The sequence below is a fragment of the Chanos chanos genome, chromosome 1, assembly GCF_902362185.1.
Source record: "Chanos chanos chromosome 1, fChaCha1.1, whole genome shotgun sequence".
NCBI classification, from domain to species: Eukaryota; Metazoa; Chordata; class Actinopteri; order Gonorynchiformes; family Chanidae; genus Chanos; species Chanos chanos.
Window position 1 is genome coordinate 5603533 of NC_044495.1, and position 72089 is coordinate 5675621.

The following is a 72089-nucleotide window of genomic DNA, read 5'->3' on the forward strand; positions in this document are numbered from 1 at the left end:
GAGAGAAGGAGAGAATTGGAATGGGTCCCAGTCACGCAAATGCTTTAAACCAGTGGTTCTCAACTTCAGTCCTGGGGAGGAGGAGGGGTGGGGGGTGGGGGGTGGGGGGGGGGGGTTGGGGGCGCACTGTCCTGCATGTCTCTGTTTTAACTGTCCTGAGCTCAGGACTGACACACCTGATTCCACTGATCAATTATAATCATCAAGGCCTTGATTAGCTCCATTAACAGTGAAAAGGAAGAGTTTAAACAAAGATGTGCAGGACGCCCCCCCCCCCCCCCCCCCCCCCCCCCCCCCCCAGGACTAGAGTAGAGAACCACTACTTTAAACACTTGCATGAGCCAGGTGTGTACTGGACACTGTGAGTTATAAGCAGAATGATAACCTGTATCATAATACACGCGCGACCTGACTTTAATCATTATGACAGAGTGTCACTAATGTTACAATGCAGAAACATGGTCTACCACCTGGTCACACAGAAGGTTTCCCATACATTTCAAATAGGCTGTTATTGTCCTGGGATATCTATGGTATCTCCCAAGACATCTCTCAGAGCAAGGTAACATGTATAGGGTGGTCAGGTCACACCCGAACCTGCAGGGTGGGGATGGCCCTTATTTGTTTCAGACAAAACCCAGGACATAAGCGTTTTGTAGGACATGAGGGTTTAACCAGGCCAAAAGTAATGCATGTGAAATATTACACGGTAATAATATAACAGTCATAGACTTATTATTCATTAGGAATCATAAATGAAATTATTTGAGGACATGAAAGACAACTATTGAACAATTTTTTTTTTGTTTTTGTTTTTACAATTAATTCTTAAAAATTTTCTTTCCAAACCCTCAGAAAATTGTTTGCATCCATGTTTTTGCCACTTCTATAGCATTAAGTTAAGTTTCAGTGATTGCACACACACTGTGAACAGTGAGCAGTGAATTTGTCCTCTGCATTTAACCCATCCAACACACCAGTAGTGAACACACACCAGACGCAGGAGCAGTGGGCAGCCTCCTTGGTGAGCACCCGGGGAGCATTGGGGTTAAGTGCCTTGCTCAAGGGCACACAGCCGTGGATGTTGGGCTTGGGAATTAAACCGGCAACCCTCCAGTCACAAGCCCGGTTCTCTACCCTTTAGACCACGGCTGCCCCAAAGTTAATACTTAAGTTGTCATATTGTTAAAAAATTATGTTGCATGTCTAAACCACACACTTCCCATCCAATAGATTTGACTTTTTGTTCCAAATGAGTCTGTTTGTGTAGGTTTATAAAGATGTTCAGGGAGTAAAAATGGTCATGACCCCCCCCCCCCCCCCCCCCCCCCAAAAAATACACCTCAAGCACACCTTCATTCTCCTCCTTGGCCTAGCTTACCTCTGCACTGCTGAAAGCGAACCCCTACGTGCTCATAATCCTGCTTTTCTTTAGCACTGTTTCTCTGGCAGTGGAGGAGCGGCCAGGGTGGAACGGTCACGTCCCGGCCAGTTACGGTTTGAGCGGCCGGTCCGACATCTCCCCGTTTCTCTTCCTTAAATTCCAGCGAGTTCCTTTCCCTTCTCATCTCTTCACTGCTGCCACACACCAACTACCACCAGACGCCTCTGCTTCCCTGCTTCTCAGCAAACAGGGAAAGGGTGAGATGCTCTTCTGAAGTCAGCAAACGGGCACAAAGCCACTGAGGATTTCTCTGATTGTCCGCATACCTCTTGCAGTGAATCATGCAGAAAGCTCAGATAAGCTCCTTCAGATGATCCATCTTTGAGGGTTTGAGAGATGTCGGTAGGTCAGCTTTGCGTGTAGCGTAGGCGCTGGAAGCGTTATTACACCCCCGATCCCTCTCCTTTTTGGTTTCGAAACGCCGTTATGAACACGCGCTGCGTTCTCAAACTTTAGGAAGTCAAATTTTTTGGAATACGTGAGAGGGGTTCCCCTCTGTGGGCTGTATGCTCTGTCTTTCTCCGTCCCATTAAACTGTAGTGTTGCAACTTGGGTTGGGTGCAAATGTTTACGCGCTCACAAAAATATGTAAACCACTAAATGGAAAAACATAATCAGGCCTCCTCTCTATTTATGAGTGTGTGTGTGTGTGTGTGTGTGCATGTGTTTCCCACCAGACACCGTGTCTCCTTCCCCTTAGTCATACCCTCCCCCTTCTTTCTCACCAACAGGTGTTTAAATGACAGACCCACTCATTGGAACCTGCAATCACAGGTCTCTCTCTCTGTCCCTGACCCTAATCAGCCAATCAGCTTGCAGAACTGATCGGGCAATATCTTAACAGTAAGTACAGTTCAGCCAATAATCCGCCAAGAAAAACAAATAGGAGGAATAAAGACAATAAGATGCTCAACCCGGGAAAAAAAAGAGAGAGAGAGAGAGAGAGAGAGGCAAGATGCATGTGTTAAGGTATTAACATTTCACGACTCTGTACATACAGATAGAAGCTCTTGTTCTCTTTTTATAGCCCCGCTAATCTTCAAAAAGGTTGCGCCTGTCCATTGCCCAGTGCACCTAAAAATAGATTTAATCGTGTTAAATCCTTCTAATGTGAGTTTAGGATGCCAAGGCTCACATAGCATGCATCTATGAGAAAAACAGACTAATCATGTTAATCGTTTTAGTGGCAGTTAAACGTGCCTGGCCAATCCCTCCCCTCCAAGCGTGAAGCAAATATGCAACACATGCTGTAACAGCTCATTACGGGCATTCGTTTTGTACATATACTATTGTATACTACTATTATTCATTCTTTAAAATGGTCGTTTTACGATAATGCCCAAAATCTAACTGCATTGTTCAAAAACGGCTGAAGCAGACAGGCAGGAAATAAATAAAGAGATAAATAAAGATCAGACCCTTATTTTGGGATGTGTTTGATCTTTATCAGTATACCTAAATTCAGAATTCACGCTATATTTAGACTTTCTTGGTACCAGTCCAGAAACCACAAACAGCATTATCAGTGTCGTAAACAGAGGGGCCATGACACAGTGGCTTTGTTGGCTCAGTTAGCCCTGTGCAGATAGACTGTAAACTTCAGCTCTCGCTGCTCGGTGCAGATAGACAGTAAACTTTACCTGAGACATCTCTGCGTTAGAGGGCTATAAACTTTATCTGAGGCAGCTCTGTGTTGATAGGCTGTAAACTTTACCCAAGACAACTCTACATACAGTAAATTTCAACTAAGGCAACTCTGTGTTGACAGGCAATGAACTGATATCCATCTGATGCCGTCCACAGAACTGTGGGGTTTCAGGTAGACAGGAATCACTCCAACATAGAAACTCCATATAGATTTTCAACTTGATTTTCAAGTTATCCTGAAAGTCATGGTTTACAGTCCTTAACAATTCACACATCATTATTATTACAGCCGGCCTTCCACAATCGCGGGGGGTCAGGAGCGCAGGACCCCCCCGCAAAAGTGAAAAACCACAAATATCTCTGCCCCACCCCAACCCTTAACTCTTAATACTGTTGACCATATTTAACACACACAAAAAAAGACTGGCTGGTACTGCGACAAAGAGCATGGCATCCCCAGACAGAGTACCCAGTCTGCAGTTCATAAGCGCAGGGGTTTTCAACCCCACAAGCACCTGTCAAGGGGGGGGGGCGGGGGGGGGGCGCAAGATTAGGAGACTTTTAGGCGCAAACTGGCAAGTACAATGAAAAAGGGGGGGGGGGGGGGGGGGGAATGTTGGAAACCCCTGCTTCAACGTGCTGAAACTTTACCAAATTTAACTTTCTAAAATAAATTTTCCATCTAATTTATGCATTTACAACTTACTAAACTTTTTTCCGTTTTCTTTACATTTTCTAGTCTAGGCGCGTCGTCTGCGATTTTCTGCAGTAGGCTACAAAACTCCAAAGAAATTCCCATTTAATTACTGATGGCAAACTCACAAATACTCAAATCCGCAAAAGCTGAACCCGTCAAAAGTTGAGGTTTGACTACATTATTATTGTTATTATAACAATAATGTTAGACTACATTAAAATGCTGTTGTGAGGCATGTTTTTGTAGTGCCATGTTTTCACCACAAGAGGGAGTCATACAGCAGAAAATTCAATGCATCATCACTGACAACCACACACACACACAGACACACGCACACACACACACACACACACACATACATACAAAGACTCATACATCATGTGGACTTACCAGTGACTTTCATTTCACTGTATATTGGTGTAACCATAAACATTACCAAAGAAATATTTTAGCATGTTTTACAATAACACTGATATTTTTCAGAGACTTTTCTCCAAGTGTGGACCAGCAAATGTCATCACTACATCCCCAGATGTAAGATATTTACACCTTCATGGGAATGCATGGTCTACACAATAGGAATAAGAGTCAGAAGAATCTAAACCACACACACACACACACACACACACACACACACACACACACACAAATGATGAGAAAATAGCCCAGAAAAATCAAATTAAATATATTGGCTGGAACAATGTTCATCACTCTGAGCGTGTGAGCAGGCGAAGCTCCATTAAAAGCTGCAGTCTGGTCAGGCACAGAGTACTGATGTGTCTCTACAGTGTTAGTGGGCCAGGACATGGCCTACTGCTCCAGCCCACAAACTCACACACACACACACACACACACACACACACACACACACACACACACACACACAACCCTGCTAACAGATAGGACACCCACTGTACACTTCCTGTTTACGTTACATTTCAACACACATGCATTATTTTTATCTCTGAACAATTCCGTATAGTTTTTTTTTTTCTTTGAAGAGGAAAATAAGAAACTCAGCACCTCCTGAGTTGTTATGGGATACAGCTTTTTTTTGTGTAGGGAATAAATTGTGCATGAAAATTGATAGGCAAGTTTACAAATAGTTCACATTTATGCATTAATGTTCCCAGTTTCACAGGCCCAGAGTGACTATTTAATGAGACTAAGAAGAGGACATGAAAACACAGCTCTATTCAGAGAGAGAGAAGAGGGAAAAAAAAAAAAACGTTTTTGGTAGCATACCAATCAGCTCCACCCATAATCAACCCTTAAGAACACAGACCCTGGTGAACATAATCACTCCTCCACACATACCAGTATATTAATCTGGGAAATATTTCTGGCATTGTTATTATTTCAACAGCCTGAGAGGCAGTGGGGTTTTTTTTTTTCTCCTCCTCTTTGAAAAGCGTTCTTTCCCAATTCAAAAGAAGATAATAAAAACAAAACAAAACAAAACAAAAAAAAGAGCTCAGTTGAGCAAAGCCTCCGCGACCCCATTCCTGTCAGATGTTTTCAATTAGAATTAAATTGGGAAAAGGACCGGCGTTAATCGCAGCGTTGGGAAACACATTCTTCTTTCATAAAAACCATTCCAGTCATGCGCGCGCCTCGACGGTTCATTTGGTGGAAGTCCCAAAAGAAATCCAACTTCTGAATGTTAGGAAGGAGTAGACGGTGACCTTGAATGACCCCCAGAACCCACTTGCCCGAGGTACGCTACACCTTCAACCCCCGCAAACCACACCTAAAATCAACATAGGACCGGGCTCGTGTCTGTATGCTGCAGATGTGATGTTTCAGAGAGGACGAATAAAAAAAAAAAAAACCATCTTGTAGGTCGGAGGTCCTGGCAGTGGGGTTTTTTGGCCGCAGATTGGTCCTCTTTTAATGACTGCGTTTTCATTGTATTAAACATCCTGTTTTGCTTTTGCAATCTTTGGGTAAGCTGAACACTAGGATGCTAAACGTGACACACAGAGTTTTTTGGGGCTTGGGACAAAATTACACATAAATAAAATGACGTTCTGGTTATTTGCTTCCCATCTGAACCCTCCAGGAGAAAAAAACAAAACATATTAAAAGTTGTAGGCCTGTCTATCCTGCACTCATCACCCAAACCATCTCAGAAAAGAAAATGTTTAAATGTTGTGTGACATAATTGCTGTTGGACTACTGTACGTATGCAGTTTATTCACACGCTTATGAGGAAGTGAGTAATTTGGTCTTTTCCCTTTTTTCCATTCTGTATGCAGGAAACCCTGCATTTAGTCACTGGGCTGAGCAACTGGAGAGTGGAACTGGTCCGGAGCCCTCACCTCTGTCCCCTTTCTCTCTCTCTCTCTCTCTCTTTCTCTCTCTCTCTCTACCGTAGCATCTATCCATCCTCTGTGAAATGGGACACAGCGCTCAGATATACAGCTCAGCTGGGATGGCAGGTATCTTGACTGTGGATTGCACACAGAATAGAATAACTGAAGACAAAAGCCATGTCCTCAGGGCAGGGAATGGTCACATTTTATATGTGGATGCAAATATTTAAAGCAGAAGCTTATAATTGCATAGTCGAGTATGTGAACGATCTAAGTATTCATTCATTCATTTATTTTCTAAACTGCTTATCCTAATATCCTATGGCCATGGGGTGGGGGTGGGGTGAGGGTGGGGGTGCTGGAGCCTATCCCAGTGCTCATTGGGCGAAAGGCGGGGAAACACCCAGGACAGGTCGCCAGTCCATCGCAGGGCATCTCAGCTCCCAGTACACTAAATAACAATTTAAACAACTCATTGAGACATGGATTGTTGCATTAGCCGTCTTGTTCGAAGGCCTGGGTCTAAATGATTGTTACATCACACGATCTGAGTATGTAGGTAATTAATAATGACACAAAAAATGGGAAAAATATGTCATGAAAAATTGTCTAATATTATGTGATGTGGTGACTGTGTGTCATGTGACTGCAAACAAACAGACTTAAACAAACTTAACAGAGAACTAGAATAGAATAGAATAGAATAGAATAGAATAGAATAGAATAGAATAGAATAGAATAGAAACGAAACAATTACTTGTATTCATGATAAAGCAGGGACTGCATTATATTCTGTATCTCATCTCCCCTTTTTAATGCCGAAGACAGACCGCGGACAGGATATGAGACCATCTCATCAGAAGGAAATCCTGACCCCTCTCACCGTTCCACGTCGCTCAGCCAAGACAGTCAATCACCTCACTGCTCTATCACTGTTAGTTCAGCACTTTTCCTTTCTCTGCCTCTTCAAATCCACTATTCCTGTCAGCGCAAGAACAAAGTTCTGCTCTCTTTCACGCTCCAATTTACTGCTTTATCGAAATTAATGTTTAACCGTACGGGATGGAACACGATCACAGTGGTTAATGATGCTTGATGAATTCTTTTAAAAAGCAACAGAGAGAAGTCAACAAAACTGCGTCTTTTTAAGGACGAATCAGTGACACAGAAAGCAGAAGGAAGTGCAACAGATGGTCATTAATATGATGCTAAACCACTTGTAGTAGGAATATAATGTATTACTACATGATTACTACACGGTGAAGTTTATCAAAAATAAATAAATTTTGATGAGTTGAACATCATCTGTAGGCTTGTTGCGATCGAAGGGCGTAAACATGGATACTTTGGTGGAATGTTTTTCTCTGTTTTTCTTAAAAACTAAAGTAAAGTATCATGTAAGTATCTCCTACCCAGTCTCATCTACAGAGAAGCACTGCCCTCAGGCTGTAACACATCAATGTTAGAGATCTTTAATAAAATATAGATGAAATTGAGCTGAAGGCCAAACACACTGTAAAAATATTCCAGGCCCTCAAACATTCCTCAGAAAGTTAAGTGGAAGAGCAGCTGAGGGTTACTGCTGGCAGGTTTTCAAAATAAAAAAAAAAAAAACCCAAATGAATATCTGCGGCAACCCCTGTGGATGACTCCAGCAATAACAGGTTCATAGCACTCTTATCACAGTCCTCTGACAGCGCCTATCCCACGCATGCACAAAGGTCCAGTTTAAGAGAAATGTCCACAGAGATACTAAGGAATGAATCATATCACAGACATTTCCAGTGTTTTAGTCGAGTTTTAGTCACCGAAATGTAACTTCATATTTTCTTCCATAGTCCCTAAACAAATATCATCCTAACCGTTGTCAATCCACTTGGTCAGAAAAGAAACAAAGATGTCACTTGCTATGCTGCTGTCTTGGATAAAATAACCTTTCCAGAGTTTTTCACCACACTCTTGTATTGAACTGAGCTCAGAGTGTTGATACGTATCCATCCACACCCCTCAGTCTGCAGTCAGAACGGCGCTTGTTCCAGATTCGCTGGCTGCCTCCACACAGACAGGCTTTTTATGAGGGGAAAACTGCCCTCGGGGCAGGTACGTTCTGGGTGAAGTTTAAGTTGGTGAATATGAGGTAAAGGATAAATGCACGTGAAGATTTCGTTGACGTTTGTTTTCCTCTCTTTTCTTTTCTTTTCTTTTTTTTTTTTTTTTGGACAGTCTGCCATAAGAACAACTTTCAGTCTGTAAAACACCTGAAGCGGACTAACCACACACATACATTGGAATGTGATTTAAAAAAACTGACCCAGTCTTTCCTTGTGCAAAAGTGAGAGTAGTCACTTTCAGTTAAGCAAAAAAAAAAAAAAAACAGAAGGCAGCAAATATGAACAACTGGGAGCGAAAACTCTGTGTTACAAAAACAGTCCAAAAAAAAAAAAACAACAAAAAAAAAACCTCTTTGGTAAAATGATAACAAAAGAACAACTCTTGGTCTTCATGGGAAACTGGTTTCATGAGAAACCCTTAGCCTGTCACGGAAGAGGCTAAAACAATAAGTTATGGTGAAGCCAAATGGAACAGCAGGGGGAGGATTAGGAGAAGTCCAGTACTGGAGATTCTGAGAAGGGCACTGGAACAGGAATCAGAACTGGAATGTGGCAATGAATGGACTTGTCCTCCACCAAAAAAAAAAAAAAAAGAAAAAAAAAGAAAATCATCTTTCACTTTAAGCCCAAATAACCCCTTTTTAAAACGACCTACTTCTCTGCCCAGGTCTCTGAGGACTGTTTAATTGGTCGGTTCTGAAGGACAACCTGAAGGGCAACTTGAAGCCAGGCTGATTCTTCTCTAATGCCATTACCCAGCGAACAAAGCAACGGGTGAATCAGACTCCACTCATGTGAAACAATAACGCGACCGTCCATACAAAGGAAATGTTCTGATGAAGACATGCATGAAGTGGACCTCAACCTTTTTTTTTTTTTTCCAATTTATGAACAAGTAATTGTGCCATTAATACAATAATAACCAATACATTCCCTCTGAGTGTACTTATGGGAACAGGATACAAATGCAGGTGGACATTCTCTACAAATGAAAATGAATGAATGAATGAATGAATGAATGAATGAATGAATGAATGAATAATGAATGAATGAACGGAGAGGTCATGTGACGTGCTCATTTCTCGGGTACTTCAGAGCTTTTGGAAACACCCTACCTGTGCTTTGTTTCTTCTGTCACTAGTCAAATACTGTGGAAGTTGCTCTTACTCTTTGGTATTTCCCTCATCTTTTTTTTTTTTTTTGATTTATAATATTTTTCCACAAACGCTGACACATATAACTGATAAAGAAAGTGATCATTACCAGATTCATATTTTGAGGGTTTTGCACAATTCCTGTCATTAGTCACTAACCACATGCTCCACGCACAGTGTTTCATACGTGATTAATACATAGAACTTTGATGGAGACTGTGTAACATTACTGGTCATATATATATATATATATATATATATATATATATATATATACACACACACATACACATATATAAGCTTTACCTCAAAAGGATATCCCAGAGTACTTTGCCTATGTTAGTGTAAATGTTTAAGTCAACCATCTGGCATTTGTGATTTATCCTGACATGTGGGCACAGAAATATTGGCACGCTCGTTTTTTATCTGTGCCTGACTGCATTCTTTTCAAGTCCATCCATGCGCAGTTAATGCAGTCAGTTAGCAGCGGGGGGGGGGGGGGGGGGGGGGGGGTTTGCCTTCGGTTAGGTCACCTCTGGTGTGTTAGGTTGCTGAAATTTGGCTCTTGTGGAGTATTCCAAAAGGAGAAGAAGACAAATCTGTCTCTTTGAGATGGGGAAGCTGTAGATCACAATGCTTACAGTGACCAACAACTTCAAAACAAAACACAAGTACAACAAAAGCCTACAAACTGAAAAGAAAAACCCCACAATGACAAGAAGAAAGCTGCACTACAGTAGTAGCATCATTTTATTACATAGTGCTAGTGTTTGATGATGCTGTTTCTGACTGTGATTAATACTTTTCTCATTTGCTGCTGTACTAGCAACATCATCTTCATTTGTATTATTTTCTTAAGTTCATTTCTCATTCCCTTAAATGACACAGCCTACAGCAACACAATAACACAACGTAATTCTACAACAATCAGGCATCAGTACCATCAGGAAGCAGTCAGTTCATCTGTACATGCAGCCCCGGCTTTTAGTCAAAGCAACTTCCAAGACCAGTGTTGGGATGCATTAAATTTTATACCCTGCAGATCCATTTAGCCAAAACCGTATCATCGGGATCAGGCAAGTCAGGCACTGGGTTGGGGGTTTAGTGGAGAACTGTTACTTTTCTAAATCCTCACTAGTGCAGAGCTGACTGGTTCACATGGCCAGTGTTTCCCTGTGGGCCCCACAGCTCATCTGTGCAGACACAATACTGACTGTCCATTGTAGAGTCATTGCTAGAGACCATAATTAAGAAAGGTACGTTTCTGTGGCGATTTGTTACTATGGCGATCAGATATTTCTGAAGGATTGACATAGAGGGTTCCATTAAGTCTCTCTCTCTCACCTTCTTGTGGCATGTCTCGGTATCTTCAATGATACTAATACAACACCTCTGTGTTTCTGTCCATAAAATCACCATCAGTCATCTAACAACTAACAACTACATTTTTCGACACTGATTCATTCTCACTTAGTGTAGGGCAGTCTTTTCCAGTTTTGTTAAAACTCTTTTATTTGAAAAAGCACAATTTTTATACAAAGTCTTTCCAGATGAAGGAACGAAAATTAGGTCAGCTATAGAAGACTGAAGCGACAGGGCTATATAGTGAGTTGGAGCGCAGCCAAAAGCCACATGAATATGCCATAAAACATGGGAGAGTGGGCGTCAGGAATGCCACAAACTCAGTGATGACTTAAAGCCGAGGTGAACTGATTAAACCCCAGTGTAAAATTCTGGCCTGGCCTTCTGAGGAGGTTCCTAATTCATGGGTCAGGAGGGAGAACATTCAAGTCATGATCCAGGAAAAAAAAACAAAAAAAAAAACAAGAAAAAGAAGGAGGAAAAAAAAAAGCAGAGCCCCGTGGTCTTGGTCTTGCAGGCCACTATGGGTAGGAACAACTACAAACATGGTTTAATTACACAGATGCCAGCCTTTCTGTGTTTGGGTGATCCTGTTTCTCTGGACAAGGGGCTCCATTGTTGGATCTAGACTGATGAGGAGTAGGATACGGTTTTAGACTGAGCTCAGAGAATATGGAACTGTTTGGTGACATATAAAAGGAAGAATGAGTGGAAAGTCTGAGGAACTTTTGCAGAAAGCTCCGAGAGTCTTTTTTTTTTTATTATTATTGCCATAATGAGCCAGTAACAATGAGCATCCCAAAAGAGTTTTATTATTTAAAAGAAACACCAAACCAAAACTCAATCCGTTCACGTCTTAGAGGCCCGACATCAATCAAGCAGACTTTTACTTCCTGGATGTTGTGCCAGCCGCCTTCTAAACGCTTTAATGATTTTCTTTTTCTTAAGTTTGTCTAGGATTTTCACCCAGATTTCTCTGAATTTGGCATGTTCGATTCTCTGCATGATCACAAGACCTCACCATCACACAATTCCAGTGTCAGCCCAGAAGGTACCTGACACACATCCGTCCATACCCCCAATACATACAAAGTCATCCGCTGTTTCTTATCACCTGCCAGTCTGCGAACATCTCAACATGACAACCCCAGATAGCCCATGTAGAGGCCCATGCTAATTCCCTTGGTTCACCTGGAGCGGTGCAGGCACCCCGCTGACATTGTTAGTGAAGCTGCTGAAATGCAGCGATGGGGAACGTATCCCATTTGGTTACTCCTCCCAGAAAACAGCAGTGATCTTAGCTGACTCGGCCAGTAGAGAGGAAGCATTCATTTTAAGTGATGGTAAACAAAACAAAACAAAACAAAACAAAAAAAACAGACAAGCCTCTTAAGTAACGTCTGAGGGACATGTGAGTCAACGCTAACTGGCATCATTCCCGTTTGGACAGAACAGCTTCTGGAATTATCTAAACAGTATAATGCCTGTACATGTACTGGAAACCAAAGCTATCTGAGATGTAGAAACATATGGCGGAGTAACTGATCATTGTTTTTCTCTAAAATGTCTTTCCAGTATCTTCTGTTCCTATCTATCTATCTATCTATCTATCTATCTATCTATCTATCTATCTATCTATCTATCTATCTATCTATCTAAATGTGTGTGTGTAGAAATGAGATATGAGATAGATAATCATATTGTTTCCACTTAATATACTATGTTCAACTTATTTCATACAGTAAATTGTGCATTAAGATTTAAGGATTTAAAAGTGTCATTTGTTTCAGAAAACAGCATTTCATTGGATCCATTCAGCACAGTTTTATTGATTTAACCTGTCCAGGTTCATAACCGACCAAAAATCCTGTTGACCGTCCCTAGGCTAGACAACAGGCTTAAGTCCTCATATACTTCCACTTCTTTTTATATGGAGTTCAGAGAATTTAAAGAGACACCAGCTTCTCATGGATTTGGAGAGATCTCCTTAAGGCTCCATCAACTTTCCGAAAACTCTTGGTGCTGGGCTTTAAATCAAGATAGTCGATGACATGATGTAGGAAAAGTAAAGAGATGGAAAATAGTTGACAGATAAAAGATTAATGAGCCCTAATAAAAATGACCAAGTGAATTAATAAAATAAGAAAATGCACCAAAATAACACAAAATGTAAAACACAGAATGACTGTATGAGAGAGAGAGAGAGAGAGAGAGAGAGAGAGAGAGAGAGAGAGAAAGTACATCTGGCTGTAATAAAAGTAGTGTCAGGGGAGGTTTTCTGGTGAGCAGGAGCAACATCTGGTTCACCCCACGCCCAGAGACACCACACACACACATACACACACACACATGCACGCACGCATGCACGCACACACACACGCACGCACAAACAGGCACACATACACTCACACACACATGCACGCACACATACACACACACAAGCGCACGCACGCGCACACACACAAACACACACAGGCACACATACACACACATACACACACACAGAGCTAAGGAATAATTTTTGTATTTTTGTGTACAATGGATGCTGACTGTGCAGGATTGGAGCAGCTGGGCTACATACAAGTCACACAGCTCATAGATTGGAGTCAGTCTGGACAGCGTGGGCTGAGTTACAGTCTCAACTGTCTGTGTTCAAGACATAAAGACACAGACTGTTTACAGACACGTCACAAAAGGAATAAACCAGAAATGATAAAACGTTAGCCTGGTGCACAGCAAATGGTTTTATTCAAGCATGGCTTAACGGCTACAAAAGGTTCTGGAAAGTTCCGATGAGGAATATGAGTAAAAGTTTTTAGTATGAAATATTAGTTCATCCCTTGATGCTTTAACCTGCAGGAGCCTTGCCGGGTTTACTTTGGGGGGGGGGGGGGGGGGGGGGGCACAAATATTTTGTAAATGGATGCTGTTCAAAAAAAAAAAAAAAGTTCTCACTTCTAGAACAGACCCAGGCGATGGGAAATAATGAGCTGCATTTGGAGAAGATGCATCCAACACCCTCAGAGGATCTCTCAGCAGACTGTTTTCACAAAAGAACCAGCTATTGACCCAACAACTTCAACTCTGCACAACAAAATGGGTAGCAGTGTTGTGTAGTGTGGTGTAGTGGAGTTTAGTGGAGTGTGGTACAGTGAAGTATAGTTTAGTGCAATGTTGTGTAGTGTAGTATGGTATAGTGTACTGTAGTGTAGTATTAGTGTGGTGTAGCGTAGTTTAGTGTAACACAGTGTGGTGTAGAGCAGTACGGTGTAGTGTAGTGCAGTGTTGTGTGGTGTAGTATAGAGTAGTGTAGTGTGGTGTAGCGTAGTTTAGTGTAACACAGTGTGGTGTAGAGCAGTGTGGTGTAGTGTAGTGTAGTTTAGTGGAGTGTGGTATACTGAAATGTGGTATAGTGTAGTGTAGTGTGGTGTAGTATGGAGTAGTGTAGTGTAGTATTAGTGTGGTGTAGAGCAGTACAGTGTAGTGTAGTGTAAGGCGGTGCGGTATAGTGTAGTTTAGTGGAGTGTGGTATATTGAAATGTGGTGTAGTGCAGTGTTGTGTGGTGTAGTATGGAGCAGTGTAGTGTAGTATTAGTGTGGTGTAGAGCAGTACAGTGTAGTGTAGTGTAAGGCGGTGCGGTATAGTGTAGTTTAGTGGAGTGTGGTATACTGAAATGTGGTGTAGTGCAGTGTTGTGTGGTGTAGTATGGAGTAGTGTAGTGTAGTGTAGTGTGGTGTAGAGCAGTACAGTGTAGTTTAGTGTAAGGCAGTGCGGTGTAGTGTAGTTTAGTGGAGTGTGGTATACTGAAATGTGGTGTAGTGCAGTGTTGTGTGGTGTAGTATGGAGCAGTGTAGTGTAGTGTAGTGTGGTGTAGAGCAGTACAGTGTAGTGTAGTGTAAGGCAGTGCGGTGTAGTGTAGTTTAGTTTAGTGGAGTGTGGTATATTGAAATGTGGTGTAGTGCAGTGTTGTATGGTGTAGTATGGTATAGTGTACTGTAGTGTAGTATTAGTGTGGTGTAGTATGGAGCAGTGTAGTGTAGTATTAGTGTGGTGTAGAGCAGTACAGTGTAGTGTAGTGTAAGGTGGTGCGGTATAGTGTAGTTTAGTGGAGTGTGGTATACTGAAATGTGGTGTAGTGCAGTGTTGTGTGGTGTAGTATGGAGCAGTGTAGTGTAGTGTAGTGTGGTGTAGAGCAGTACAGTGTAGTGTAGTGTAAGGCAGTGCGGTATAGTGTAGTTTAGTGGAGTGTGGTATACTGAAATGTGGTGTAGTGCAGTGTTGTGTGGTGTAGTATGGAGTAGTGTAGCGCAGTGTGGTGTAGAGCAGTACGGTGCAGTGTAGTGTAGTCTAGTGTGGTGTAGTGGAGTTTAGTGTAACACAGTGTGGTGTAGAGCAGTGCGGTATAGTGTAGTTTAGTGGAGTGTGGTATACTGAAATGTGGTGTAGTGCAGTGTTGTGTGGTGTAGTATGGTATAGTGTACTGTAGTGTAGTATTAGTGTGGTGTAGCGTAGTTTAGTGTAGTATTAGTGTGGTGTAGAGCAGTACAGTGTAGTTTAGTGTAAGGCAGTGCGGTGTAGTGTAGTTTAGTGGAGTGTGGTATATTGAAATGTGGTGTAGTGCAGTGTTGTGTGGTGTAGTATGGAGTAGTGTAGCGCAGTGTGGTGTAGAGCAGTACGGTGCAGTGTAGTGTAGTCTAGTGTGGTGTAGTGGAGTTTAGTGTAACACAGTGTGGTGTAGAGCAGTGCGGTATAGTGTAGTTTAGTGGAGTGTGGTATACTGAAATGTGGTGTAGTGCAGTGTTGTGTGGTGTAGTATGGTATAGTGTACTGTAGTGTAGTATTAGTGTGGTGTAGCGTAGTTTAGTGTAGTATTAGTGTGGTGTAGAGCAGTACAGTGTAGTTTAGTGTAAGGCAGTGCGGTGTAGTGTAGTTTAGTGGAGTGTGGTATATTGAAATGTGGTGTAGTGCAGTGTTGTGTGGTGTAGTATGGAGCAGTGTAGTGTCGTGTTATGTAGCACAGTGTGGCGTAGTGTAGTGTAGTATGGTGTAGTGTACTGTAGTTTAGTGGAGTGTGTATAGTGTAACACAGCGTGGTGTAATATAGTGCACTGCAGTATAGTCTGAAACAGTGTAATGTAGTGTGTAGTGAAGTTTAGTGTATTGCGGTGCAGTGCAGTGCAGTGTGGCATAGTGTAGTATCGTGTAGAACAATTTCGTGAAATACAGTGTACTGTAGTGTGGTGTTGTATAGTGTTTAGTGTATAGTATTGTTGTCATGGTGTTGTACAGTGTAGTGTGGTGTAGTGTAATGTAGTGTCGTGTAATAATGAATACAGATACGTGAGGTGAAAAGGGCATGACCTCCAGGACCCAGAGGTCATTTTTACATAAAACCTCTAAGTTTCAGTTTCTTTTGAAAAACCACGAGCCTCAGTTCAAACCACAACCCCCTAACGTCCACGAAAACACACACACACACACACACACACACACACACACACACACAATGTATATCAGCAAAAAATACCACATCTCCACCCCACATTACTATCAGAGAACTGCAGCTCAGCCCATCTGATTTACTTAATAAGCACCTCTGAAAGACGCATTTCACCTCAGTTCATCCAATCCAGATGTCATAACAGCATCCTTCTATCACGGCATGCTGTTTTGATAAAACAACAAGCTTCAGTGTTTCGGCAGAGCTTAAACGAAGTTCATGCTCGTGTACCACAGGCTACGTTCTTCAATTGCCAAACCCATAAATAACGAACGATGACGATGAAAAGGGTAACACTGCACACCACCATAGGAGTGTAAAGAGGTGTTTTGTCATCGGGTGGGAAAGAGAGATTTTTCAGTATAGACACTGAGAACATTCCGGAAACTTTCTCTGTGGAGTTTTTCCCCTTTGTGTCCAGGAGACAGGGGAAAGACTCTGTTAGCAGTGGTCATTCCAGTTTAAAATCCTGTCTGGAAAAACTTATCAGTATAGTGTTTCGCAAAGCTGCCTCCTTGAGGCAGAACTGTTGTCTTGTTCTGACAATACCAGTATCAGATGAAAACTATTCAGCTATTCAAACTCAGGCAAATTCTGACTGACAGGGATATCTTTCAGCTTAGAGGTCCTTTTTCAGATTCCAAGGTCTTTTCCAAGGTAACAAAGCAATACTGAAAAAAAAAAAAATACTGAAAACGTCACACCAAGATGGACAGTTTTAGGTGAGGATAACTAACCATTGTATTGTTTGAATTGTCATAAATGGAATATGACTTTAAATCAGAAAACACTTCGAGCGAAAATCATGATGTAAGTAGTCCAAAGCAAGAGGCACAACGTAGAATGCTATTTTTCCATTTTGTTGTTTCTACTGTTGTTTCAATTCTAGGATTTGTTTGGTGAGGAATGATTCTTGCTCTGAAACCCACTCAGTCAGGGCGTTCTTAATTAAGAGTAAACACAGCTTAGCGTGCAAAAGCATACCATTCTATAGATAACAAATCATCATCATTCAGTGTGTTTAAGACCAAAAAAAAAAATCATTTTCTAGACCTTTCTTTGTGCGCTGCTCGTGAAGAGCGTGAAGGCTGGACGGGAGCACCACACATGTATCCACTTATCCCTCCTTCCTGCTCCGCACTCACCTTACATGGGACTCAGCACAGGGGAGGGAGGGGGGGTTCACCAAGCACTCAAAACACCCATTGTTTTCTCTGTAAGTGCTCGCTTGCACTAAGAGCCATCACCAAAGCGTATGGCCCGCGCATACCGAAACGCAGACACGAAAACATAAACTCTGGGCGAAAATGAGACAGGTGACTGAGGGCAACCTGTTTGTGTGTGTGTTCGGGCAACGCGTGTGGAGGTACGGTTTTAGTCCAGCATGTGGGACCTCTTAAATCCTGAACGAGAGATGCTTTAGGCTTCGGGCTCGGGCTCTCTTTGGTGTGGATATTTGTATGCTCTTCTTCAGTAGGAAATGAGAACCATGTTTCTTCTACATTTCACAGCTTGAGTACCCCCCGAGGGAGAAGAGCCATCACAATTCTTCCTTCTTGTATTGTGATGTCACGAAAGCTGAAACGAATACAGCCTGTAATATGGATTATCTTATTTCTTTCAAAAATAGTCTTTGTTCATGGTAAAAACATAAAAATGGCTTGAGGCCAAAATAAAGCTAAAAAGATGTGTACAAGTTCATTTCTTTCAAAAAAAAAAAAATGTTTAGAGAGCTCTTTCCACCACCCACTTAAGACTGGTGCAGTCTGTAAGAAGTTTTCCAGCACTTACAAACAGAACGTCTATTTCTAATCCTCCGAGTTGATGCACATCTTCAAAAGTTCCCACAAACATCAATTCCCTTAATGCTCCTAAATCAACAGAACATGAAAGAGCATGAAACTCTGCAAAAACTTCATCAAACTGTGGTGCCAATGAGAAATTTGTTTGGGGAACTGACTAGTTCTGACACCACTGTAAAAGAAGATGACTACACACAATAAAATGACTTTTGTTTATGGGATGTGGAGTGACATCACTTAGATCAGATGTATATATTGTATTTCCAAAATCCAAGTATCTGGAATACCAGCATCATATTTCCTTTGCAGACAAAGGCAGTTCAGAGATCTGATTGGTGGGACAGCAGGCCTGTCAGTATTGCATTGCCTGCTGTGTTATAAGACATCCAGTGATCTCATAAAATGCATTTATTTATGTGTAATAGCAAAACATCTAACAATTTACCACCAGTATTTTATCCATTGACTACTAAGTGTTGTTTAGGTCAATGATGACATGTTAAACAGAATGCATGATAGTATGAAATCACACACACACACACACAAAAGCTTGCCAAAGAACATCTCTGCCAGGGTGACCTGCATTTCCAACCTTCTGCTTTTGGCCTGATGTGGGACTCCACTCAGGCTCAAAGCAGAGGACGTGGAATGTGAACAGGAAGAAAAGCAGAGAGGATACAGTCGAGTATGAACCTCAGGCAGACAGTGTCGCTTACATTATCTATACACTGACATCATCTCCGTGTGTGAGTGAACCCTGAACAGGAGGAAGTGAAGAAGCTGGAGGAAAACAATACTTTTGTATGGTAAACAGTGCTTTCTGACTAAAGTGTCCTCCTGGTGGGTGGAAACTGTGGATATTTGTGAGATAAGGTCCTTACAGTAAAACCAAACACAGAAGAAGTCTGAGGTAACAACACCCGGTGTAGAAATTACAGAGAGTAATATACATTTTTCAAAGATCAGACTGCTTGCAGTTATTGTAAGCAGTTCAACGTCGTGTTATTAATTATGCCAAGACACCACCTGAAACGACGCTTCGGCCACGATGGACTATAACACTGTAAGCCATAACTTACTTAATAAACTTGCCGTTTGTATTCAACAGATGAAACTTTGTTATATATGAGTTCAAGATAACTGGCTTCGGTCCTGGCAATCTCTTACACTTTCACCTTCTCGAATTAGGTCAATTCACACGGACACTCAACACCGATAATAATCTTTTAGTTCACGGTGGTATTTAGCCAGTCCACTTATTCCACAAAATGTAGCATCATTTGCTGTCCTTCCTATGGTTAGCCTATTATACGAAATGGGGACTTACGGATTTGGACTGTCGTGGGATCGAGTTTGCGGGCAGCATTTTGCAAAGTATCCAATCGATGCTGTAATCTCGTGGCCCTCTGAATCACGGCGGCAGCTTCAGTCTCTATCTCCAAGAAGATACTAGATGCATGCCGTGACAAGTCGGATAACTGATGAAAAATGTTGATCAAAGTTTTAAAACTAACGTCATCCAAAGACGAAAATAAATAAGCGGTTGAAACTCTGTACTTTTGCACTCCGAGGTTAACGTATCCACTTAACTTTAAATCCTCCTTGGTCAACCTGCACAGGCGCTGGGGGACGACTGTCCGTTTGTGGAAAGGCATTTTCAGGTAAACCAGACAGAATTCACAAAAATAAGTATTTCAAGAAGTCTGAGATGGTCTGAAAAGAGTGAGTCCACTTTTTACGTGATCTGGTTAGATTCAGGACATACACTGAGGTCCCGCCATACAATTCAAAGGATGCAATTTCGGGTAATCCTGTCCTGCCCCCTTCCATTGACAATGGATGTAGGCTAGAACCAAAACTCCCCTCACTTCGACACAAGGGACGAGCAAAACCAAAATCTGGAGTTCACACTCAAAAACTGGAGGACCTGGAGTGTACAGCCAAGTACAACCCCAGTTTTTGCGAACTCCTCCAGTTCATGTCAGGTTGAAATGTTTAAAATATGTACTAGACTGAATTTATTGGCGATTCATATTACTGCAAGTTTGATATACATTTCGGCGATTTAAAAAGAGTTGTCAGTGTAGTGAAGTATACTTGTAGATGGTGAACATGATTTTCTTTTTCATTTACGCATAAAATGCAACTGTAAAATACAGGAATCTGTGAATAAGTACTGGACAAAGCAGTTATCCACAGACACTCATGCAGGTAGAAAGGGGGGCACTTTTTACGTAATCTAGAGCACTCTTGCGCCCTCGTGTGGCAGGTTACACAACACATTTAGCAAGGCGAGGAAAAGCCTTACAAATGAGGTATGACACTAAAACTTCTTCTAAGTCTTAAATATTCTGTGTGAGATCAAGAAAATGGAAGTTTAATGAAGATTATGTGCCGTTCGTGTTAAGCGTAAAGGCGTGCTGAAAGAGACGCTGGTCTCAACTACACTGAGTTAAAGGGCTCAACATTGTTCTTTTTTTTAAACTACCGCAGAAAAACACAAGAAAACAGCTTTACGCAGTAAAACGGAAAGTACCACTGATGTTAATTAACGTTAGCAGGAGTTTCTGCCGTCATAAATGGATAACATCTGTAGCACCTGAATTGCCGCTCAAATATGCTGAATGCAGTGTTTCTCAGCCAAAATCAGAAAACTGATCCCGTTCTCAACATCAACCTTTTTTCTTTCCGCTATCAGTAGGAATTGATGAGCACACATTTAAATCAGTTAAATACTTAGTTTTGGGGGAACACGGAACATAGGTCCTGCTGTCAGGACGACTTGCTCATAACTGGTACCAGTGGGTAAAAGTTCCTGTGCTCACAGAGCATACACATTACTAACACATTTTTAGGCAGCTTTCCAGGATGAGATTCTAACATTCTTGTAGCCTATTGGGCGGCTTAGGTCGCTCGGTGAACGTCAACGTCCTACGTAACAACTCAGGAAATGCAATGTGTAAACTTTTAGGTCTGCAGCACCGTAACTTTGGAAAAGTTAGATTGCTATTTAGTTTAACAATGCTGCCAGAAAGTGATCCATCTGTCCTGTAAAAGACGACGTCATAACTGCTCTGTAAGTTATATACTTTTGGTATTAAATTGTAGTCTAACATAGCAGTAAGCCGACTAAAGTGCATACAGGTCGAGCGAGCACACAGGTCTAGCATTTGAGCTAGCTTTGTTATTAAACTGAGCTACTTCCTTTTTTTTTTTTTAATAGTGAACTATCACCATCATTATCTAAAAATCTGTAATAATTTGACAGTCATATGAGTTTACATACAAAATGTTTTCAGGATCTTAGTTATCGTGGTAAACAAGGGTTTGCTGCCTGTTTAGCTAGCATGGCATAAGTAAAACTGCGGCTACACTTGACGGGGATTATTCCAGATAAGGATTATCGACCTATCAACACAAGATTATAAACTGTTCACACGACTAATATTAGCAGTTTTACAATGTGTGATTGGACGCTACGGGCGAAGCTAGATATATTTTTCTTTGTTTACAATACTGTCGTTTTAAGATTCGGATGCGGGAAATAATCGACATGGAGGAGAGAAAGATGAAACGTAAAAGCCCAAGGCCGTCCACCAACCAGCCGGCACCTCCGGTCGCGGCCCGCAAAAATGCCAGCTCCACCAGCAGGAACTTCAGCTTCAACGGAATGGGCACTCACTCCAGTCAAAAGGCAAAGTATCGCAGGTAGAAAAGATATACCGCCAAGTCTGTCATTGCTTTGTGATGTGCTTTTTCGGGTTTTCATAAAACAACAGTTTAGCACCACAGTATAGTCATCTTGTAGTGTTTATCAAGGCCTCCGCATAACGCAATGTGATATAGGCGAAATTACACTTTGAGAATCATTCATCTTTATTTCATTTTTCAAACTAATTTGAGTCCTGTTGAGATAGCCTGCCGTTATTTGTTGGCCATGTTTTGTTTACTGTCAACCTAAAAAGTTACTTATTCACAAGTGAGGGGGTTATAATTAAAGAGCTATTTTCCACACAGTTTTAAGTAGCACTCAGTGGACTCACTCAGGCTTTTTCTGTCTCTGGTAGGGGAGTGAGAGACAAACCCAAGCAACAAGGGCAGTCCGGGAAGAGTAACCAATCTGCTCCCATCCAGCACTCCTTCCTCACTGATGTGTCTGATGTTCAGGAGATGGAGAGAGGCCTCCTCAGCCTCCTCAATGACTTCCACTCTGGCAAACTCCAAGCCTTTGGTGAGCAAGGTTTATCTGATGACTCTACCCCAACCCTCCACTAGTTACTCTTTCATTGAGACATTCATATCCACTTAAGTATTAGTTGAGTGCAGGCTCCTTGCACGTGTACACTGTGGTAATGTAATTCCATACTGCATCCAGAGAGGAACTGGTACCTGCGATTTGTAAATGCTGTTAATGCAATGTTTAACCATGTAACTGTAGCCATGTGGCTGTAACCTATAATGGTTCGCGGCATATAATACAATTTTTCATGTGTCACAGTTGTTTATGTTTGTACGTAATTTATTAATACCCATTTGGTTTTAAGAGGGACTTCAAATAAAGGTTTACCAGGTCTTTGTATCTGGTCAGCTTTAAAGTGAACATTAGCATAGTGCGTCAGAGTGCTTGTAGAAGAATATATGGTGAAATATGCAAATAACTGTAAATCCCCAGCCAGGTTGTAACGAGCTCACCAGGTAGCCGGACGCAAGTGCAGAGTTGGATGAAATTTTAATGAAAAAACAAGCGAGTACACGAATTCCAAACAAGACAGAAGACAAACGGGTTACAACACAGAATAATACTGACGGTATCCAAAACAGATTCTAGACGCTCAGAATACACATATGGTGCGTGTAGACTTCGCAAAGAAAGAGTGAAACAGAGAGCTTAATAAAGAGGGGGAAATCAGGGAAAACAAAAGTGAAAACAGGTGTAGGTGATGAAGGGACAAGCCGATGATTAGTAAACCGGCGACGCCGATCGCTGAATGGCTGGAGTCGGTGCGGGAGGAGACGAGGTCGTTACACAGGTATGTGTAGGAAAATCAAGAACTTAAAAGTTGCTTTCAGTTAAGCACATGATTTCGAAGTGAAACAATGGGGAAGAAAAAAACTTAAATCAATGTCTAAATCAGTTCTGCCACACATTCACATTTTTTTTTTGTTGTTTTTGTTGTTGATTCAGGAAACGAGTGTTCCATTGATCAGATGGAGCGTGTTCGGGAGATGCAGGAGAAACTGGCCAGGTTGCACTTTGACCTCAACGGAGAGGTGGATGAGATGCCAGAGGACCAGAAAAAAGTTGCCTCTGACACTAATATGGACAAATTACTACTGAATGTAAGTTTCATGAAATTATTAATGACAACAACAAAAAAAAAAACAACACATTTTTTTTATTCAAGCTATGTCTGTATGATGGTGTAAAAAATGTAATTGCAAGTTCTCTCGTTTTGTAATTGTAATTATTAGTGCCAACTGACAGCGGTTCTGTGTTTCATTCATAATTTGATATCTGCACATACTGTTTCATCAATATCAAAAGAAAAACATTTTCAGTCTTTTAGTCTTGCTTCTGTTTTTTCAGCACTCAGTAGTCATTAGATACTTCAGTAATATATTCAGTACTCATTGTTCAGTATTCAGTATTCCTAGATATGAGAAGTGCTCATTCTCAACTGTCTCAGTGTTTTATTTAAACCATCAGTGTATTTGAAAAGGTTCACTACTGGTTCACTAACATTGCACTTGAAGGAAAGTCTATAAACTGGCACAGTGCATGTCTACCGCAGATGAATGAAAGGAGTGAAAAATTCTGGCCTCTCACCATTAATTAATTTTCACAATTAGTTAATTGTGCAAGCCAGTGTCCAAACTGCAGTTAACATACATTATACTGCCCTAGTTCAATCTTGAGCAATTTTTTATATCTTTGACACGCATTGAAACCCTCCCAAAAAACCAAACAACATAATTGTGTCATGCTTAACGATTTTAATACTTATTTGCACATTTTTTTTCCAGCTGGAAGAGTTGAGTTCGTCAATGTATCCTTTGATGATTGTGTGAAAAGCACCTGACAAGTGGGACACTAGATTCATCATGATATGATTATAAATTCACCCCTATGCTTGATACTGTACTGCTTTATACATTTACATTGATTTATATGTTCATATACTTTTTTGCAAGATTGCCCTTAACTTTTACTCTCCCAAGACAAAAGCTGAATCTTGCCGATAGTCAAGACATCCCCAGAACAGCCAGCGTCTAATCTGGAGATTAAACAGTATTGGGGTTTTAACCATATAGAACACTGTGGAATGATAATCCTGTGGAATGTGTTGACTACGGATTGTATGCACTTTAATATTAATGACCATATCAAAGAACCAGAACTCTGTAGTCATAATCATAAACGTAGACTCGATGTTGTGTCTTGTCTGTCAGAAACTTGTGGTGTGTGGTTATTCAGTGGTATGTGCCTGTGCCCTGAGATATGTCCAGTTGCAATAAGAGTTTTTATTAGAGTAATCCAGTATTTATAAATCTTTAACTATGCCTTGAGGTTGCACACTGATGCAGCCATGTAAAGGACAACCCCCTCAGCAGGTTTTGTCCCTCAACAAACCGCTAATGTTTCACTAGTGTCTGTAATTGGTGTTATAAAGGGTAAGGTAACAGACGACTGTTGAAAACACTGTTAAGAAATTTAAGACTGCAAACTTACCTTGCCTTATTCTTGTGTTGTTATGGAAGATATGCAGTTTGGTGTTACATCTGAGGCTTCTTCGATTGTAATTCTTTTGTATTATATTTCTTCTCAGATTTGCTTTATCTTATTTTGCAGAATTGCGTAATCTTTAATTTGATCAGAACTGGTTTGTAAAACTGGGGCGTGCGTGTGTGAGGTTTTGGGTGTTTTTTTTTGTTTTGTTTTGTTTTTTTGGATCAATAAAAGTCTGTTCGACTGAGTACACCGTCTGTCACTGCTGTCTTGTGTTCAAATCTAGTGAGTAATAATACAAAAAAAGGGGTATTTTGCTTACATCGTCTGAGGAGTGGTTTCAGTTTTGTAAATACAGACGTCGTCCTCTGAGCATGTAGAGGAATTTAGTATGGGCTCTTTGTTTCTACGTCTCCAAGGAAACGTGTCTGAAGTGGGTGTGCGAAGAAGTTCTGCAGACAGAATCCCTCGACTCTTAAGAAAAAAAATGACATTAACTTTAATTTAATGCCAAGTGTATTTAGTTTTGTGCATGCATCTCCCACAAAGGTTTATGTAAAGAATCAAATCAGGTCGATTAGCCCAATATATTAGTTTCTGCTAGTTGTTTGTTTTAGTTTTTTGTAAGACGAAGAGATACTCGTAAGCAATACCAGACATAGAATTCAGAGCTGGGATATCCACAACTCCAAATATTCGTCTAAAATGACATCAGAGGAACTGACTGTAATTACACCAAGGGGCCATTTGAGTCTACACAGTGTAAAACGATGGCAACTCAATGGGACAGACTATCAGCCTGCGGAAGTGGACGGGAACTGGACCAGTGTTACGGACACCAGGTTTAGCGCGTGGACACCTACGTCCAACAAACGTCTCAATCAACAGGTCAGACGACCAAGCCGGTTTTACCGGTTCACTATTGTTGGAATTTTTAGTGTTGCCTCTCGTGAAATCTCAATTGTAATTACGGATTGTTTTAACCAGCTTTTTCAGGAAAGAACCACCCTCATATTCCACTGGTTTGACCTGTGGACAGACCACCAAAGGAAACAGTTCATTCAAATCCTCTTGACACGATGCTCAAAATCACAGCTCCGGTAATTACACGTCTGGAATGCACACCAGATCGTTTGCAACCGACCTGAGGTTCGATCGTTGTACGATGACGCTAAGCGTGCAATGGAATTAGCCAACATTAAGCTATTTTAACAGTGTCAGAGAACACGATTCCCTTCGGTGAAATGTTGATGGCTTTTCATTCACTCCTTCATTCATTCACTCCCTCACTCACTCACTCATTCATTCTCCCCGAACGCAGATTTACCAGGGACTGGCTGCTGGAAACAGTACCCGTCACGCGTGTGGACTTTACGGCTGTGCTTCCCCGTTTCCTCTCTCTGTACATTCTCTCTTTCCTGAACCCTCTGCAACTCTGCACTGCTGCACAGGTCAGCTGGCACTGGAAGTTTCTGGCAGAGCAGGTGAGTGCACTGTTAAGTCTGATGCTGCATTTTATGCCCCTGTAGTTGAATACAGCAGAGAATATGGATAGCATCTGCAAAAACAAACAAACAAAAACCCTGACTGTAGGTCCTGGTATTTCAGGAAATGCATTTTCAAATATGACTCTTACAGTTAGACTCAGAGTGATAAAGATAAGGTAAAGGAGTAAATTATTTAGCTCAGCTGTTCATAAATGTGTCGAACACCTCAGGTGTTGAGCGCACCCCTTGATCCCACCGACCTGTCTTCAATCTCCAGGACTGCCTGTGGTCACCAAAGTGCGTGAAGCGAGGCTGGTTCCTTCCCTACAGCCCGTCGGACAGTGAGTACGGTGCCTGGAAAAGACACTACGTGGCCTGCGTCTCCAAACTAGATTACCTGACCCCACGGGAAGCCTCAGATATCTACGGGACTCTGAATGAAACGGTGACAGACGTAGAGGAGGAAGAGGAGGAGAGACGGAGGGAGCACACGATAAGACGAACCATCAGGGAAAAACTGGTGGAACACAAGAGTAAGAACTATGGAAAAGTTCCTCCGGGTGCGAAAGCGCCTAGTGTTAAGCCCTGTGTCTGAGACCACATACAGGAGCTATGGGCAGACAGTGAATCTCAAACATGTCAAAACGTATCTGTGGTTTAATACGAGAGGGACAGACAGAAGCCGTTTTCACATATGCACCACAGACTGTGTCTTTTCACACATGTAGCACACGACAGGAGACTGCCTTTTCCTCTGTCGATAAGATGTCTGAATGAACGGGCTTCACTGAGAGTGCTTTTTTGGTTGGGGACCTGCTTAACCAAGGCCGATGAAACTGGTTCTAAAAATATTCGTCTTTGAAAAGTCTGAATCGGATCGCTACATTTATTGTCAGCATAAGGTGTATAACTTCAATTATAAGTGCTCTGTTAGATGTGTCAGCTCTTTTTTGAGATAAAAGAAGTGTTTTTCACATTAATTAGAGAGTGATATAATGACTATAATGAGTGATAATTAATTAATGTCAAATGAAGGTTGAGCCTTTTACCCTTTAATACTGATGTTACATCCTTTCCAAGTAATAATTTAATCTGAAATAGCCGGATGCAGAGGTTATTTTTCTAAATGACACATCATACCCGTGTTGCAGATAACTGAAGTCATAGTGGGCTCTGGGCTCTCAGACTTGATTTTGCGATTTATTGTTCTGTTCTGTTCTGTTCTGTTCTGTTCTGTTCTGTTGGATCTCTGTGCAGGGGCTGCAGTTAAGTCCAGACGAGCTTGGTTAAGTAATAGCTGGTCGGCTGGAACTTTGTCCAGTGCCGTCAGTAAACAGAACCAGATGTCTGGCATGAGCCTTACCTCTGCCATGGTCCATTTAGGGGTGAGAATTGATCACGGGTTGATTGGTTACGTGATGGTGCTGACTGATCTAACAATAACAATTTGGATGACTACTTGTATGCTTGAATTGATTTAGATAAGGAGTGGTCATTTAAACAGAAAAACAGAATTATTGTGATGTGTGTGTGTGTGTGTTTGCTTGTTTGTGTTACCAGGATAGGTGTCGGTCACAGTTTGCGCTCTCTTTAAATCAAGAGAAGGACAGAGTGCTCAGCTCCTCACAGAATTCGACCTTGGGAAGGTCATGGGTCAGCAGCCTGAAGAAATCACTAACATTAGGGTGAGAAAAAGCTGATTCATGTTCATTTTCCATCTGCACTGCATAGGTTAACAGGGCTCAACTTTGGGGATAAACACACTTAAAGTCACCCCTGTTTTTAACGAAAGCTGGTGAGTGGAGGAGACATAACAAGAGAAACTGAGAAACCTTCAACTTTATGCAAATGATCATTGATTCAGTCAGCCAACCAACTCAACCAGTTTGATGGAGAAAGACATGCAGAACAACTATGCCTAGCCAGTCACTGGCAAGCTGCTCTCAGACTCTAGTAACAAAGGCGCCAATGGGAAGCTGACTTAAATAAAGGTCTAGGACACCAAATGTCTTAACATCCAAGGACCAGGAAGCAGTAACAATCATTCGCTCCCATTTTGTTTTCCCTTAACAGACCACATGTGAAACAGCCGAGCTCCTCCTCCCCCTTATATACACCCCCTCTCCTCTTGCTCCTGTTATCCTCCAGAATTCCAGCACGCGAGGTAAAAACCTTCAGAATTAGACTGAACTGTAGAGTGACCTAAAAGAACCCCCCTCAAACGCAGTGTGTTTTCACCACGCCTGGTCTCTAGCTCGTGCTCGGCGGGACTCGAGCGACCGCGCTACCGTTGCTGTACGACTACGACGGGACGACCCTGGAGGCCCTGCTCTCGCTGGCAGAGACGGCACTACAGGGTCGGATGGCAGCGAGGCTTGGCATACTGGCACTGGGTGGCACAGACCACATAGATCTATTAGAGGGTATGTCTTTATGGGGGTTTATGTTTTGTTTTGTTTTGTTTGGTTTTTTTTTTTTAAATCATGGGATTATAAAGGGGTCGGCTGTTTCGAGAAGGGGGATTTTTTTTAAGACACATTCCCTGTCCACAGGAGTCAGAGTAACAGAGCAAACCGTCCTGAAACCACGTGTACGAGAATTCTTTGAAAGACTGTGTGGCTGGGTTGTGTCCGACACGGACGGTGGTCGTTTAGACGTTTTTGTGCCTTTGGCAGCATCGAGTAAGTCCAACATTTTTGTTGTTGTTGTTGTTTGTTCATTTGTTTTTTGAAAAATGAGTTCTACAGCTTTTGACAGTTAGTGTTCCAGCTCTCCATTTTCATGCTGCCAGAAAAATTCATATGGATCAAATCAGATTTATAAGTAAATATTATACACACAAAAAACCCCAGACAAAATGCATTGTATTTTGCCATCAGCATTCACAGTGTATCTGATATTAGATGCAGGTATGCAGCTGCTGGGAACCCTGTCTTCTCTCACTGGGCTGTCTGTCAGTGCCCCTACAGGAATAAGTACAGGATCCTACCAACACAGTGAGTGCTGAGTCCAGCAGTGCATTGACTCACCAGACAACACATGTGTAACACATTACCTCTTTAAAGAAACATTCACATTCATCAAAATACACTGCATTAAAAAAAAAAAACAACTGCTAAAATGCTTCAGTAATACATCAGAAATTAAATATGAAGCATATGGGTTGTAGAGTGTCCTGCCATTAACTTGTTTGTGTGTGTGTGTGTGTGTGTATGTGTGTGTGTCACACACCACAATAATTCTGTTTTTTCTGGGGGGTGGGGGTAGGGTATCAGATCTGAAGTAGGTTGTGCATTGTAGAGGTTGTGGCGGAGTTTGAATCCAGCCAATGCTGCTTAATCCATGCTCCTGTTCCATTTGTGTGTCCTTACGCAGTCCTGAGTGACTGGTTGGGGCCAGGTGCGTTCCCACCGCTGGCCTACCTTAGTGAGGAGGTTTTACTGAGCTGGTGTAAGCAGGCTGAGTGGATAGAGGAGGCCCTGTGTGTCTTGAGGGAGCAGCTGGAACCTCAGCTGCACCTCCTCAACAAAGAGACCAGGGGCCGCACACTGGGTGAGCCACAAACAGAGTTTGCTTGGTTTGGCCACAAAAATGGACACTGTAAGCATTCCAAAAAGGGACTAGTTTTCTACAGAAATAATAGAACGGAGACTAGATGTCAGAGCTTTTTACATACATATTTACTGATGCAGTATTTTGTTATTTTTCCCAAACAGTCGCTTTTTGTCTGTTGTTTCCAGTCTTTCTCATTTGAAATGAATTTTGTGTGTGATGAGGTTGTATTTGACGAAACATTTGTGCAATTGTAGTCGCTGGGTATTTTTTATTCTCTTAGGTTTTTTCCTTTGGGACAACATTAAATTGCTTGGCGTCAACATCAGGTCAGAGGTGACCCAAATTCTCATCGAGGGGCTTGTGACACTGTCTGAGGAGATGCACGTGAGCAGAATTCCATTTTTTTTTTTTTTTTAAACATGTATTCAGTACATCCACATCTTGGTATGTTTACCTGAATCTGCTGGATCACTGGATATTGATTCAGTTTATTGTTGCTGTAGGAGAACGCCTTGGAGTTCCTCACAGACTTCCTGAGGAGGAAATGTGAGGAGGACGGAGGGAAACGTTTGGACACTGTGTTTATAACAGAATCTGGAACTAAAAGAGTCCTGAGCCCTATTCCTGAGTCCCCGCAGGTCACTTTGTGTGTGTGTGTGTGTGTGTGTGCGTCTTGGCTTTGTACAGATATCGCATCAAAAGAATGTAAGGATAACATTTTTAACCACCTTGTTGTTGTTAAGTGCTTGCATTTGTGTTTTAGGTCACAGTCATAGTTTTAAATATCTCGTTATCCTAGCTGTGTATTATTGCAAGTGCATGTCTGTCTGCCTGTGAACCAGTTTTATGTAATAAATGTAACAAAATGTGTCTAAACGTAATAAAATACTCAAGTGTCTTTTTTTCCCCCGCTATTCCCACAGGGTATGTTGAGTGACGCTGACAGACGGACGGCGGTTGGCAGAGAGCTGTTGAATAGCGAGATGTCGTATGTGCGTTTGCTCCGGGCTCTGTCCGGTGTGTATTACACACCTCTCCGCGCTTCTCTGGACTCCAACCGGGCCATTCTCAGCTCCGCAAACCTTCTCGTAGTCTTCTCCTCCGTACTGGACATCCTGGAGATCAACCGGTGAGAACACGCCTCTTTACGTTAGTGACAGAGGGCAGAGGCCAATCACAGAGCAGAGAGGAGAAGTCAGTTACTTTAGGTCAGAGTTTCATATTGTTATGACTACATTTTATAACAGCATATTAACAAGGGAAATGATTTTGGGGCCTTGTTAAGTATGAGTTGTAATAGGTTTGATATTTGGGATTTTTTTGGGGTTTTTTTTTTGTTCAGAGTGCCATGTTTGATTCATAACAGGGTTGATGGCCTTTAAAGAGGATAATATTTGATTGTTTGCCACTGCAGGATATTTGTATTATTGTTTATAGTGAGGATAATGAGGATATTTTTTTTGTTTTGCTCTGTTTTGTTTTTTTATTTTTTATTGCTTTTAGTTCAGCTTTTTTGTGTCCTGTCATGAGGATTCTTGTTTTGTTCCCTTTAGTAAGAGTTATGATGTTCGTTTTGCAGGCTTTTCCTTCAGGAACTGGCTGAGAGGTTGGAAGACTGGGGTCCATTGCAGTGTTTAGGTGACGTGTGTGTGAAATTCTGCACCAACCTTAGAGCCTACACCAATTTTTTCAACAACTACCCTACGATCCTCAAAACCATCGACAAGGTAAAGGACCGCAAGTCCAAAAATGACACTGACAAAAAGAGAAATGTATCAACAGGTGAACAGCGCCCTCTAATGGTATTCAGAAGTACTCCAAAATCTTTATAATCTGTACACCAAGCAACAGTGCACAGCTTACTCAAATATAGTTAAGATATGAATCCACACACAAGACATGAGAACAGGAGGGACACCTCTGAGTGGTCATTTGGAGCAGTAATAATGAAGTTTTAAGGGAAACAGCTGACTGACCAAAGGGTTATGAGTTTAAACTCTAGACACAATGCCTCACAGTGTGTTCCTTAGTAATTCTCTCAACGCTAAGGTCACTCCAGAAACATGTGACCTCTGACATACATAAGTTAAAACTGTAATGTGTTCTTTTAAAAAAGTGACAGTTAAGTGAATAAAGGTGTTTGGAGGAGGCTGCAATAAGAGTTTGTGTTTGTTTGGTGTTTTTCCATGGCAATGCACTGCAGTGCAGAGGGCTGATTCCCGCTTTCCGGACCTTTCTAAAGAGACATGACAGAACTCTGGCAACCAGAATGCTGAGGTAGGCGTTTAAACAGTTAGAATACACAGGCCTGTCACCATTGGCAGGAAAAAAAAAGGATTTTTTTGGCCTTTATTTAAAAAACAAATCAAATGGTGACAGTGTCAGGCAAACTTTGGTCAAGTGTGCATTTAAAGTGTTTAGTTGTTTGGCCTGGTGTGTAATTCTGTTATTTCTATTAAAACCAAATGAGACTTTCTTGCTCTGAGGAAACCTGGCTTTAAAGTCACTGTACTAGAAGAATCTGCATCCAAATGTTGTCACACAGAATGCAGTCCATTCAGATCTATATTAAGAGAGCCAAAACCAGGTTTCCAGATAATGAGGACACAAGTAAAGTGAACAGTCAACTGAACTGGGTCGGTACCGATCATGTGGCTGCTTTGAATACCTGTATGGCCCAGACCTGGAACCTTTCAGACAGACCCAGAGTGGTACTGATGGCGGGCCTGTTTACTTTGACTGTGTCCCAGCCTTCAGGAGCTGTTGCTGGTCCCCTCCTCCAGAATAGAGGAGTATGTGACCCTGCTCCAGGCTCTGTCCCTCCACACCCCACCAGAGCACCCCGACCACGCCCACATAACCTCCGCCCTCCACACACTGCTCAGCTACAGGAGCTACATCCGCAAGGTACAGCTACACCCACCTCATCCACCTCACCTACAGAACTTTTTGAAAATCAGCTCATGTGTACAATACATTATATGCTTTTTATATATTGTCACAGTAGAGCCTCATGTCTCATGTCTCATGTCACAATTACATGTATATATCCAAGCTGTCCAAGATAGACATGACTTAATTAATAACCAGTGTGTGAGAGGGTGTTGTGTATACATTTCAAGCATTGCTCTTGGCAAATTTTGTGAAGTGCTAAATTTCTGTTGTTGAAACTGATACAAAATAAAAATATATGCCACACATATAGTCAGCATACATTAGACAACAGATATATTACATACTGACAGAAAAACAGTATTTCCTGTCTCTCTCTCTCTCTCTCTCTCTTTCTCTCTCTTTCTCTCTCTTTCTCTGTGTCTGTCTTCATACCATGCCAACACACATGAACTTATTCAGTCTCAAAACTGCTTTTGATTGAGACCTGGAGATAAGGTGGAGATAAGGGGAGAAAAAATACATTCACAACTGAAAGTTTAAAGAGGCATTGTGCACAGGTGTTAGTGAAATCAGATCTTATGCTGATAAGGCTATGAAAACAGGACACGCTCTTCCCCTGGGTAGGATGTGAACACACACCGCTGTGAATGATATATACACAAATGAATTAAACACATATCATTACTTGGGTTTTGGAAGCACGGCTGATCACACTATATTGTTAAATTGCCTGGAAAACCACCTTGGCATTTGTGGCCTGGCGCTCACTTGGTTTAAATCTTATCTCTGTGAGAGAAAGCAGTGTGTCCACTATAATAACGTGACCTCTGAATACCATGAGCTTAACTATGGTGTTCCTCAGGGATCAGTCCTTGGCCCTCTTCTATTCTCTATTTACATGCTCCCTTTGGGTGACATTATTAGTAGTTACAACATTAACTTCCATTGTTATGCTGACGATACTCAGATTTTCTTGCCTATCCAGCGCAATGGCCGCTCTGAATTGGCTAACCTTGAGGCATGTCTTTGTGCTATTAAGGTTTGGATGTCTTCAAATTTCCTGATGCTTAACGCAGGCAAGACTGAAATGCTGGTCATTGGTCCCCCTATGCATAAGCATCTTTTTAGTGATAATACCCTAATAGTACCCTTTTGACAACTGCATCATCTCTCAAAACTCTTCAGCTAAAAACCTTGGTGTGATTTTTGACTCTAGTCTCTTGCTAGTGACTTATATCAAGAACACAACCAAAACTGCCTTTTATCACCTCAGTAACATTGCTAAAATTAGGCCCTTTCTGTGTATGGCTGATACAGAAACCACTGTTCACACATTCGTCACATCTCGCCTTGATTACCGCAGTGTTCTGTACTCTGGCCTGCCTGCCTCTAATCAGACCAGAGACTTATCTATTTTCTCAAACTTATGCATAATATAATTTGGATTTGACTTTGTTATAGACATGTAAAGCCATTTGAGACTATAAATAGTGATATTGGGCTCTAAATAAATGTATTATTATTATGTTGTTGTTGTTGTACTCTTTTTTTATTTCATTGTCTCCAAGTGTACATTTTTAGCGACATCTAAAATGTTTTCTTATTTCTTCCTTTTCAGTTAAAGAAAAGCTCAGATCATGAGATGAGAATTCTGGAGACACAGAAGAAGATCCAGAGCTGTCCAGTGAGTTCCTCTGTGGCTATTTCAACCCTGTAACTCTCGAGTAGTGTCAGGATCGAGTTATTGATTCAGAATAGCTACGTTCCACTGATGATGTGAAGTCATTATGACATCATGGTGTAGTGAGTGACACTGAGATTACTGTACATTATGATGTCATTTTCTTTATTTGTAATTCACAACTTAGAACTGGTTGCTCCTGGTGATCACCAATGGCCACTGCTTTTTGTCTTTTTGCACCCGATTCAATCAATCAGAACACATTTTCTTTCTTTGTATATTCATGTAAAACATTTCCAAAGTACCATGTATAGTCAAGAGCAAAAAAGTTAGAATTTATACTAAATTATATAATCTGCATAAGGATGCACCATGTAAAAGCATGAAAAGATTTGCTTGGATGAAGAATCAGTGAATGAGAAGATAAATAAACATTTATTGAAAACTCTTAATTATTATCACTAAATACATACTGAAACTGTAACAAGAATTTCATGATTATTTTATGTCTCTGAAATCTTCACCAATAAGGGAATTACAGCAATTCTGTATCACTTTTTGTCCTCTCTCTCTCTCTCCCCCCACCCCTCCCTCCCTCCTTCTCTCCCTCCCTCTCTCTCTCTCTCTCTCTCTCCCTCCCTCCCTCCCGCCCTCTCTCTCTCTCTCTCTCTCTCTCTCTCTCTGTCTCTCTCTCCCTCCCTCTCTCAGAATTTGCGAGAGGGGAGCAGATACCTGATCAGCACACAGGACGTTGCCTTACTGCACTGTCCAGATGAAGACATCAGTCCTTCTCTCAGGTCTTAAACCTCTCAGACAGCAGCTCACTCAGCAGTCACTCTGCACTCAATACACAAGTGCCTCTCTACACAGAAGGTCCTAGAGGTCTTATGTGTGATGAAAACCTTTAGAAGATTATTCCTAAACCATGGTCAGATCCTTCAGATGAAGGAGGTTTTGTGAATGTTCATTAAAGCCAGTGTGTGCACCGTGCCTGTGTTGTGACAGGATGTACGAGCACACGAGAGACCTGGGTCTGTTCCTGTTTAACGACGCTCTGGTGCTGAGTGAGAGGAGTGTGTGTCATCTGCCCTTCAGTCTCGCCGTAAACAGCTCACACACGTTCCTGGCCTCTGTGGCGCTGCACAGCCTTGCTGTCGATGACATCAACGACACCAAGTGTGAGCGGAACCCATTTTCAGCACATCCTTATACTTCTCTGCTTCTCTGGCTGTTTGTTTATGACGGCCAAAGCTATCTGGTCATCAGTCTATCTATCCATACACCCATCCTGCCATCCATCCATCCATCTGTCTTTCTATCTGCATACAAAACATGTGCACCAGAAAGTTTTATGAAGAAACAAAGGTAGACGTGTAGCCTGAAAAAACAGGAAATTAATTATTTCGTAAGCATACTAACAGAGCCGTGTTTCTACTCCCACCAAATTCAGTTTCCTGGACAAGACTTCCGTGACCGTTCGTTGTGAATTTACGTACGAAGACGTAAGTCAAGGTACGGTCCAGCTCGGTCAGTGAGGTCACAGGAGAGTCAAATCAGTCAGAGTTTAAGAAAAGTGAAGACTTGAAGAGTTTGGTGAGGTACAGGGTTAAGGGTAGAGACAGCAGTGCCTTACTGTGTGTATGCAGTTCAAGCACTGTCGTTGATAAATATTTGGCTGTACGTTTGTAGAGTTGAAAACTGACTTACACTTTCTCATTTGAGAAACGCACTTTTAAGTTTTATTTAAAACAACGCAACGTAGAAATGACCAAAACAACGCAGCCGCGCCCACTTGTCAGCCGTTAGATATCTGCATCACCGGTTAATCAGTGTGAGGCATGCAGTGGAGCTGGACCCAAACGCAAGACACGGTGATGGTGGTAACAAAAAAGGAGGACTTTACTTACAAAATGTAGATAAATAAACAGGTGCAAACAGGAACAAAGACCAGTAACAAAAAGGTGCAGCCAAACAGAGTGTAACTAAACACTAACAACGATAGACAAGGGACAGGTCAAACACAAGGGCTTAAATACAAAAGGAGAACTAAACTGGGGAAAACGTGATTGGTTCAAATTAACAAGGGTACAACGAGGTTAATAAATGGAATAAACAGAATCAGGTGAAAAGGGCGGAGACACACGGAACAGGGGCACAAGACATTTCAAAACAAAAGTCCAAAATGAGGTGCAGGCTGTGACAATCAGACCAAGGCTCCTTCTGTTGCTTTACCGAAGTACTATTAAGCCTCAACACTTCCATGGTAATAACTGTTTTATAACTTTATAACTTTCAGCCGCCGCAATAGACTGATAAGAATCGTATGTGATGTAGCTAAAATCACTGTCTCTCCCACCCCCAAAACTGACTTCTGTGCACTATTGCACCATAAAGCATAAAACTCAGATCTTCATCTCTTCTTCAGACAACCTGCTTCGCTGATGCTGTGGTCTTCTCTCCTTAGTTCAGAGATTTAGGACTTTAATGTGTCCAGATGTGAGCTTTAGAGAGAGCTTTCCTCTCAATACTATCTGTGCATTAAATAGCATGTAGACTGATTCCGAGCAGGGATACTGATGTTAGCTTTATCTGTTGCTCATGCCTATTGTCTAAAATCTTGTTTTTCTGCCGTGTGAGGATGTGTCGTTGTTATCTCTATGTGAACAGGGAAAAGAATTTTCTCTCTCATGATAAACTTTATCTAATCTGATCTACAAATACTTTTTTTTTTCTAAGGTTGTTTTTTTTTTTTTGCTCTGTCTTCTAGATGTGCAGAATGCCTTTATCCTGGAGGGTCCAAGTCGCAGATGGATCTGTGCCACAGACAGGAGGGAGGAGAAAGTCAGATGGCTGTCTGCCTTACAGAGGGCCATTAACAGTGCTATTGCACAGGGCTGAGGGCATATTTGGGAAACTGCATTCTCTGGGATTTTATCCATATGTGTTTAGTGATGCCACACAGAGAAGACGCGGACTTGATCCGTACTTTCAACTGAACATGTATTGATATTCACATGTAAAAAAAAAAAAAAGGAGGAAAAGACATGTGCAGTAGGGAGTAACCTGACATCTGACAGCAACAGCATAAAGACCATGGTTTGATTTTTTTTTTTTTTTTTTTTGACTGAGACTGATTTTTGCATTACTCTCATTAAAAAACATTTTCTCATTTTGAATGTGTCCCATCTCAAGTGTTTTTTTTTTTCATGAATAAAAACAACATTCCAGAGACACAGCAACCTGCACAGACAGTTTATTCAGGTACACAGTGATTTTTATCCAAATGACTTATACTGTCTATAAGACAGTAGCAGCTGTTGAGTCTTCTCCACAAGAGAAAACTCAACATGTCGACACTAAACCCCTTCATACAAGGCACATTTAAAACCATTGTTGATCATTAATCAATTAAAAAAAAAATCACCACCACCACCTAACACAGTTGCTCCTTCTAGACCGTCATCAGTCTGGAGACCAGCTGACTTAAAATAAAGGTCACTGAAGTGAACTGAGCTCATTAATATTAATAAGCTCATTAATATTAATGACTCGTTGTAATGTCGGTCCCACATTCCACTGACATGATCACAGTCTGAAAGTAAGTTTCAGGTCATTCGACACAAACTACTTGTAACATGTGCTGAAAATGTCACAGTCTGTGTCATCAGTCTTGCAGACAGTTCTCTTGCAGTGCATTCTGGCTCTTCAGTGTTCAAAAGACTTCAATCAGGGACCCAAGTCAAAAGCTGCCTGATTCTGTTGTGTTCTCTGTGTGGCGAAAACGTATTTAACTCCTTGGTCTAGTGAGACCTAATGGTTTGCACGATTCATCTAGTATGGAAGACTTCGGCAGAGATAGAAAATGTTTGTGAAATTTTGTCCAATTACAAAAAAAAAACAGTGTCGCAGCAGAAGAATCTGTGCTTGGTCTCCGTGGACCTTGTCAATCACCACTCATAACTATATTTACAGAATTAGATTACTACAATAACAGTTTCAGTTCACAAATCTGTAAATGAAAAAGGAATTAGGTTTACATACATATGTAAATTCTCTGTTCAAATTGTGCAATAGAAACCGACCAAATTGCAAGATCAGTAATAAGTTACGAAACCCTTCAAAGTAAATTTAGAAACATCCCTTCCTTAATTATTGCACCTCCACACGTATGCTTCAATAACCATACCAGTAAAAAGGAGCAGTTTGATCAAAGTATACCTTCACTAAAAATCCCAACCAGAAACATTCACTTGCACTTTAATTAAAAACAGTAGCCTACATCATAATAAGGAAAACTAGTGGATTTTTTCCCCTCATTTTGAACGGACAAACACAATGCATTCCCTCCGTGAAAAAAAAGTTCATAGTATAGGCTAATAGATGCTTCGGTTATTCAGAGGCAATGCAGTGCTTCGCTACTCTCCACTGTGTGCAACTTAACAGGATTCAAGGATCTCTTTTATTCTATTCGAAGAGAGAGACAACTTTCGCCGAAGAAAAAAAGTATAAATGAATCCCCACCCACTGTAAATAAGACAAAACAGTGAGTCTATTGTATTTGGCCCACGCCCAATTATCATCAAATAAAAGAGGAACGGTTTCAGTTCTGACGTATGCAGAACTAGCACGTTTTGCAGGTTTAACTCAGTGGGTATAATAGACTCTGTAGTAAACCACCTTGGATCTCCATAGGGAGTAGGAGTTATCGAATTTCAGCAGGTAAACACCGTGACCCGGGTAACGGTGACTGCCCGCGTACACCTCCGTATGGCTGTCCCTTCTCAGCACCGGCACAACCTCTTCCACTTGAACGTTTTTTATCTCTTGCGATTCCTCTTCTCTCTCGTCTTTATTTTGGGCTGCCCCTGTAATCGACACGAGATAGGATCATTTGTTTTGCTGATGGACGTTTTCGCGGTGAATGAGTAACGATTTTATTACATTTCTCACGTAGGCTGTTTAAAACATTAACCCAAAGCAGTAAGACGGTAAAAATAGATGAGTGGAGCTTAATTTTAGCGGTATAAAAAGTCAAAACACTGAAGAAAAGCCTAAACCCTAACGTCAAACAGGTTAGATACATTTTATAGGTTAGGTTCCATCCACAGGTTCAGCAGTTTTCTTTCTGTTCATTTGTTGTCAGTTTTGAAAGTTTTCTTTTTAAAACCTTTGTTTCATACGAAACCATTATCTGCAGCAACAGATGCAATTAGCTGACAATCAACTGTCAACCAGCTGAACGCCCCAAACCTCCAACTGCTTTCATTTTTAAACACAAACCACATTTTGAGTTTCAGTGTACAAACGTCATGCCCTAACTTTGTAACGCTAGCCTAATTATTTTTAGCTCCTATTCAGCGTGTGACCTTTCAGCTGGCATTTCGTTCAGTGAACCCATGTGATTGGACGTCTTGACTGCAGAACTATAAGAAGCTTGGTATAGTGAAAGACACACTTATTTAATTAAAGAAACTGAGGAGCAACCGTATAATTCTATTGAGACTGTTCTACTTACCCTCCTCGGTGGTTTTATCCAAAGTATCCCGGTCTTTTGCACTAACCAACTGATCGAGCGAGTCTGCCCACTCGAAATACAGTCCAAACCCAACGTCGTGGTCATCCGTGGCAAATTCCCAAAAGAGGTAAGAGCCGTTCTCGTGCGTGGGGACGCGAATCGTCAGGACCTCTCCCCTCCCGACTGTTATGACAGAGTCCACGTCCCCCCTCATTTTCTCCTTAAAATCCCCTATCTGCGGCCTCGTCCACATGGAGGGAGACGAGATCACCATGGAAACGTCTGAACAGCGCAAGCACAAAATAAGGGATCTTTTCTAAAAAGCTCAAAAAAAGCTAGACACAACTTCTGCGACACCACAAACGGTTTTCAACTTATTGTTTTTCATACGTGTAGTTTTTGAATACATTGACGAACTACACTGACTAAATGACTTCTTCCATACGAAGTAAATTTGTTGCAAAATCTTACATTTTGAAAGCAAACTGACATTTATATACTTAGGTTTAGTATGGGTATTTCAGTACTAGTAATGCCATGAAACCTTTTCTTTGATAAGTCTAAGGTTTATGATCTACTTAGACACATCTGACAACTCTTTTATGAGGGGATCTCACTGATAGCCAGGATGATAATAGAGACCATGTTGGTCTAGAGCTGCACCTTTACTCAGGCAAGCAAATCAAACAGGTAAACAAACAAAGGCAGCAATGATATCACTAGCACCACACAGATAGGGTTCTTTTTCAGATAGAAAATCTTAACGTTCTACATTAAGCTCCAGTAGGGTGACTTAATGTACAATGGCCACTGTCATTATTGAAAATAAATAACAAGGAAGACAAGAGTGGTACATGCCTCCTGCTCCGCTGTTTACAAGTGGCTGGTCCAACTCTGCCTCCTGGTGCTGACTAGCATTGTTTGATTGGCTGGTTGGATGACCACTCATGTCGCTTGGTGAATATACAGACAGGCTCTCAGAGGCTGGTGACATCATTAAACCCTCCCCCTGCTTCTGAAAGGTTGACAATAAACAAAATAATCAAAATTATTCCTTATTGGTGATCATTTTACTGATGTATAGTAGAGAGCTAGGAAAGGAAGAAAGTACGATGAAAGGACCCTCCTCATAGCTAACTGGCTAATACAGTTTCAGTTATCTTTAACACAAGCTTCCACTCTCCGAAACAGGTCCATGGTGGTCTATGAATGATTGGCTCTGGTAGCAGCTGTCGAAAAATAGCAGTCACAAACCAACTGTTGCTTCATAACAGTTGATGTACTGGTGTATTTGCTGAATCTCGTTTGGTTCCTGTTTTTCGATCCAATGTTGTACTTTTGGATGTCTCACATAATATCAGTTTAAGTATTGGTATAGTTCAGAAATTAGTTTAGTGTAGTTCTATTAGTTTTCTGACGTGTACGTGTGGGTGAGTGTGCAGCTCTGTGTATCTGAGATGGAGAGGGTGTGTGTGTGTGTGTGTGTGTGTGTGTGTGTGTGGTGTTGTACCTGTTGTTGTTGGCAGGCCTGTTGGATGTACTGTTGGTAGTGCCTCTCTTGAAGCTGTTGAATGAGCAGATGCTGCTGCTCAGGGTTGTCAGGACACTGTTGTGCCGCATACTGCTGAAAGTGAACAGCCGTCTGCGCATTCAGAGCTGCCATGATCTGCTGTCTGCAAACAGGAAGTCAGCAGAAGGTTCTAGAAACACATGCAGAGTGATTTGACTAAATGTGTATGCAAAACCGCCTTGGCAATCAGAACTCACTTATGCAGTTCCATCTGTGACCTTTCTTCCTCCTTTCGTCTCTGCTCCTCTTCTTCTCTTTCTCTCTTCTCCTGCTCTTCCCGTGCTTTTCTCTCCTCCTCTTCCCTGAGGCGCCGTTCTTCTTCCTCCTGTTCCAGTCTGAGACGCTCCTCTTCTTCCCTCCTATTTACAACCACAGAGAGAATGAAGGAGACTGAACGCTGAACAAGACAAATTATTCATTCACTGACTCTCTCTCTCTCTCTCACACACACACACACACACACACACACACACACACACACACACACACAATTACAGATGGGGGAAATGCAACACAGGGTCATGCAACCGCAGTTCATTCATTCTTTCATGCGTTCATCATAAACGTTCTTGTTTCGCATAAACCAAACATATGAATATTCAAATGTAATGCAATACACTGACCGCTGCGAATCATTCAAGCACACAAGCACAGACGAGGAATTTGTTCCTTCATTCATTGATTCATTCATACATATATCACAATACATACAGAAAGTGTGGTGACAGACAGACAGACTTATCATTCACAAATTTCTCTCTCTCTCCCTCTCCCTCTCTCCCTCTCTCTCTCTCTCTCCCTCTCTCACTTTCTTGCACAAACACACACACACACACACACTCATTTCCAAATCATAATTGATGTTTACCGTCTCCTCTCCTGATCTTCCTTTTCAATCTTGTGTGACGTGACATACGGAGCAAACAATGTGCAGCAGGAGTTCAGCAGTTTGACAAAATCCTCCATCGCGTCCTCTTTGGCCATACTGCCTAAACGCATCCATTCCTTCCTGCAGAAGGAACAAGAAAATTAGGCCCTTATCATCCGTTGTTATAGACTAACCCTGCTCACCTGCCATAAAGCAGGTCATAAACTCTGTTTGTCAAATCATACCTTCTGTCATTTCCCAGAACGTCAAAAAAGCCAGTCTCTGGACAAGCTGCTGGGTTGCAGGGGCCAAGTGAGACCTGCTTGTGTAGAGCCACCAGACGTAGCTTTTCCTCGTATGTCGGATGAAAGGCTTTACCATCCATCTCTATAAAAGTGTGTTGTAAAGTAGAGTACACAATTTAAATTGACTCACTCTCATTAAACCACTGCTTAAGTCATACGAGAAAGCTTGCATTTTTTAATAAAAAAAAAAAAATTCTCTAGACTGTATCTCACCCAAATGTCATTGACACCACCTTAAATCTCTCTATTATTTCTCCAGATCACAGTCAGGAAAGACAAGTCTACAATGTGGCCGTTTCTTTTCTAACTTGCTACACAAGAACGTAACTTGGACATGAATGTAAATTACGGGATGTCAGGCATGCTTTCAGCGGTGTGTGTGTGTGTTGTTGTCAAACAAGTTTGACATCCCGGTACCAGATACAAACAAGTTTAAACCATGAGGAAAATTAAGTTACCTGATACACTTACATCTTAAACAAGAGGGGAAAATGCATCACATTAACACTCATCAAAAGTTTGCGGTTACCTCTGAAGAATTTCAGGGCCAGTCCGAACAGTTCTTCTAACGAGAAGCCCCAATTCCGTTCAATCGCACACGACTTCACACTTTTCTTTCTTCTTGACAAGAATTCGCAATTTCGTTCTCCGTTGACTCAGATTGCGGAGCGTCCGCACAGCCGTTCTCGGCCTTAATTTGGGGACATGGCGATTCCTGGCAGTCATTATTTTCAGGACGTATGGAGTCGTCGCAGTTTGACTCGAGCTGTGTCTCTGAAGCCATCACGCCGACCTGTCAGCGCTACTGTCACAACTGGCCACGTAGCTTATCCAGAGCATACCTGCTTCCGCGTAATCCCTACCGGATATTCCGTGTGTACTGGACGTGCGAACTGCCGAGACGAAGTAACATCACGGTCATCCACGCTTTTTCCAAGTTTTTGTCCTCTGCTCATGATATAGCTACCTTTACCTTACTCGCCTGCACCTGCTCACCAAAGGAGTTGATCGCTTTTATCTGATAGGGCCGCCATGTTAGTACACCTTTCCCATATGCGCACTATTGAAAATAAGTATGACTTTGGAGTGTATGGTCATATGGTCACAGTGAGTTAAAAAAGATAAGTAATAACAACATACCTACAGGCTCTGCAGCCCAGATGAAATAGAGCTATCACATGAATGAATCACACACAGGTGACATAATTTCTGTTATCTTTACCGCATAACGTCAGTCGTCTTGACTGACCACAACTAAATCCACCAGTTGAAGCACATACACTTCTATTTCATAAACAGCCAGTGGCGGTGGCGGAACGATTTCGAATATGATTAAATAATATTTCTAGTGACTTCTGCTCACTTGCAGTGATGGTCATGTATCCGGGTATTCCCAGTCCCAGTTTGCACGTGCAACATCATAAGCGCACTGCAGTTATAGTGGTGAGCAACTAGCTCACGCATTTTGGCTCTGCCTTGTCTATGCATAGTTGGTGCAACCGCTCCTTATTTTAATAAATAATCATTATTGAAGTGGCCTGGAGCCAAATCCAACCCCGCTAGTGTTCATCGTTCGAACGGACTCAGTATAACAGAACAGTGATGTTCATCACTTTTTAGAGTTTCTAGTGCACGGCACAGCACAGCATTTATATGCATATGGAACAGTGAGTGTTTCACAGACAGTATCGGCAAATATAAAACAGGTGTGCTTTTCTTGGAAAACTTCACTTCTTCATCTGTTCACCGTAATATTTTTGTCTTCAGTAAGCTAACCAGCTCTTACTTGTCACCAACACGATTGTCCATTTTGCTTACGTCTGACTGTGAGAGCTGAGATTTGGGATATGAAAGTAAGAATGCTTTGCTGGAATCAGTATCCTCAAAACTGTAACGGCAGTCATCAGCTGAAACAAGACATGAACTATCTGAAAAGAATTGTTACTTTTCTTTGTTGCTCTTAAAAGAACAAAAATAGAATAGGGCCTGTAGCAGATCTACAGTTAGCATTATTTCCATTTGCAATTGAATGACCGGAATCATTCAAACGTTAAATTAATGCTTTACATATGCGTGTTACATATCAGCCTCATATGTTCCAGATTTTTCCGGCTAAGTATTACAATTTTAGCTTCTTGAAGCGCCGTTATAGTAGCCAGAAAAAGCCTCAACTAAACCACAGTCTTCAGGGAAAGAACATTATGCTGCAAAAATGAGACACTGTTGCACTTTTCATGTGTTAGTTACAAATGCTACACTATTGGATTGAATCTTCGATTTCTAATTGAGAGGACTACTCCCCAGTGACCTCTAGTGGCAGTTTATGTGTACTTTTCTTTTCAGAACAAAGATTAAACATCTCAGAATAAGTAACACACTGTTAGTTCTAATCCATGGGATTAAATGAAGACATGATGATGGCTCTTAAATAGAGAATAAACGCTGACATGTTGTTTGCATATGTTATCGAGACTGTTATATAAGAAATTTTCTCTTTTGACTGAAATGCTATTTAGTAAATTAGTTAGTTAGCTGTTTGCCAACTGTGCTTTATGTGTCTTGACTCTCTTGTAATCTTCTGGGAAGAAAATGTTTTAGCATATTCCAACAGAACATTAAGGAAAATATTACGAGCTCATTTCAGCATTTCAAGTACACATTTTCTGTGCTCATATTATCTGTCTTATGTAGAGAGGGTTAACATTTCTTAGCACTAACATTTACTGAAGCTGATGGTATACGATCTTTGTGGAGCTCTTTAATAAATTGTACCACCACATTTCCCTCTGTGAACCATGTTACCATGTTTTTAACATTGTAGGATCAGTGGGTATAACTCACTCCCTCTTACGCAGTCATCTGTGCCTCTTCACGACTGGAGTGAAATATTACAGTGTAACGTGCTGCAAAACAGGCATTATGTTTTTAGTGTCATTTTCACGGGGACACTTTTATGAGGAAGATCTCCCACACAGCGTATAACTTTACTGTGGGAGCGCTGATGATTTCAGTGCCCTCATGTGCTATATGTGTTTGATGAGATGAATATTCCTGGAGCTGAGTGTGCAGCACCCCTCTCTATGGTCCTGCAGATATGAGTTTCCTGTGTATTGCACACTGTCACCTGTGCCTGTGAGAGCCATTTCCACCTCAAAGGCACAACTCACAGTGGCGTAATCACAAAGAGCTTGCGAGACTTGAATTTAATTGAATCGAAGCCTGATCAGCACAGAACAACAAAGTTGTAAACAAAATGAGACCTCTACGGTGTTCACTTTCATGTGCCAACATACATTTTAGTAACATATGGATCTCCTTCTGTTTTCTAGTCCATGCTTTTCAGTCCATGCTTTCCACAACAACCGTATCAGCCTGAAAAGAAAACAAGCATGCACTTTTTCTGATTAAAATCAACCAGTGCGTCTTTTCCTACTGCAAGTCTGAGTGTTAGAATTAATTTGTATGTCATGTTTCCTACCCAGTCCATCACTCCATTAATAGCCAGGTGAACACTGATCTCTCCTGCTTTTAAAATGTACATTAGTCTATATAACTATTACTCAAAGACATTTCTTTATGCTTCTAGTTCTTGATTTTTCTTTGCTGTTTGGTCCTTTATGTCTGTCTGAAACAGAAGCCACTCAAAGCAGACACCATCTAAGCAGACATCTCTTCTAAGGCGCTATGTCCATTTATGTAGGGTTGCATGTCGAGAGATCTAACAGAAGATTGGTTCTCTCTGTGCTGATAATTGTACTGTTTCACCAGAGTGTCTGGAGAGGAGAGGGCATGAGACAGTCCTCTTGTGTGGGGGAGACAAAGACTCATTGAAATTTGCCTTAACATGGACAGCGTGGCAACAAGAATTATATCCATATAAAGGGTGCCAATTAAGGCCCCGCCCTCTTAGGTCTCCGTGCTGTCTTTGTCAGGTGTTGGGGTCAGGTGGATGGCGTGCAGTTTTGGTTTTGTTCCGTTTGCGTCTGTGGTTAGTGTGACTAGGCTTTAGAGTATGGGTGAGGGTTAACTGTATTCAGTAGCCCTAGGTCAACTGCTATGGCTATCTCATTTGGATTGACAAGTTTTTTTTGTAACTGTCTTTGTTTATTGTTTTGTTTGGTTGTTTCGTTGCCCCCCCACTTCTCCCCAGGCGGCTCCGCCAGTAGCAAGGGGTACGGTGCGTATGCACTGAATCGTAGCCTCCGGCAGGAATATTGATTTTACTTTGATGTTTCTCTATTTTTGTAATTTTCCCATCAAATGAATAAAGAGTTGTTTAACCTGTCTTATTTATTAACCAGTGATCATAATTAACAACTCAAGGACCAGGCCTTTTTGTTTGAGTTTAAGTTCAAGTTTGGGGTGCTGTGTTGACCTCACAATTGGAAATAATCCAAATTCTTCTGAATGCTTTTATATTTCAGTTGCTGTGTGTTCACTTATGTTTTTGCTTGCTTTAAGTGTGGTCTTAAACCCTGGTAGTAGGCCCCCACCCCTGATCTTCCTGTTTCCCTAATTGATGCTGGTTACAATAAAATTGTAATTGATTGACATCCTCCCACTGACTTTTCTTTGGTGCTTTACAACTAGTTGGTCAAAAAGAATCTTGTTACATGATAATCAAAGAACTGGTTGAACAGGCGGCTGCTGAGTTGACAAATCAGAGCACTGATTGGTCAAAAGAGAAGTGGAGGTGGGACACTGATTCATAGTTTGTTTCTCCAATTCTCCACTTGCTACACTTGAAACAAATATCTCAATGCAGTCTTGCAGTGTGTTTCCAGTTTAGTGACTCTGTGACTAACTCTGGTGACTTTTTAGCTTATCCAGCAGCATTAATTACTCATAGCAACAAACGACAAACATATCGGCAAACATAGATTTTGATTTATTTGGCAACATCAAGAATTTATAGCTATATATATATATATATATATACACACACACACACACACACACACACACACACATATATATATATATATATATATATACAAATTGCTATAAATATATATTACACTAAAATGCTTCAATTAAACAGTGCTACCTAACATATAAAAGTTGTAGTACAAACATGATTTCTATATTTAATGTATAAAGGAATTTGGTATTCTACAGATTTCTTTATTATAAAGCAAATACACCTATGTGAAGAGAGATGGGATGGGAGGAAGGTGAAGGTTTCTGCAGAATGTTTTAGTTTTAAAAGATTTTTTATAGATATATGGTGGTGTAGTTTAATTACTTACTCTGGGTAATTAATCACTCAAAATATTTAATTACTTAATGAGCATGTGATTGATAGTCCATTTTTATAGTGTCCGCAGAATTAGTGTCTTTATGGGACAAGACATTTTGATCTTCTGTCATAGGACTCACTGCTGTGAGAAACTAGTCAAAAGTACTGATTTATAACAATGGACGTTGGCGATGTCAGTGCAGTTATGCTTGATGATATGAGAATATCACTTGTTGCTAGAAAGTGAGCTTATGAAATGTTTCCCTAACAAAAAGTGTATGCAACAAGGGAAAGAAAACAGAGAAAAGAAAGAGAGACGCTGCTATAGAAGGAGAGTCTTTGTGGTCCAGGTGATGCCCCCTGATGGACTGCCCTAATACACTGATATTGCTAGTATTCTCTGTTATTGATGGTGGTGGTAGTGGTGGGGGCATGATGGATAGATGTTATGTTATATCCAGTGTCAATATAGCTGACCCATCAGTAGCACCAGTAGCCAACACCATGGCACCATATTCACCCGTGCTGGTGCTATATTCTTCTCAGTCATGGTGCTTTTCTTCAGATCTACAGAAAAACAACAATAAAAGTAAGGGTTTGTGTCAGGAAATTAGAATTTTCATTCTGAACTCTAAAGAAAAGCTGGTAGAGTGGATAAACCATATATGAAATAAGGAAAAATAATCATTTAAAAAAGGCTTACCACTGACACTTATGTTGTAAATGCTGATGATGTCATCGGTGTCATAATCTCTGAAGGTGTAAACTCCACTGTCTGATAGCTTTACGTTTCTCAGCTCAAAACAGGCATCATGAAGGGACAGACGGTCATCAAATTCAGGGAGACAAGAGCTGTTGGAGCCTTCCCTTTTGCAGATCACGCGCTCCTCTGAGGCAGGATTGGTAGATTGGAAATGCACAACTGTGCCCATAGCCGTGCCCACATCCAGAGTGAGGTTTCCCCCAGCCTGTGCCTCCCTAAAAACTGTCTTTGTGTTGCTGGGAACTGGCACAGATACTGGGAAAGTAATCGAAAGGGGAACAAAAATTTGCCCTCGTAACTTTAATCTGATCTAGAACCGCTCATCAGGCATGTGTCAACTGATTTATTTTATATTACTGAAAAAAAATATTTTGCACCTCTTAGATGTTTAAGCTTACCTACTGAAACCACAGGCATCAGTAAGAGAATGGGCTGAAAACAGAGGGTCATTTTTGTACCTATAGAAGACACAAATGATAGCTATTGAATGGGACTCATTTTGCCACAAGTGTCCTATTCTGAGGTCATCATTTCCAGCCTTTCTTGTGTTTGCAAACATGTAAATGATTCTACAGCAGGATATAATATGAAACGAGATGTTTAGTTTGTGCCATTAATTGTAGTGTTGAGAGTATTCTTTTAGGAATTCTTCCGACTTTATTATAAAAGCCGATGGAGTGAAGCAAAGGATCAGTCCCTTTGTCTCTGCCCCTGCTGTCCATGCCTTGTATGCAACAGCTTCAGGTATGGACGGATATGAAGTATCAAAAACGCCTTAATCTGGTCAATCTCAAAAACTGTCAATGAGGAACTTCTTAATCTTCTTTATCCAAAATTGAACTGTTGAAAGAAAGACCAATGTTTCAGTTGACACATTCATCAGAGCCAAAGGCACTAACCAAAGCACTGGGGCCTTCTTTCAACAGTATAATTATGAATGAAGAAGATTAAAGTAAAGTCTGGTTGTGTTACTTATCAACAGATTTTAAGTTTGCCAGAATTTCCACAGTTACCAAGACCAGCACAAATTCTCTGGGTCTAAGGTGTGTTTTGTTTTAATTAGTAAAGATGGTATACCTCTGTCCTGACAAATTTCAGCTGGTGCACCTTTCATCCACTGACCTCTGAAGCACTCCTATACTGATGACACCAAGGCTTTACAATACCTTCCCTCCCTGGATGTTCAGGGAACATCTTGGCATGCCTTACTGACATCTTCACCTGGATGTCTGAAACCCTCTCAAACTTTACCTGGATAAGACTGAATTACTCATCCTTCCAGTCAAGGATTGTCCACTCCAGGATCTCTGTGTCATCCTCAAACAAATCTCCCTCTAACACAGACTATACAACTCTCTTTTGCTTGGCCTTCACACTTGTGCCTTAAGACCTTTGCAACTTGTTGAGAATGCAGTAGCATGTATGCCCTTTGGTCTCCCAAAATTCTCAAGGGCCTGTCCACTCCTCAGCATGCTCCACTAGCGACCTGTGGCTGCACGTCATTGGACCATCTGTGTGTAGTTTGCATGTTCTCCCCTGTGTCTGCGTGGGTCTCTTCCGGGAGCTCTGGTTTCCTCCCACAGTCCAAAGACATGCAGGTTAGGCAAACTGGAGACACTAAATTGCCCCTTGGTATGAATGTGTGTGTGAGTGTGTTTGTGTGTGTATTTGCCCTGCGATGGACAGGCGACCTCTCCAGGGTGTTTCCCCACCTTTCACCCAATGTATACAGGGTGTTTCCCCACCTTTCACCCAATGTATTTCACACCCTGCCCCCCCTCCTTCAGAATGAGCCTCTTCCATCAAAACAGATAATTTTGCAAACAACCCCCCCCCCCCACCTCCCCAATGATCTGGATGATCTACAATAATGAGTAAATCATGTGACTATTAACTTTTTTTTTCCTTTTAACTTTTACCCTTGTTGTAATGGACATACATGTTCTGCATTAGCAGTGATTGATTTTTGATTGCTCTCTGTTGTGGGCAGTGTCTTCTCTTTGTTTATTTGGAGCATAACATCCATAATTGCTCAGTGTATATTCACTTTCAGTTTTTGGTCACTTGGGTTCATGTCTTTTCTTGAACTGTTTTTTGCTTTTCATGGTAGCCTATCATGCTGCTGCGGCAAGCTCAGTTTCTATTAAAATGCTTTCTTCTGCATTGTGGTCACTTCTTTGTAGTGTAATCCCACAGAAAGAGAGAACATATGAAGGGTCACTCACATGTTTGAGATTACATTTTCATTTTTACATGTAAATATCTAACAACTAGTGACTAAGTACTGATGTTAACTGTAATATTAAGGCCGTGGAGAATACACTTTGTTGTGCTTATCTGTTATTTACATACCAAAAAGCAAGTGAAGGCAGAAACCTGAAAAACAGTCAAACACCACGAGATATAAATAGGTACCTGCATAAAACATTCAAGTCCAACAGCTTTATTGAGTGATGCACCTATGTGCTAACGAACAACTGTTGAAAGTGATGATCGAAAGCGACAGTGATTAAGCCGGTTGCGCTAACCACCAAACACGAAAACCAAAGCCCAGACCGAGTCTGAACAGTTCAGTACACAAATATACAGCTCAAGGCTATGTACATATAAACAATGCTCAACAATGTCAACCCAAAGTCTGTAATAACTCACCGGTGTTGCCTCTGATGTGGCATGTGGTTTCTACATGTGCTTCTGAACTACTTCCTAGGTGAAAGGCTATGAGAACATCATTATTTAATTATCGCCATTAGGTGGTGGCAAAACCCTAAAAATGGATATTGTTACTGACTGACCAACTATTCAGTGAAGTATATGTTAAGTGGAAATATAACACTATATATTATACTTATAATTATGCAAACCCTTCCCATCAACTGTTTGAGCACTTCCTTGATTTTTTTTCCATTCCTTTTCTTTTTCTTTTTTTTCTGGCTTTGTATTTTCACACTACTATGTTGTAAAGCCTCATCTGACACACATGGAAACATAGAAAATACAGACATTATAACAAATGACATATTGAGGATAAAGAATTTTTACCAACTAAACAAATAAGAAACAATGTCGTCAGGAGCAGCAAAAAATGCATAACAAACACACATTACCTTATAAAACATAGTTTCTCTGTGTATGAATAATTCATACATAGATTACATTAAAATGTGAATCCACAGGACACAAATAATCAATGGTTTAATAAGCAAGAAACCATAGTAGACCATAGACCACAGACCATATGCTATGTCTGTGACCAAATCTCAGTGCATTTGGGCATTTACTGAAGATCCTGGAGTTGAGCCCAAGACAGAGTCTACCACCTCCAACATCACATGACGTCATTTCTTGAGGACGGACAGTAACACAGTTCTCCAGCATAGTTGCAGCCAGTTGTAGAATTCCTCTTTTCGAGATCAAACTTCCTCGGTCACACAAATACAGACACAACATATATATAAATCCAGCTAGTAGAATTAAACATAATGTAAGCTTTATATACTATTTTCCAGGAAGAATAAATAGCAAATGCAATCCACGGTTAAATAACAGAATCCTTAAATAAAACCTCAGGATACCGGAGAGAACATCTGGTGAAACGCAAATCCATTTCCAAGGTTTAGATTCTCATTTGTAGAAATTCACGTCTGTGCTTCCTTATAGAGGTGCTTACACTCTACTTATACTAAAACTGATCCTACTCCCACCCACTGTGTGATAGCACGTGTTGGAAACAAAACTAAAAACAAGAAGCTTTCGTGTCTGTGGTTGAACTGATAAAATAAAAAGTAGGGGAGAACGGGGTAAGTTGTTACACAAATAAATCAAATAAATTGTCACGCTGTTCATACCTCCAACACGAGAGGCGCTATCTCAAAAATCAAATAGTTACATGACAACATGCTCTGAGGTGAACAGTTCACATTTGGTCAAGGTCACTCTATTCTGAGGCGAGCACAATTTTCTTATTTTTCACCTTCAAAAGTAAAAAAAAATGACCCTTTACATTTTATGTAATAAAAGTTTGTTAGGTATGAATGTTCAAAATTATATTTTTGTACTGAGTAGAGGAGACATTAAAGTGTCTTTTGAGACTTTAGCTGCAGTTCTTTCTTGAGCTAACCTTGAGATTTAGCCAACATTAGCACACATGTGAGGTTGGGCCAAGTTGTCACATGTGTGGCCCCGCATAAATAGGCACATAGAATATGCTCAAAAAACTCTGATATTGTGATATTTTGAAGGAAAGAAGGAGTTGAAGGAAGGAAGGAAGGAAGGAAGGAAGGAAGGAATAGAATAGATAAACTGATCCCTGATGCTGTCTCAGCCACAGGGAATAGTATACCATCATATTCTATATTCCCCCATGTCCACTTCAAAGACCACTGCCTGATCAATGGACCACCTGGCAGCTAAAGAGGGGCAAATCCCTCTGGGTGGACGAAAGATGTGCACTTTGTTGATTTCATGAAACATTTCGTGGAGTATACGAAGTGCTTAAACGAGAAGCCCTGTTTGCTCCTTTTAGACAACCACAAGTCTCATCTGTCCACAGAAGGCCTCAGTTCTGCCAAAAAACCTATGCTGCCATTCCCACTCCATCGCGCCTTCAACCCTTAGACAGGTCTAGCTACGGGCCATCAAAGAAGCACATCAGCACCGCGTGTGATGCCCCGATGAGGAACAATCCCGTGAAAACATTGTCAATTTATGACATTCCTGGTATTGTGGCAGTCCCCCATCCTCTTGTTGCAACCCCCTTGAACATTCAGGCTGGCTTTCGGGTGGCTGGAGTACAACCTTATAACAGGGATGTGTTTTTGGAAACTGAGTTCACGCCATCCTATGTTATGGACTGCCCCATTCAGAATCCGGCCATGCCAGGCCCCAGCACAAACCCAGCCATGCCAGACCTCAGCACCAACGCAGCTATGCCAGACCCCAGCACCAATCAAGCCATGCCAGGCACCAGCCAAGTCCTTCCTGCCACAAGCTCAGATGCAGACCTGCCCAGTTCCTATGCTAGCATCAGCTCACCCCTTCCCAGCAATGTCAGTGCTGACACAAGTTTACCAGTTTCAGAGGACATCCAGCCCTGTCCAGAAGCTGACCCCCAAAAATTAATTTGCAAAGGAAGAAAACGGCGCAAAGCAGCAATTCTAACTGACACACCAGTGAAGCAGGCACTAGAAACGGAAAAGAATAAGGCACAATTTCGCAAAAGTTTGTCTCAGAAGAAAGGGGAGCAAAGGAGGGATGAAAATCCTGGACCTGTAAAGAAAAAGAAGTTCCAAATTTCAAGTTTCAAGTTTATTTAGAGCCCAATATCACTGTTTACAGTCTCAAAGGGCTTTACATGCCACAACAATCAAAATCAAAACGGGACGGCACACCCTGACTTAATCCTCATGGCGGGCAAGAAAAAACTCCCCAAAAACCCAAAAGGGAAATGGGAAAATGGGAGAAATCCACAGAGAGAGGAGACCCCTTCTTGGCCAGACAGGTGTGCAATAGGTGCCGACCCAGCAGGCAGCTAAAAACAGAAAAACCCTTGACAAGTCTTCATCAGATGAAGAGGAGTGCCTCTGCTTCAGTTGTGTGGAGACTGGCTCTTAGTACACCAGAATACAATTCCTTGTAGTAACCCATATAGCTGAGTCAGCATCTGATCCAGTCACTGTCACTTTGCTGGACCTCCTCCATGGATGCTGTGGGCCTCGGTAATGTTCTGAGTGCACAAGTCAACTGTGTGCTTCCAGAGTTTTTGAAAGTTGCTATCTGTTCCCATTGCTAGCAGAGTAGAGACTGTGCTACTAGCTAGGCTCTTGACTGCGGCATAATTTAAACTTGATGACTGTAGTGCTTTTGATGGTATGCTACATTTTATTGCATGAGAACTCGTCGCATCAGAATAAATCATAATTAAAGTGAATTGACAAACATTTAGGGGGGCAAATGCACTGTCCCCAAAGGATATGTCACCTTACTCTCGTCCACTCTAAAGCAAGCCATAATGCCCTTGTTCATAACAGCGAAAGAATGTTCTAGAGTGTGAATAATCATATTACCATCAACCAATGTTTCAAATGAACAACAAGCATCAACAATCAGTTTATTGTCATTTTACTTTGACTTTCACTTTATATTACAGTCTTAACCTCTATTCTTCTTCAGGTTATTATAATGATGGTGCTATTAGTCTGCATTAACCATTACATTTGCCCTAATCCTAATCTTAACTGGAGATGCACCGATCCGATACTGATATAGGATATTGGTCCGATACTGACTTCAATCGCTGGATCGGGTATGGGTGACAATGGGGCCGATCTATTCAGTTCTGTGTTATTCTATGCTTATGTCTACGTGCACGTGTCGTTACAAGCAGTGCGCAGGTAGACCCGAACATTTTGCTAGAGGGAGAGCTAAAATGGAGGGAGCTAACAACAAAGGCTTACCAGTTTGGAGGTATTTCACGCTTGCTATGCCAGCAAGTTCTACGTCTACTTGCAATATATGCAAAGCAGGTCTGTCCTTGGTCCAGAAAGAATTTAGCCTATTTTACCGGACAAATCTGAAAATTACCTGTCATGTTTCAATAACAGCCTATGTTACAAACGCAAATATAATGTACACCTAGGTTGACGAAAGAATGACAACGACCTCAAATCATTGTTATGATTAAGCAAAAGGAACAATAACGACAGAGCAAAACCTCAACATTAACTGCTAAAATGTAGGCTATTACGACACATCTGTAACCTGTAACATCTGAAAGTCCACTGCTGGCGACTTGAAATCAAACGTGTCCATTGTGTCTTCGCAGCTTGCAACGCGGTCAATAGGCTGTTTTGCTGTCAAAACACAAATGTCCTGTTTATAGCCTTCGTTATAGCTACGTTGCATATGAGCATTATTACCGGACATTTTGACTGGCAAGTTTTTAATTTATCGTTTTTTTTTTATTATTTTAATGCAGTCTTGCAGTGTGTTTCCAGTTTAGTGACTCTGAGACTAGCTCTAGTGACCTTTCAACTCACCAAGCAGCATTAATTACTCATAGCAACAAATAGTGACAAATATAGCGACAAATATAGATTTTTGATTTATTTGGCAACATGAAGAGTTTGAATTCAGATTAAACTGGTTTAGCAAAATGCTAGTATCAAACAATGCTGCCAAATATATAATAGTTATAATACAAAAGGATTTCAATATTTAACCTATACAGGAATTTGGTATTCTACACATTTCTTTATTATAAAGCAAATACGCCTCTGTGAAGACAGATATAGATGTGAAGAAGGTGCTGGTTTCTGTAGAATGTTTTAGTTTTAAAATATTTTTATAGATATATAATGGTGTAAACTAATGACTTTAAGTGATTCATTACTTAATGAGCATGTGATTGGTAGTTTTACATTTTTATAGTGTCCGCAGAATTAGTGTCTTTATGGGACAATTTAGCAAGACATTTTGATCTTCTGTCATAGGACTCCTGCTTAAAACACCGCTGTGAGAAACTGGTCAAAAGTACTGATTTATAACAATGGATGTTGGCGATGTCAGTGCAGTTATGCTTGATGATGTGAGAATATCACTTGTTGCTAGAAAGTGAGCTTATGAAATGTTTCCCTAACAAAAAGTGTATGGAACAAGGGAAAGAAAACAGAGAAAAGAAAGAGAGACGCTGCTATAGAAGGACAGTCTTTGAAATCCAGGTGATGCCCCCTGATGGACTGCCCTAATACACTGATATTGCCAGTATTCTCTGTTATTGATGGTGTTAGGGGCATGATAGATGGATGTTATGTTATGTCCAATGATGGTATAGCTGACCCATCAGTAGCACCAGTAGCCAAAACCAAAGCACTGTCTTCACCTGTGCTGGTGCGATATTCTTCTCAGTCATGGAGTTTCCCTTCAGATCTACAGAAAAACAACGATAACAGTAAGGGTTTGTGTTGGGAAATTAAAATTTTCATTCTGGACTCTAAAGAAAAGCTGGTAGAGTGGACAAACCACATAAGACACACGGAGAAATAATCATTTAAAAAAGGCTTACCACTGACACTTATGTTGTAAACGCTGATGATGTCATTGGTGTCAAAATTTTTCACAGTGTAAACTCCACTGTCTGATAGCTTTACATTTCTCAGCTCAAAACAGGCATCATGAAGGGACAGACGATCAAATTCAGGGAGACAAGAGCTGGTGGAGCCTTCCCTTTTGCAGATCATGCGCTCCTCTGAAGCAGGATTGGTAGATTGGAAATGCACAACTGTGCCCCTAGCCGTGCCCACATCCAGAATGAGGTTTTGCTCAGCCTGTGCCTGGATTGAAGACATTACCTTTTCGGTGCTGAGAGCTGACACAGATACTGGGAGAGAAAAGAAAAGTAAAAAAATTTGTGCATTGCACCCGTAAAGTTAGCCTGATCTAGAACCACTCATCAGGCATGTGTCAACTGATTTTATATCACTGAATTGCACCTCTTAGATGTTTAAGCTTACCTACGAAAACCACAGGCATCAGTGAGAGAGGAATGGGCTGAAAACAGAAGGTCATTTTGTACTCCGTACCTATAGAAGACACAGATGATAGCTATTGAATGGGACTCATTTTGCCACAAGTGTGAAGAAGAATGAATGAAGAAGATTAAGGTAAAGTCTGGTTGTGTTACTTGTCAACAGATTTTAAGTTTGCCAGAATTTCCACAGTTACCAAGACCAGTGCAAGTCCTCCACAGTTCAGATGTGTTTTATTTTAATTAGGAAAGCTGATATGCCTCTGTCCCGACAAACTTCAACTGGTGCACCTTTCATCCACTGACCTCTGAAGCACTCCTATACTGACGACACCCAGGCTTTCCAATACCTTCCCTCCCTGGATGTTCAGGGAACATCTTGGCATGCCTTGCTGATATCTTCACCTGGATGTCTGAAACCCTCTCAAACTTTACCTGGATAAGACTGAATTACTCGTCCTTCCAGACAAGAATTGTCCACTCCTCAAACAAATCTCCCTCTAACACAGACTATACAACTCTCTTTTGCTTGGCCTTCACACTTGTGCCTTAAGACCTTTGCAACTTGTTGAGAATGCAGTGGCATGTATGCTCTTTTGTCTCCCAAAATTCTCAAGAGCCTGTCCACCCCTCAGCATGCTCCACTAGCGACCTGTGGCTGCACGTCATTATTGGTACTTTTCATGGGAAAGTTCTATACTGTTAGTTCTCCTCTACTCTTCATGACTTCTGCTTTTCTTTTACGTTGCCCTGGATGGCCAAAACACATGAAAAAGGCTCTTCAGCACATAAGAGAGGAGATAACTGGAAACATTTTGTTCCTGTTACTACCTGACATTAATGACAAGAATGGGAAAACAATACCATACCTAAATGCAGCTTTGTCCAATGAACATGCCTCAAAATTCATGGATTTTTCAAGCTCCTTAGTTGATCTGCCAGGGGTGCTACATGACTTAGGTTTAACACCTCTGATCTTGTGAAACATAACTGGCTTCACTATGCTTCAGTCCTCTGTAGCAGCATTGGAACAGTGGTACACATTTTAAGAGTTTAAATTTGTGGTAAATGAAGTTTGAGTTTGTTCAGAATGAGCCTTTCCCATCAAAACACATAATTCTTCAAAACAAAACAACACCGCCCTCCCCCCCTCCCAACACGATCTGGATGATCACCAACTTTGCCTCCTCCCCTTTTTCAACCACCATGAGTGACATATAACCTTTAGCTATTCTTAACCCATGTCAAACAAGTCAAATCAGACATGAAATACAGAGGATGGCTGCATCAAGAAACTTCTGATCTCTTTCTGTGTCTGAGTGTCCTTAACAGAGACCTTAGTAAACCTGTGTTGTTTCTTAAAGAGAGCACTTTTGATAACTAACAGAGAGCTGCTGCATTCACTCTACCTGTCCCAGACTATTCGGGCTCTCTGAACTCCATTGTGTTTGTAGCTTCTTAATGATATTCTAGTGGAATAATTACTGTGGGAAAGAAAGCCTTGACTGTTGGTCTCAGTTATCATTACTTGGGCCTGGCTTTGACTCCTCCCTAATAGCACATGGTGAGTTTTTCCTCCATTTTGGAGGGAAAGTGAAAGTTAGACCAACAAGTAAAAGTTAAAAAGCACCCCTTTCATGACTGGATGTTTATTTTATAGAACTGCTTTTAGTTTTTCATGGTAGCCTATCATGCTGTCACAGTACACTCGGTTACTATTGAAATGCTTTCTTCTGTGTAGTACTGACTTGTTTATTGTGTAATCCCACGGAAAAAACGAACGTATTAAGGGTCTGTAATGTAGCTGTGGTTGGCATATTCGAGATTTCATCTTCATTTTTATCTGTAAATACGTTTTACAGATAAAAAGGAAGTATTTAGCCACAGTTAGTGGCTAAATACTGAGGTTAACTGTGATGTTAAGCCCGAGGAGAGAATGCACTTTGTTGTGCTTTTCTGTTCTTCTCATGCCAAAAGCAAGTGAATGTGGAAGGCTGAAAAAAAGAGTCAAACTCCATGCGGTATAAATGGGTGTCTACAAAAATCTTTCAAGTCCAAGAGCTTTGTTGTGTGATACACCTATGTACGAAGGAGCAATTATTGAAAGTGATGACTGAATGACAAGTAAGTCGTTATGCTAGCTGCTAAATGCTAAAACAATGCACAAGATGTGTTCAGTATTCAACAATACAGCTCAAGGCTATTTACTGCACTGAGCATAAAAACAATGTTCAATAATGTTAACCCAAAGCCTTTAATTACTCACCAGTGATGCTTCATCGAAGGCGGATGGCTCCAAATCCGTTCTATTGGTAATAAAAGCAGTATTCTTCCGGGGCTGACTTCTTTTAATGCCAACAGTGAAGTGATGAGTCACGAGGCTCCACCACTAGAGAGACAAAACGTCATGGCATCTGTAACATTCAGTTTTGCAGTATCTCATATGGACATATGGAAAATGACATAGCTGGTTTGAAAAGAAATTCTGTCTGACTGGGCAAAAATCACAGAAGTGGCTGGATACTATTGCTGATTGACCAACTATTCAGTGAGGTATATGCTAAGTGTAAATATAATACTATATATTATATTTATGCAAACCTTTCCTGTCGGTTGTTTAAGCATACTTCTTTAGTTTTTTCGTTTTTTTTTCCTCTGTAATTTCACATTACTGTGTTGTAAAGCCTTATTTAACACACACATAGAAACACAGAAAATACAGACATTATAACAAATGACATATTAAGGATGAAGAATTTTCTGCCAATAAATAAGATAAAACGTACTAAGGCACAATGTATAACAAACACACATTACCTTGTAAAACATAGTTTCTCTGTGCATGGAAAAATGAATGCATATTTTGCATTAAAACGTGGTGCACAGGAAAAATAATCATTAAGTGGTTTAAATGAAAATGAGTTAGACCATATGCTATGTCTGTGACCAAATCTCAGTGCATTTGGACGTTGGGGTTAATGGAGATTCTGGGGATTAGCCCACACTGCAAAAAAATGATATGCTGGAACTACTCAAATAAAGGTACTTCCCCTTGGTGAAGTTTAATACACAAGTTCACTTTTGTTAAGATCTTAAGCAACAAATAACCGAAAATATATTTCATAAAATATCTAATAGATGTAAAACATACCAACAATGCTCGTGTTTGAGAATCAGGTTTGCGCTCGAAGGGTCACCGGTTTGATTCCCAGGACCGGCAGGAAACATCCACAACAAAGGTACGCTTGAGCAAGGCACATAACCCACAATGGCTATCTGGGTGCAGGTTTGCCCACTGCTCCTGCACTTGGTGTATGTGTGTTCACCACCAGTGTGTAAGGATGGGTTAAATGCAGTTGTTATCTAGTAAGTGACAATAAAACTTAAAACTAAAACTTGCAAACTATTCTATTCTATTCTATTAAGCTTGAATGTGAGCAAATTAGTGACTGTTTCGAACGAAAGAGATGAAGGTGACCTTTCTGAGTTTTTGCTGACATTTGTTGATGACCTCATCAAGGTGCAACATTAATTACTAATGGAAACAACTGTAGCTTCTTGTCACAGGGAGAAACAACTCTAATGCGGGTAACTAAATACAGAGAACGACACACTCCATGCCTGGTATCTCTAGATACCACCATTTAACCTACAACCGTTTTCTTAAGCTCTCTAGGTAAGTATCTTGTATTTATTCCTCAAGTGACAGGAGGAGGACCAGCTCTGTCACAGGCCTCAGGAGCATTTCGGTTCCATCTTGAGCAGCTATCTAAGCCTCCACCTTTCTGACCCCTCCATCCTTACAAGGAAACAGTTTGTTAATGCGTCCCACAGGAGATTACGTTTGGTTCGGTTGTCTTTGAAGAGGACAATGCTTTCTTCCCTTAGGTTAGGCCTACCCGATTGCCTTTTCTTTTGTGTCTGGATAGTAGACAGGTACTCTGGATGGTAGACAGGTAATAAGCCATCGGTACCAAAAAAATGTATCTTTAAGGCTCTGCACCCGTCTCCACTGGCGTTTGTGCATGGCGTCGCAATTGAGGTCACCAAGAGGAGCGAGGCAAGGAGCAGTCTTCTGGCTGAGAAAGGTCACAGGGTCAAGTAGGAATGGGTCCTCTGGGTCTGAGTGTACCTGTTTGATTGGTCCTCGGAAGGCAGTGAACCTTCTCAGTGCGTTAATAAAGAAGTGTCCATGGACTCTATGATTTCAGAGCGGGTAGCACGGACACTCAAACAGCAGAATAATACTGCCCCTCTTTTGCTGTTGGTAGAGCCACCTCTTGTGGATCATGAGTAGACTGACCATAGCCCAAACACATTTATGCCGATGTATGTAAACAGAGGTTGAGCACTGAGATGTTCCGCAGGTAAGACAACCACTTCTTGCGCTTCACAGGAGCCATGGAGTTTATGGAAAGTTACATTGAAAATGAGGTTGCTCACATGCCTTTTGGCCCCAATTATCCCAAAGCCAGCAGAGCAGATGGCACCCTCAGTGACGAGACACCCCTGGTGTTGTGTTTGTTCATGGTAATGGCAGAACAACAGCAATATGATGGCGCCTAGGAAATGATAGGCTGTTTCTCCTCATATCTGATTTCCACTTCCAAGATGCGACCTGCTGACTCTGATAAGGCCATTTCCATCAACAAAGGGCCTTGTTGGAGGCATTCGAAAAGACACACAGTTCTCTGTGACACGCTGCAGGAGGAGAAACTTGTGTGTATGGCCTTGGTACCTGCAGGTTTTGAAGATCTTGCAGAGAGCCTCTCCATACGTCCCATGGCTGCTGTTTCTCAGGAGGTAGAGGTGTATCCCATTTGGGAGAGGTGATCAACAGGTCTCTGAGAATGTTTTTCCCTTGCATTATGACAAAGGCAGCAAATCCCAAGGGGTCGTACAAACTCTTAACTGTGGACAGGACTCCATGAGGAGTAAACGGTCTTTCCTCATCAGAGGCGTGGTAAGTAAATGTGTCAGTCAAAGACACCACACCCTGAATGCCGGTTGTCTGCGTCATGGAGGTGGTTTTCAGGACGGACTGGAGAGCTGAAACACCAGGGTCTGTTGGTGTCATACTTTTCCTTAATGATGTATTGTTGGACATCTTTTTTAGCCTCTTTTTTTGAGATCTTTGGGAAACCATCCAGTCTTTTAAGTAACGCATCTTCAGTTACTTCAGATGCCCCCTTAACATTCATCCAACCTCTCCCACACAGCCCTCAGACCATTCTGTGGGTAGTTAACATGGACGGCTCTCAAGCATTTCACATGTTCTACAGATTCACTGCCAAGCCATTTTACTAACAAGTCAATTTCTTCTTTCACAGATACGTTAAGACCTCTTACAGTGTTTAAGAATGAGGCCTTCAAGGCTCTGTAACTCTCAGGTCAGTCGTTGAACTTCAGCAGCCCTGTTGTCTCACATCGCATCAAAAAACTCACCAAGTCTGTCACATTGTTATTCTCACCTGCGTAAGTCTTCTGTGTGTCAGCATGCTGGTAAGTATTGACAGGTGTCACTGCCTGGTGGTGATGTTTAGCGTAGGCCCCCGGGTTGCCCTCATTCAGGTGAGTGCAGCGTGTGTCGGCATGATTTTGAATATTTGTGAGCGGTCTTGGGATGGCGACGATGGCCGTCGAATGGTTGTCTGTGATTCTCACTAAGGTGAGCCTGCTGAACGTCAACATATTGGTGAGTATTGACAGGTACTTCTGTGGGGTAGTAACGACTTTTGGATGCCCAGCTGCTGCTCTCACATGGGTGAGCCTGTTGGATGCCTACATACAGGTTAGTATTGGTAAGCTATTTGGTATCGTGTGCACCTGGTGCCCACTATTTCTTTCCCTTCTTACAGGATGCATTTCTCTGTCATCAGTCATGGTGGCTGTGTCTGCTCGTGGATGAGAAAGGTGTTTATTTAACAAGGCAGAATGTGTTGGGGGGGAGCATGTTTCATTTTGAACAGTTTCATTCATGAGGTATTCATTCTCCATATGGTGATCAACAGGTGATGTGTTTGAGTGCTGTAATACTATTGAGAGCGGATGAATGTCAACAGGAGGGGCTCATGATGGTGAGTTAAGGGGTCTGATATCATGCAACTTATTTTGTTCATGTACAAATTCCTCTGTGCGTTGTTCACATGACTGCGATGCACTGTGGATGATTTCGAACCCTGGTTCGCTTGTGGGCTTACAGTCTGATTCATCATTGACGTACTCCAGCGCTGCCTCTAAGGCTTGGGCTTTCGCTAATGCTGCTGCTGCTATCCTTTCTGAATTTAGTTCATCCAATGACGCTTCTAAGTGTGCCTTTTCAATTTTAATTTGCATCTCTCTTTCTGCATACGCAACTCTCACCCTAGCTGCCTCTTCCTCGGCGTGCGCCAGGGCTGCAACTGCAGCAGCAGAAGAGTTGCGCGAATGTCTGGACAAGCTTGAGACATGAGACCTCGTTGTCCATGACAGACTCGTTGGTGTATGCTGTCCCTGCATTGTTTTGTGATTGCTACCTGCGTTCCCTTTGCTCGTCCTGCCGATTAGCTTGCTAGGTTCTTAACTCCGGTTCTGGGGGGACGCTGTCCTGCACGTCTTTGTTTTAACTCTTCATTATCATAGTTCATTGAGCTAATCAAGGGCTTGATGATTATAATTGATCAGTGGGATCAGGTGTGTCAGTCCTGAGCTCAGGAGAGTTAAAACAAAGACATGCAGGACAGTGGCCCCCCCAGGAGTGGAGTTTAGAGCCACTGCTTTGTGTAAATTGACGGGCAGTGTAACTCCCTCTACAATCATCATGCAGACAACACTGGACCAGCTTTGCCTTCTTTTAATGACGATCGCAGATAGGGTGAAACTAAACACAGAAACACAGTTGTAATGATTATAAACACACTTCAGAAAACAACATTGGCAACCACTGCGTCTAGGCCTGACCTTCAATACAGGCAAACTGTAACTGTCTGTAACAATTATTATGTTATACATCAAATAACCGAAAATATACCTCATAGAATATTAATGGGCTATACATCAAATAACTGAAAATATACTTCGACAAAAATGTCTAATACATGTGAACCATACCAGTGATATTCGTAGTAAGCTATAATACGAGTGCATTTAACGACTGATTCGAACGATGTAGATGAAGGTGAGCTTTCCTGAGTTTTTGTTGATGTTTGTTGATGACCTTATCAAGATGCAGCATTAAATACTCATGGAAGCAATTGCAGACCATTGTCATGTGGAAAACAGCTCTAATGTGGGTAACTAAATACAGAGAAGAACACACAAAGGAATGAGTAACAGAAAGGTAAACATCTGTTCTTCTAGAACAATCTGAACTATTATTGTTCTGTCCTCTTCACACTCTGTAGGAATTGACAGGCGGATAAACACCTTCCCACTCAACAAGACAAAAATGACATGGTTTTATTGATATAAAGGGTGAAACTGAAAGAGAAAATATAAAACCTCATATTACTCTTGTGAAAATCTCATAAATAAATAAAAAAACAGACTGTAGTTACTGTCCAACAGACTTCAACTAACCAGAGCGGAGCTCCGTGCATTGACAGATGCGGTCCATACAAACATCAAAAGGCAAATGACTCAAAACGACCAATTACACCTCCAATCCAATCACGCACTCGAAATAAAATCTTAAAGTAACCTACAGTCATAGTTTAGAGTAGCAAAGGTGACTATAGTGAAAGGCTAATATAACACACAAGTGAGTGACCATTGTACTGGACATGAGAAACGGCAATAAAATAGCCCAAACACACAAACAGTATCAAAGTACATTATAAGCCATATGTAATGATAACATAACAGACACTCTTATTCGGACATGCCGAAGATGCAGGGAAAACAGAGAGAACAAGGCATGAAAACAGGAGAAACGTTTCAGAGCGAACTTCATACATAAACTACTTTTAAGACTGTCATGTCTTAGCAACGTTCATAAAGATTAAACTGCATAACTAAAAATCACCACTAGAGGGAGATGGCACATAATGACAGATTCTGACACCTCACTCTCGTCCACTCTTTCTGGAGAGTAGGCCATAAGCATAAAGCCCTTGTTCATAACAGCAACAGAGTGTTCTAGAGTGTGAACAACGCTACTATCACCAACCTGTTTTTCAAATGATCAACAACCAATTTATTGTCTTTTGACTTTCACTTTACATTAAAATCCTAACTCCCCATTCTTTTTCAGGGAGACAGGGAGGTGATACTGATTTCTAGGACACTTGAAGGTGTTATTATAATGACAGGGCTATTAGTCTGCATTAGCCATTACATTTGTCCTAATCCTAATCTTGACTATTATCCATGTCACTCAGACAACGAGTATCCTATTTCTAATGTGTAGTAATAACACAGTTTACATTGACAGAGTCACTGGCTTAGATCTCTTCAGTGTACAGTGTACATGGTAAGTGTTAATCACTCATAACTGGGACAGGTGCAGATTGGGAAAGGTCAAAAGGGTATGCAGCTAACCACTCAATGTTATTCTTTCTTTTTTTCCCTTTAATGGCTAAATTGTCCTCACCACCACTGTCACCACACCTGATATTAGAATCCCATGTCTTCAACTGTGTCATTTGATTGGTTCTGCTGCTATGGGTGGGCCAGCTGCACTATAGTTGTACTATATGTGTTTGATGAAATGAATATTTCTGGAGCTCAGTGTGCAGCATCCTTGTCTATGGTCCTGCAGATATGACTTTCCTGTGTATTGCACACTGTCACCCGTGCCTGTGAGAGCCATTTCAAACTCAAAGGCACAACTCACAGTGGTGTAACCAGAGAGCTTGTGAGACTCCAATTTAATTAATCAAATCTTGATCAGCACAAAACAACAAAGTTGTAAACAAAACGAGACCTCTACAGTGTTCACTTTCATGTGCCAAAATACATTTTAGCAATATACAGATCTCCTTCTGTTTTCTGGTCCACGCTTTTCAGTCTTTCAATTGACAACACAACAACCACCAGCCTGAAAGGAAAACTAACACAGACTTTGATAAAATCAACCAGTGCGTCTTTTCCTACTGCAAGTCTGAGTGTTAGAATTAATTTGTATTTCATGTTTCCTACCCAGTCCATCACTCCATTAACAGCCAGGTGACCACTGGTCTCTCCTGCTTTTAAAATGTACATTAGTCTATATAACTATTATTCAAAGGCATTTCTTTATGCTTTTAGTTCTTGATTTTTCTTTGCTGTTTGGTCCTTTATGTCTGCCTGAAACAGAAGCCACTCAAAGCAGATACCATCTAAGCAGACATCTCTTCAAAGGTGTCCATTTATGTCCATTTATGTAGGGTTGCATGTCAAGAGATCTAACAGAAGATCGGTGTGCTGATAATTTTACTGTTTTCATTCATTCACTGAAATCATGTGTTAACTAATTTACAAGACAAGGGTGTGATGTTTTTGCTACTGAACACTAAGCTCTCATTTTTAATAGTCCTCAGATCAGCAAGACTCTTAATTTTTTTTTATGTACTATATAATGTTTAAGCAGTGTTTAAGATAAGTACTGCATGAGTTCTAGCATTTCTCTTTCTCTCTCTCGCTCTTTCTCTCTCTCTCTCTCTCTCTCTCTGTCTCTCTGCGTTCAGAGTATTGAGACCTACACCATCACTACACCTGGAGGATTTGCATCGAAGGCCTTGCAGTGGTTCAGCACACTGGACACTTTCCAAAAACAGTGGGATGTTCACACAGCGCTGACCAAACAGAGGGGAAGTCAATCAGTCCTTATCGGGGACTGCACTAGAGAGAGAGAGAGAGAGAGAGAGAGAGGGGAGAAGAGATCTGAAAGAGCTTGTCTGCTCTAAGCACAAGTGGAATTAAGACTTGGTGGACTTTGACCGCGGCTCCAGCCAACCAGACGTGAGGTTTTCACCACCATCAGAGCGGCAGTGTTGAAAAACTCAATCCAACCAAGAGCAGTCTTCCCATGTGGTCAGGCAAGGGTAAGCTTCAGAGCTTCCTGGGCCTTGGACTCCTGCAGGGTGACGAGCTAGTGGAGCTCCCTTTCATCCGGACACTCACCATCAGGGCACCAGAAGCACGCTCACAATGTGTGCTTCCAGGGTCAGCCACTTAAATCTGGGCACCAGGTACAGCCCCCGCATACCCCACCCCCCCCCACCCCCCTCCGCCTGCACCCCCTGAGCATCTGACCCTAAAAATAGGGAGCTGTGTACCACCGGTTAGCCCAACTGGCTAACAGCGGGTTGCATCAGCCTACCCAGAATGCCTCAAGGTGAACTATAAGTCAATTGTTAATGTTAATTTGTGCCTGGTTACTACTGTTGTTTTTATTCTGTCATAATCTGTTGATGTTTATAGTGCTCCAACCTAATTCATACCTGCCTTTGTAGTGTGACTGTTGTAGTGAAGTGTATGTCATATACTTAATTTCTGCACTGTTCTGATATTGTCCTCTTAGAGCAGTGTGTCATTGTAATGTTGCTAACCATTCTCTTCATGATAGCATGGATTAAATGTTTGAATGTTAAATTCAAATGTTGATATGTCAGCTGTGACTATCATAACATTATACCTTATATATACTATACATATACATTACACCTTATATATTAGTACTTTCTATAACAATGTACTATGTGTGACAAATTCAGAGAGGCTGGAGACAAGTACAGGCTGATTTTATTTCAAAAACACACAAACCATCATTTGGTAAACAGGTGACTATGGGCTAAAACTAAATCGGAGTTCAGTAAACAGTGTAACGTTGATGCACTGAAACGAGGCTGACAGGGTTCAAAGAAGCTGACAGAGAAATGTTATGCTTAACAGGAATGAGGCCGACTTGACAGAAAGAGGTGGAACACTGATTCACAGTTTGTTTCTCCAGTTTTCCACTTGCTACAAATATCTTTATGCAGTCTTGCAGTGTGTTTCCAATTTAGTGACTTTGTGACCAACTTTAGTGACTTTCCAACTCCTGCAGTAGCATTAATTACTCATAGTTACAAGCAACAAATATAGTGACAAATATAGTCAAGTTACTTGACAAGATCAAGTATTTGAATGCAGCTTAAACTGGTTTTTGTAAAATGGTAAAATGTAAAGTAGTTATAACAGGATTTCTATATTTAACCTATAAAGGAATCTGGTATTCTATGCATTTCTGAACTATACAGCAAATATTCTATGTGAAGAAGGATATAGATGTGAGGATGGATCTGTTTCCACAGAAACAAAATGTTTTTATGAAAACCAATTTTTGTAAGTATGCTGGTGTAAATTAATGATTTGCTTTAAGGAATTAATTACTCAATAAATTAACGTGAGCTTCGGTGTGATATTAAGTTGCCTTGACCAAAAAATGAGCATGTGAGTAATAGTTCTCCATTTTTTATAGTGTCTGCAGAAATAGTATTTTTATGGGACAATATACTGTGATGGGGTGGCACGGTGGTGCAGTGGGTAGCGCTGTTGCCTCAGAGCAAGAAGAGTGTTTCCCCGCCTTTCGCCCTATGAGCGCTGGGATAGGCTCCAGCACCCCCTGCGACCCTAATCAGGATAAGCGGCTTAGATAATGAGTGAGTGCATATACTGTGATTTACTGGTGACCCCCCCCCCCCCCCCCCCCCCCCACCCACCTACACAACTCTAATTAGGAGGAGCAGCTTAGACAATGACTGAATGAATCGAACAATTTAGCAATTTTGAGCTCTCGTCGTAGGACTACTACTTACTAAAACATGGCTGTCAGAAACTGGTCAATAATGCTGATTTATAGCGGACACTGGTGATGTCAATGCAGTTATGCTTGATGCTATGAGAATATCACTTGTTGCGAGAAAGTGAGCATGTGAGATGTTTCCCTAACAAAAAGTGTATGCAACAAGAGAATGAAAACAGAGAAAAGAAAGAGAGACGCTGCTATAGAAGGACAGTCTTTGAAATCCAGGTGATGCCCCCTGATAGACTGCCCTAATACACTGATATTGCTAGTATTCTCTGTTATTGATGGTGGTGGTAGTGGTGTGGGCATGATGGATAGATGTTATGTTATATCCAGTGTCAATATAGCTGACCCATCAGTAGCACCAGTAGCCAACACCATGGCACCATATTCACCCGTGCTGGTGCTATATTCTTCTCAGTCATGGTGCTTTTCTTCAGATCTACAGAAAAACAACAATAAAAGTAAGGGTTTGTGTCAGGAAATTAGAATTTTCATTCTGAACTCTAAAGAAAAGCTGGGAGAGTGGATAAACCATATATGAAATAAGGAAAAATAATCATTTAAAAAAGGCTTACCACTGACACTTATGTTGTGAACGCTGATGATGTCATCGGTGTCATAATCTCTGAAGGTGTAAACTCCACTGTCTGATAGCTTGACGTTTCTCAGCTCAAAACAGGCATCATGAAGGGACAGACGGTCATCAAATTCAGGGAGACAAGAGCTGGTGGAGCCTTCCCTTTTGCAGATCACGCGCTCCTCTGAGGCAGGATTGGTAGATTGGAAATGAACAACTGTGCCCCTAGCCGTGCCCACATCCAGAATGAGGTTTTCCCCAGCCTGTGCCTGGACTGAGGAAGCTGTGGTACTGAGACCTGACATAAACACTGGGAGAGAAAAACGAAAGAGAAAAAAAGTTGTGCCCCCACAACTTTAAGCCGATCTCAAACTGCTAATCAGGCATGTGTCAACCGATTTATTTTACATCGCTGAAAAAAATGATTGCACCTCTTAGATGTTTAGGCTTACCAACTAAGACCACCGGCATCAGTGAAAGGGGAGGGGGCTGGAAACAGAAGGCCATTTTGTACTCCGTACCTATAGAAGACACAAATGATAGCTATTGAATGGGACTGTTCTGAGGTCTTCATTTCGAGTCTTTCTTTTTGTTTGCAAACATGCAAATGATTGTCCAGTAGAGCATAGTATTGTAGTGACCTGATGGGTCTCATAGGCCAGGACAGAGGAACAAAGGCCTTAATTGGGGGAACTGCCCGTCGATTGCTGGCATGCTGCCCGTCATCGACACGCCCGCGTCTTATACACTCCAGGCGTGCTGGTGGTTGGCAGCCCGGCAGGAGAGGGGCGGGGCCCCCATGGGATATGTAAACTTAAGTTATGAAAAGTTTGCTCTCTTTTTGTGTGGCTTTGCTCTGGGTTTGAGTAAGTTCGCACTGTAGTTGTGGTGTACCAGTTGTTCGGTTGCGATTACGGCTCACCAAAGCAACCTTTGTTTTTTTTTTCGAAATAAATAAAGACTTACTTTGATCTTCACCTTTCTGTTGCCAAACATTACACCATGAAACGAGATGTTTAGTTTATGCCGTTAATTGCAGTGTTGAGAGTATTCTTTTAGGAGTTTTTCCTACTTTATTATCAAAATTGATGGAGTGAAGCAAAGGATCAGTCCCTTTGTCTCTGCCCATGCTGTTAATGCCTTGTATGCAACAGGCGGGTATGCGCTATGGTCTCCCAAAATTCTTCATGGCTCCTTAGCTCCTCAGCATGCTCCACTACTCTTCCTGTGCCTGCACGTATTCGGCTCAAACTTTGGTCTTCACCTACAGTGCCACCAGCAATACCTGCCTGTCAAAGCTATAGTCTGTCCTCACACTCTGTCGAGATCACCGCACCTGGCTTCATCTGGAAATCTGATTTTTCCATCACTACATGGTCCTGGATCTCTCTTTCCTTGGTTTCAGTTGTTCTCACCTCCATATCCAAAACGATGGAAAGATCTTCCCGTGGATTTGAGAACTGCTGAGTCCCTTCTTATTTTCTGCCATATACAGGCAACACTTATTGTCAAATAGTCCCTCAACTGAAACTGTTCTGAGCAACTACAGTACTTTATGTTAGAACAAACAAGCAAGAAAACCAACCATTTCCAATAGGAATCATTATTGGTACCTTTCATAGGAAAGTTTTATATTTTTAGTTCTTTTCTACTCAGGAGTGTTATTGATTGCTGTGCCCTGGATGTTCCTAGCTCTCTCTCTGTTTTTCCTGGTTTTCTGTTTCAGTAGAAACGGTTACTTCTACACAACCTCTCACCTCGTGTTTTGTGATTTAACAGGCACTTTCGCACCAGAAGAACTTTTCCATAGTTATTAGAACTGTTGGAGAAAGTACATTTTTCATGTGTTCGGACCACAGGAACGTAGAACGATTATAGTCCTTAGAACAGCTTTTTAGCTCCTACTTCAGGGTAGGTACTTTCACAGCGCAATAGGAACCTTGTGACGTAGGTATATAGCGATTGGTCCAGATGTAGGTGTATGATGATTGCAACCACCATTTTTAAAAGTCCAAGTAAAATATGAAGTGTTAGAACATCTTAAATTTAGTTTTTGATATTCAGGTCTAAAAATGTCTTAAAATGTCTGGAATTGTAGGAGGTGAGGCTCAGTTTTTATGTTTGATTTTACCGATATTTTATATCCCACAACAGTAACCATTTCCACAACGTCCAATATCTATTTGTTTGTACGTTAAAGAGGTAGCGTACACTCCGCTTCGGTAGGTGCTTGTGTGTCCGCTTGTGCGGCTGTGATCCGCATTTTAACTTAGAAGAAGAATGTGTTCATACAGCTGGACTGGGTCTATCGCCATACAGTTTTATTTTCGTTAATGAGAAGGCAGATATGTTATCTAATGTGCACTGAAAATGTCTGCCATTCAAATTCAGTAAAACTCAATAACTGTGTCTACTGTAGTCTAGTTTGTTGGTTTCTTTTGCCACAGTAATGGTATTATTTTTTCCTTTTAGAGGTATTTAAAAAGTCTTAAAAGTCATTAAATTTGTAATTTAAAATGTGGAGCTACACTGGTTAGCTGTGTAAACATCAGCTCTTAGTGTGACGTTGCTATACCAACGTTGGCCAGCTTATGTCACTTC

At 41.3% G+C, this 72089-nt stretch overlaps 3 protein-coding genes across 4 annotated transcripts; 2 read left to right on the forward strand and 1 right to left on the reverse strand.

The window, feature by feature from the left end:
- Positions 1-19033: 19033 nt before the first annotated feature.
- Positions 19034-25010, forward strand: ccdc28a (coiled-coil domain containing 28A). 2 transcript variants are annotated; one of them, XM_030774035.1, is made up of 6 exons: positions 19034-19096; positions 21563-21741; positions 22101-22264; positions 23219-23373; positions 24058-24080; positions 24253-25010. In XM_030774035.1, the coding sequence occupies exons 1-6, from the start codon at positions 19082-19084 to the stop codon at positions 24305-24307; spliced, it is 591 nt and encodes a 196-aa protein (XP_030629895.1). In that variant the 5' UTR covers positions 19034-19081; the 3' UTR covers positions 24308-25010. The 2 variants fall into 2 exon arrangements, with proteins under 2 accessions (XP_030629895.1, XP_030629903.1); XM_030774043.1 differs by lacking the exon at positions 19034-19096 and adding an exon at positions 20999-21109.
- Positions 25011-25465: 455 nt separating this feature from the next.
- Positions 25466-37276, forward strand: ect2l (epithelial cell transforming 2 like). Its single transcript, XM_030786647.1, has 21 exons — positions 25466-25648; positions 25748-25860; positions 26082-26244; positions 26525-26780; positions 27505-27632; positions 27808-27932; positions 28321-28411; positions 28502-28670; positions 28800-28928; positions 29151-29243; positions 29623-29799; positions 30083-30186; positions 30306-30440; positions 30726-30931; positions 31382-31543; positions 32011-32079; positions 32553-32709; positions 34316-34381; positions 35087-35175; positions 35384-35556; positions 37146-37276. Exons 1-21 carry the CDS (start codon positions 25466-25468, stop codon positions 37274-37276), a joined length of 2919 nt encoding a protein of 972 aa, XP_030642507.1.
- A 1678-nt stretch (positions 37277-38954) lies between these two features.
- LOC115822786 (Golgi resident protein GCP60) lies at positions 38955-49088 on the reverse strand. Its single transcript, XM_030786708.1, has 12 exons — positions 49037-49088; positions 48579-48893; positions 48353-48442; positions 43479-43529; positions 43166-43291; positions 42577-42718; positions 42332-42472; positions 41661-41822; positions 41404-41566; positions 40752-40908; positions 39894-40175; positions 38955-39243 (listed from the first exon to the last, which is right to left on the reverse strand). The coding sequence occupies exons 1-12, from the start codon at positions 49086-49088 to the stop codon at positions 39023-39025; spliced, it is 1902 nt and encodes a 633-aa protein (XP_030642568.1). The 3' UTR covers positions 38955-39022.
- Between the last annotated feature and the right edge of the window lie 23001 nt (positions 49089-72089).

Bases quoted from the DNA above. Each gene is read 5' to 3' on its own strand.
- ccdc28a (XM_030774035.1), top strand. The intron at 22,265-23,218 runs GTGAGCAAGGTT...TTGTTGATTCAG, and splicing joins TGGCAAACTCCAAGCCTTTG to GAAACGAGTGTTCCATTGAT. The intron at 24,081-24,252 runs GTATCCTTTGAT...TACTCTCCCAAG, and splicing joins GAAGAGTTGAGTTCGTCAAT to ACAAAAGCTGAATCTTGCCG.
- ect2l (XM_030786647.1), top strand. From the start codon at position 25,466: ATGACATCAGAGGAACTGACTGTAATTACACCAAGGGGCCATTTGAGT. The intron at 30,932-31,381 runs GTGAGAACACGC...TTCGTTTTGCAG, and splicing joins GACATCCTGGAGATCAACCG to GCTTTTCCTTCAGGAACTGG. The intron at 31,544-32,010 runs GTCCAAAAATGA...ACTGCAGTGCAG, and splicing joins GACAAGGTAAAGGACCGCAA to AGGGCTGATTCCCGCTTTCC.
- LOC115822786 (XM_030786708.1), bottom strand. From the start codon at position 49,088: ATGACCCTCTGTTTTCAGCCCATTCTCTTACTGATGCCTGTGGTTTCA. The intron at 41,567-41,660 runs GTGAGTTCTGAT...TCCTGTTTGCAG, and splicing joins TCACAGATGGAACTGCATAA to ACAGCAGATCATGGCAGCTC. The intron at 40,176-40,751 runs GCATGTACCACT...TGCGCTGTTCAG, and splicing joins TGTAAACAGCGGAGCAGGAG to ACGTTTCCATGGTGATCTCG.